The 70,228-nt window shown below is 50.6% G+C and overlaps 1 protein-coding gene across 2 annotated transcripts; it reads left to right on the top strand.

Annotated features, from left to right (window-relative positions):
* The first annotated feature begins 8,110 nt into the window (after positions 1–8,110).
* Positions 8,111–41,641, top strand: AKAP1 (A-kinase anchoring protein 1). 2 transcript variants are annotated; one of them, XM_032428922.1, is made up of 11 exons: positions 8,111–8,192; positions 27,237–28,857; positions 31,369–31,502; positions 33,088–33,214; positions 33,808–33,935; positions 36,069–36,246; positions 37,667–37,817; positions 38,274–38,341; positions 39,642–39,715; positions 39,950–40,012; positions 40,588–41,641. In XM_032428922.1, exons 2-11 carry the CDS (start codon positions 27,261–27,263, stop codon positions 40,660–40,662), a joined length of 2,595 nt encoding a protein of 864 aa, XP_032284813.1. In that variant the 5' UTR covers positions 8,111–8,192; positions 27,237–27,260; the 3' UTR covers positions 40,663–41,641. The 2 variants fall into 2 exon arrangements, with proteins under 2 accessions (XP_032284813.1, XP_032284812.1); XM_032428921.1 differs by lacking the exon at positions 8,111–8,192 and adding an exon at positions 8,348–8,422.
* The last annotated feature ends 28,587 nt before the right edge of the window (positions 41,642–70,228 follow it).

A 70,228-nucleotide genomic window follows, 5' to 3' on the forward strand; every position in this document is an offset into this window, starting at 1 on the left:
CCTGTTATTACCCTCATTTTACAGATGAGGATACTGAGAGGCTAGGTCAAGTTACGTGAGGTTACAAGTGTTTTTTTTTTTCTTTAATTAATTAATTAACAAGGAGATAGAAGTTCATAAAATACACTGCAAAGGAGCATTGGGCAGGACAACAAAGGAGAGACTGCCTGCCAGGAGGTGAGGGGGGGGGGCTGTTGTTATTAGGGGGAGTGAGAAGGTATGGGAACATACGGAATTTTCTGGTCCCTGTTCCCAGTTCTAAGTAGCCCATTGGTCAGCTAGGGCCTACGGCTATTTTGAGGTGGGTCGCCTGCTTGGCCTGTCTGTATTCAGTCTGGTGGTCACTGTGGGCCCTTCTGCCTTACTGAAGCTTCCATTGCTCAAGCCTGTTTGTCTAAAAGCGGCCTCTACATTCCTCCCTGATGGATTGACGATGACAAATCTTTGGCATTTGGGTGGAGGTCTCATCTTCAGTAGCTGCTTCCTGCTGGATGGGGGTGGGGGCTATCTATCAGGGGTTCTGTGCAGTTAGAGACCAGAGCATGGTATTAGATTAACGTGCTGAGAGGAGATCTGAGTGAGATTCTCTGGTGGCCAGGTCCATGGGATTTCAGGGCAGGGGACCCTCCGATGGCACAGGCTGGAACCCTTGTGGAATCATCATTTGTGTATGGAATTGTCTGGATTCACTCAGACCCATAGGAACGTGTGGTGCCTGTAGATCAAGGTGGCAGCTGGACCCATGGGAACAAAGGAAAAAAGGGGGTGCAGAAAGAAGCAAGGTGGCTGAGAGTCAGCCAGCTTCAGGAAGGGTCCCAACTGAGTCTGCAATATGTGCGGATTCGCCCTGGACGAACGACCAGTTGTGCCACACATTGGGAACGGAGGCCTCAGGAGGACCGAGTGGGGGAGGCGAGGACATGGGCAGTCCAACCTGTCCACCCTCAGACCTTCGGACCAACACCAGAGAGCCGCCCTGGCCAGAGACCATCAGTTGTCTGAGGAGTACGAGGGTTAGGCTGCCAGAGGGCCAGAAGGAGAAAGGAGAGGGAGGGAAGGATCCCTCTGAAGGGCATGGGGGAAAATCCCTTACCCTTTAGGGCAAGGGTGGTCTGGCGGGTTCCCCCTGGGGCTTCGGATCCTCACGGAGGAGTAACCTCAGCTAGAGGTCGTCAGATCCTCAGGGACTACTAGAGTCAGTCGACCAAGGGAGAGTCCCGAGAAATTCCCAGAAAATCCGGGGAGAGTCCTGGCCCCGCACGGCAGCGGTTCCCTATGAGGGCCACCGAACGGCGGCGGAGGGGGGGTGACCCGATTGGGTGGGCAGTGAAAGGATTCACCCCAGGCAGAACAAAGGAGATAGAAGTTTACTAAAAACACTGCAAGGGAGCAGGGGGCCGGCCAGCAAAGGAGAGAATGTCTGCCACAAGAGCTTTTTAAATACCGGTGCTGAGGGGCGCCTGGCTGGCTCAGTTGGTGGAGCATGTGATTCTTGATCTCGGGGTCGTGAGGTCGAGCCCCATGTTGGGCATAGAGATTACTTAAAGAAAATCTTTTTTAAAAGAACCAAAACCAAAACCAAACAAACAAAAAACTGTGCTGAACAAGGCAATAGTTTAGGCTTTGGCAGCGGTTAAGTGAACGAAGCCATCGCAGTGTGGTACACAAAACCCCCGGAGGTCTGGTTGGCTGATTGTTGTCATATAGACAGCGCTCGTTCTGTTAGGACTCACTCCCAGCGATGTCATGGAGGGTTTGTGTATGGAATCACAGGAATGTCATGGAGGGTTGTGCAGGTTATGTCCTGCACAAGGACATCTAGCCCAAGGGCAAGTAGAGGCTGAAATCCAGCCTGTGCTATTGCACTCTGCTCACAGTGGAGCCTGGCACAGAGCTATGTCTGTCTGGGGGAAGGGACACCTGTTACCTAATTTGCACAATGCCACTGTGTGGGCTAATGGCAGTCCTGGGTAGAACACGTCAGTTTGTAGGAAACTGGAATGTCTCATCAAACGGAAGTCAGAAACTTGCCAGGTTTTAGAATAGATAGAGCCAAGAAAACGGTTCCAGAGGACTCGTGGAGGGTGAGTGGAGGTTGGGGACAATGGAAAATTTGGGTGCAGTGTCTGAGCTCCCATATCATTACGTGCTCTACCCCATCACTCCTGGAGGTGGTCACCTTGGCAAAAGGTCTCATCCCCACAGATGTTCCCATCCCTGCGGCTTATCTGAGACTTCTAGATCTTGCTGTTGCAGACGATCCCAGCTGCAGTGGCACACAAAAAAGTATGTAAACTAACAAAATAGACACTGCACAACAGATTATAAATCTTAGCAGAGAGGGCTCACTGCAGCTTTCTAGAGTTTAAGCAACTTGTGCGTCCCTACACAGACATGCAGCATGGTCAGGTGGCCTCCTGGGAGGATCACGACAGTGTGCCCAGAAGGAAATCCCTCCCTGGGATAAAACGAAGTAGGTAATAATCTCTGATAATTAATTGCTTCTCTATATGCATGAACTTGGCTACAGGTGAAGGACCTAAATTGCTTTTGGGTACAACTCCACCCTGTCTGAAGTAGTTTACAGAGTTTCTTAGGCTCTGCTTCCCAATTGTACTGCCATTGGAATGAGCTGAGAAGAGTGGAGAGGGCTCTGGGAAAGAGCCGACCGCACCCCCGCAGGACGCCCACAGAACAGAACCCGAATGAAGGTCTTATATATGTAGCCGAAAAATTCCCAGGAAATATATGGTGGTGATGGTGCTAGAGCCTGGGTACTGGCTGAGGTCCCTTCATGATCGCCACTTGGATGGGGCCTCTGCTCTGTGAAGCCAGGACACCTTGGGTCCAGAGGGGAGCAAGGGGACAGGCCCCTTTTATCACCCGCTAAGTAACTTCATATTCCCTTTTACCAACTGGCTTCCATGGGTTCAAGAAAGAAAGGTACTGTATCAGTGTCTTAGGGTTGCTGGAACAAAGTATCACAAACTGGGTGGCTCAAAAACAACAGAAATATGTTGTCTCACAGTTCTGGAGGGAAGAAGTAAAAAATGAAGGGGTTCGAGAAGGGTTGTCTCTTTCTCATTCCTGGTAGCTTGCTGCCAATCTTTGGCATTCCTTGGCTTACAGATGCATAAATCCAATCCTCTCTTGTCCCATGGTGTTTCTCCCTGTGTTTCTTGTCTTTCCGTGGCTGGCTGTCAGATTGCATTAGGGGTCAAAGCTACTCTGGCATGACCTCAGCTTAACTTAAATCTGCAACAGCCCTATTTCCAAATAAAGTCACCTTCTGAGGTACTGGGGTTGGGACTTCAGCATATCTTTTTTAAGGGGACACAATTCAAACATGGAGCAGACATGTTCCTGTATGAAACCGCTTGCTGATTCTCTAGGTCTTGCTCCAGTAGCGCTGTAGGGAGTGGGTTAGTCCGTGGGCTCCAAGCCAGATCTCTGAGGTTAAAACCTTGCCTCCGCTGCTGTGTGACTAATGGCTGCAGAATGGGAACACAGTAGAATGAGAGCATCTCGTATTTGAGGTTGGTGGAGGACTAGGAGAAAGTACTTTGCACAGTGCTGGGCATTAAGTGCTCATTAAGTAATAGCTATGGGTATTATTATTCCCTTTTTTTTTTTTAAGATTTTATTTATTTATTTGACAGAGAGAGACACAGCGAGAGAGGGAACACAAGCAGCGGGAGTGGGAGAGGGAGAAGCGGGCTCCCTGCGATGCGGGGCTCAATCCCAGGACCCTGGGATCATGACCTGAACCGAAGGCAGACGTTTAACGACTGAGCCACCCAGGCGCCCCTCCCTAACTCTACTGACTTCTTTAGGAGTAGATCGTTTACTCTTCTCTGTAGACACACATGATCCTGGGGTATAACCAGTGGAGAATGGGAGGGGTTTAGTTTCACTTGTTTATTCAGTGAAACTGAAGGTGCTAGGACACTCCTTCAGTGTATTGCCCATTAAGGAGACAGTTCATATTTGCTAGCACTGAAAAAGTTCCTTCTGTAGATGCTTCCGGTAGGAAAGGCAGGACATTTCTAAATATGTGCCCCCTGAAGTTGAATGTGCTGTTAAGAGAAGACAACTGGTTGACTTTGTAATAGCCTCACAGGGGCGCCTAGCTGGCTCAGTTGGTAGAGCCTGTGACTCTTGATCTCGGGGTTGCGGTTCAAGCCCCACGTTGGGTGTGGAACCTAATTAAAAAAACAAGAGCCTCACAAGATGACGTGTTGGTGACGTTTTGATGAAGGTGGCAGTGGTCTGTGTCAAGCCCTCACTCAGCTTTATGACAGGCTCAGAAACTCCACCGTGTTTGAGTTTCAGAACTGAAACCTAACTCAAACAACAAACCTTCACAAGGTCTATGAGACAGAGAAAACAAGAGGGCCATTTATGTAACTTACAGGGACCAAAATCTACCCATAAGGTGGACCGGCGCCTGCCACAGGTCCAGCCATGGCTTCTCTCCTTGGAGAGAATTATCAGAAGGTTGCTTGGTGGGTATGGAGTCAGAATGAGGAGCGGAGTTCTACGACTTAAATGAATAATAGCATTGGGTTTTGCCCTGACCATTTCCACTTACCAGAGAGGACAGTGTCTTGATTAGATTGGATTGGGTACCTCATCCCTTAGACAGGCGCTACTCACTCCCCAGGTTTTCTTTTGGTTTCCTTTGTCACTTCCTCCTTCTGACTGACATAGTCCTTTTTTTTTTTTTTTTTTTTAAAAAAAGTTTTTCCTTTTTTCTTTTTCCATTTACCAGATTCTTATTCTTTTATTTAAAAAAATTTTTTATTAAGTAATCTCTATGCCCAATGTGGGGCTTGAACTCATGACCCTGAGATCAAGAGTTACATGCTCTACAGACTGAGCCAGCCAGGAGCTCCTGTTATTATTATTTTTTAACATCAGGATTAAAGAATCTGATAGAAGCTATCCATGACTATTTTCACAGAAAAACATCATACTTAAAAAACCATGTGAGCAATTTCAGGGGGTTTGTAAACAACCTTAAAGCTGTTTTATGCATCCTAGCTTAAAATCCCTGCCTTAAGCAGACTTTTGCCCATTTTGAGCTGATGTTAAAGTTTAAGTCTCTTCCTCAGGGCCAAGTTCTTAAGATGGCCTTCCATCCTCACCTCCCTTCTCATTCCTCCACCTTCTCATCTCATACTAGGGCCACCTTGTGACCTGTGCACTGCCCTGACCTTGTGGCCACCTCCTCCTCAGCCACAGCTGCTGGGTTGATCTTTAGCTGTGATTATAGTTAATCCTGTGTTTTCAGCTTCCCCCCTGTGAATTGTGTCTTGCACTTTCCCCAGTATTCCAGTTACCCCACTTCGCCTCTTCCTTCGCTCATGTGCCCACACCTAGGTTAGGACTAACATTGATCTCATTTGCCCTTGCTTTTCTGCCCCTCCTCATAACCATATTCATAGTCTCATCTCTCTCTTTCCTCTACTTCCTCCCTCTCCCCATTTTTTCCTACCAATACTTCCAGGACATAACAGCTTGGACACCATTTTCCCAGGTTCTCCCCTGTAGACATTCCATCCCTCCTCCACCACCAAGGCATTGTCTTTCTTTAAAATATCCACTTTTTGGGGTACCTGGGTGGCTCAGTCGTTAAGCGTCGGCCTTCGGCTCAAGTCATGATCCCAGGGTCCTGCTCGGCGGGAGGCCTGCTTCTCCCTCTCCCACTCCCCCTGATTGTGTTCCCTTTCTCGCTGTCTCTCTCTCTGTCAAATAAATAAATAAAATCTTAAAAAAAAATCCACTTTTTATATGATTTTCAATACATATTTGTATCTCCAACTTGGGCCACTTCTCTTAACTCCAGACTTGCATACACAACTTAACTACTTATTTGCACTTGAATGTCACAAAACGCTATATATGTAGTGGGTCCCAAATGAAACCAATGATTCACTGCCCCATCTTCCCTCATCTCAATAAATTGTACCCCATTTAACAGTGATTCAAGCCAGAGGAAGCATTGTTCATTGTTCCCTTTTTCTTACCCACAACAACATGAGTGAAGTAGTCTTTTTTTTTTAAGATTTTATTTATTTATTTGACAGAGAGAGAGAGACAGTGAGAGAGGGAACACAAGCAGGGGGAGTGGGAGAGGGAGAAGCAGGCTTCCCGCCGAGCAGGGAGCCCGATGCGGGGCTTGATCCCAGGACTCTGGGATCATGACCTGAGCCGAAGGCAGACGCTTAACGACTGAGCCACCCAGGCGCCCCTGAGTGAAGTTGGTACTTCTTCCAAAATAGATCTTGTGTCCAAAGCAGTCTCTGCATACCCACTGCCATGACTCTTAGCTCAGGCCAGTACCATTTCTCATCTGGCCCACTGTAGCAGTCTCTCTTCTGGTCTCCCTGCTTCTGTACTGGTCTTCTTCTAATCCATTTTTTCTGTAGCAGCTTCAGCTCCTTTTAAAGACAGAAGTTATATTGTATCTCTCTCTCTCTCTTTTTAAGTAGGCTCCACACCCAACGCAGGGCTTGAACTCATGACCCTGAGATCAAGACCTGAGCTGAGATCAAGAGTCAGATGCTTAACTGACTGAGCCACCTAGGTGCCCCTAGTATTACTCTCTACTTAACCTTTTTTAATGGCGTCCCGTTCATTCATTAAACACCTTTTTTACTGAGTGCCTTCAATAATATCAGCTCTTGTGAATAAATGAAGTATATAGAATGTAGATAGTGATAAGTGCTATGAAGAAAAATAAAGAAGGGGTGAGGGACAGAGAAGTGTGTGTGTGTATGTGTGTGTGTGTGCGCGCGCGCGCGTGTGTCATTACAATTTTAAATAGGGAGAACAGGGAAAGTTTCACTGAGACTGAGTAGATGACCATTGAGCAAAGGACTTGAAAGAGGTAAGTGAAGTCTGCAAGGTTCTGCAGAATATTCCAGTTGGAGGAAAAAGCAAGTGCAAAGATCCTGAGATGGAAGCATGCTTGGCTTTGGGGCTGAGCGGAGTAGAATAAAACCCAAGCTTTACTATAGCTTATAAGGTGGCCTAGTTCTCTTACCCTCTCCCCACAACCTTCTTCCCTCTGTCTGCAACCTTCTTTTTCCAGCACTGCTCCCAACCCCCACTATATTCCATCCGCACTGATCTTCTAGTTCACCAGAAGCTGTTTCCTCCTTTTGCCTGTGTTGTTGCCTCTGCTGGGAATACTTCCTAATTCTTATTCCCAAATACTATTTGCAAGGCTGGCTCCTTCTCAACCATTAGATTTCAGTTTAAGTTTTACTTTATGCCTTTGGAACCACAGAACTTTGCTATTTCTTTCCTATTTCAGCTTCCTCTTTGTTTCCTTCATAACACTAATCGCAGCATGCAATTGGGATTCATATATATATATACGAATATATACTTAAAAACTCAATAGTAAATGGTATCTCATTGTCATTTAAATTTGCATTTTGGTCACTAATGAGGATGACGCGCTTTCCCAAGTAATGGTTAGTGGTTAGCACTATTTGCCCAAATGTTTACTTAACGTCCCTATTTCTTAAGACTGAGAACAGGCCTAGCCAACTGCGACCCCATCCTGTTCACTTGTCTGGGGGCAATTTATTTTCCCGTTTCCTGGCAGAGTTAGTGACTCATGGTGACCACCTCTTCGCAGGAATTTTTCCAAAACCCAAACCCATTTAGAAGAAAGTGTTTGTTTTAGTTCAACATCACCGAATGTGAAAATGGGCAAAAAAAGCTGCATTTGAGTAGTGCCAGGTACTCCCTATTATGCAGTCATTATTGAAAAATCATTAATGGCCACCTGAGTTTGCATTTTAAAGTACTGAGAGTTCCGGGGGAGCAAGGGGAGCCCTGCCCCTCACCGGCCCCTCCGGCTTTTCCAGGGGGCTGCCCGCGACAAGGCACGCAGATGGCCTAACTGACGCCGGGAGCCCGCCCAAAGCCGAGGCAGGGGACCCCACCCTGCGCTCGCGGGATAGACCTTTGAGATTCCGCGACGTCTCCCCGACTCTAGCCAGGCTGCTCTCCCCAACCCCCCCCCCCCCGCGATTACAGCTCCTCTCGCGAGAGCCCGAGCGAGGCCAGGCTGCGGGCGGCGGCTGCGGGATGTTGGCGGAGCGCTTCAGACCGCGCCCTCTCTGGCGCAGCTGGGAGAAGCGCGGGCGGGAGCGGCAGGCGGCGCGCACGCGCAGGTGAGTGGGGCGGTGCGGGGGCACCAGGGCGGGGGGCGGGGCCTTGCGTCGCGCAGCGGGCGCGTAGCTGCGCGTCCTCAGTATTTAATGTCTCTGTGTTCCTCCGGCCTGGGCAAGCACGTGGGGGAGCGGCCGCGGCGCAGCGGGGCTGGGCTGCTGGGCCCGGGGGCCGGGGGGGGGGGGCGGCGGCGGGCGAGGAATTCTGCATCCCGACTGTCGCCGAGGACCTGGTGAGTTGGGGCCGCCGGGGCGGCTGGCCCGAGGACCACCTGCCAGGCCCCCGAGGGCGGCGCCGTCGGGCGCTGGGGAGTCTAGGGTGCAGGTGCGGTGTGCGACGTGCGCTCCAGGTGTCCTGGAGGCGGGAGGCTGCGGACGCCGAGCGCGTGCGGAGGGGCTCCGGCCCGCCGCCTGCTGTCAAGCAGGCCCTTTCGCTGCCGTCGCCTGCGCGCCCCCTCGTCCTCCCCCGCCAGGGTTGTCTGCCCGCGGGCTCCCGCTGACAGGTCGCGTGTGCGCGGCTGGGGCCATGGTCTGCGGCCGCGTGGTGCCCCCTACGCGCGTCACAGCCCTCTGGGGCGGGGGAGGCGAGGACGCGGCGCCCGGGGCACCCCTCTGCGGCTTAACTTTCCCCGAGCGCGCACACCCTCCCGTGAGATAGACCCGAGCGCGTCCCACCCAAGGTCGCCCAACCCTACACGCGTTTACTTTTCAAAGGTCGTGTGTACCCAAGTCTGACCCGGGAGAGGCGGCGGCGGGGCGGGCTGTGGGCAGGGCCAGGTGCTCGTGAGGACGAGGAGGTGCCCCGAGGCCCGCGGGCACCCCTTTCTTCCTCCTGAAGGGCTAGAGTTGAAATGGTCACTTCAGGAACCTTACTCAACTTCTGGGCCCCTTGAGCTCGCGCTGGGTTGCTCCCCACCTAGGCCCAGCGGTGGCAAGCCCGTGCAGGTAGCCTAGCCCCCGGGAGTTCATTGCGGCGAACCTGGGGAAGAGGCTTGGTTTGCGGAACTCGGAGGATGGGCTAGGACACGGTGGTGATTGGAACCCTGTTTCGGGGGCAGGGACCTTTTGAACCGAGTTAGGGTCCTGAGGTCAAAGGCCTGGTATCTCTCGAGATGATTAGCATTTGCAGACCCTTCAAGGGTGTCGGGAGAGCTGGAGGCTGTCCTGCCCGTTGTGCCCGCTGACTTCATGCCCCGGGGCGCGTGGGTCACGTGTCACACTCCGCCTGCAACCCCCCACCCCCCGGGCCCGTGGTGTGGAGGGACCACGCTAGTTTCGGGGTTATGGGTCAAAATGTGCTTGGGAAGACGTGGTCTGAACGCCTCGGAGTCAGGCTTTCACCAGTTCCATTGTGCCCTCGGGTATAGTCCCTCCCTATCCCCCTCCTAGGGAGGCTTAGGGAAGGAAAGGCGCTGTTGATGGTGGGCGGTGCCGAACCGACCCGGGACTGCTGGAAGCCCTGGGCGTTTCGAGATCTTCCGCTCCTGCAGAGATGCCCAGGTTGGCGGGTGCCTTCCTCCCGCTCGGCCGCCGCTAACAGAAACCCGGTGCTCTTCGCTCCAGGTGTTAAGTGGAGGCCGCTCAAGCCAGGTAGGGCATATGGGCAGAGCAATTAGGTTAAGCGAGCTGTCTTTTCCCTACTGAAGTGCAGGCTACTTTGTGTTTAAATTTATCTCCTGCCGGGAAATTTGGGCTGCTGGACACCTGGTACGGTCGTATCTGTTGGTTTGCTATCCCCCTACCCCCTACCCCCCTTTGTCGCAATTACTGATCAAGGAACACCATTCACAAAAAGCTGTTAGTTCTGGCAACTAGTAACCTTACTGTGTTGTAACCAAGTGCTTCCCAAATTAGTTTTTCTTTCTTTCTTTTTTTTTTAACTCTCTATTCAGAAAGCAAAGCTTGGACTCTTAGTAAGCACCACCCATCCCCTTTGCTCTTAAAGGCATAGAACATCTTAGAAATGAGTAGAGGGTAGCATGAGCATGATTTGATCATTTATCACATTTCTCTGTTTCTGGCATTCAAGTGGTTCACCTGCTGATTATTTCAGACTTTCAGAGGGGTCCCTGGCTGGCTCAGTAGGGAGAGCAGGTGAGTCTTGATCTTGGGGTTGTGAGTTCAAGTCCCACATTGTGTAGAGATTACTAAAAAATAAATAAAACTTAAAAAACTTTCTGAGCACTGGAAACAAGTGAAGTTATGTTTGGTGGGGGAGCTTTTGTGTTGAACTTTAACCTCTTTCACACCTAACTAGTTTTGTGGGTTTTGGCTATTAATTCCTGGGTGTATTCTCAGACAAAATATGGCTCTAGGATAGAAGAGGGCCTTTTGATCCTACAGATATGCAAATCGCTGAAGCTTCAGTGCCTCCTTGGATTAAGCTGGCTCCGTTGTCATGCACATTGCTAGGTGATGGCCCAAAATTTGCAGAGAACTGATCCCATCTAAGCCCTTGAGTGAGACCTCTGAGTCACTGGAGCCTTTTGTATGAATATCCTTTCCTCCTTCCAGCTGTTCGTAGGAAGTACATCAGCCCTTGGCTACTGCAGGATGAGCACATGGGTGTGTGTTGTCAAAGGGGCCTGCTCAGGTGCCAAGTGGCTGTGGCTCCAGTATGAGATTGCTGAGCATCAATATTTTAAAGCAGTTTGTTTTGCTCTAGCTGGTAATCTAAATTATTTGTGGTGCTTTGGACCCAGGCCTGGCCATAGCCATCGTTTGTGGGTGAAGGCTAGTTTTAGCCTTTACAGTGTTCCCTCTCATCCTAAAGACAGATTGAGATTATATTTTAGACTGGGCACTGTGCCTGGTTCATGATGGCTGTTCCAGCGTTGCTTTTTTCCTCCTCCTAAAGAATCTCTGAGATTAACGTTAAGTTTCTCTTGAATCACTTGAGTGATTTGGATTTTATTAAAAATACCCCTCCCCCTAGCCTCTGACCTGGAAACTTGGTTGGAAGGAAAGCAAATTGGTTTCCCCACACTGCTACCAGCCTCCTGGCTCTAGCCTGCAACAACATGAGTTGGTCGAGTGCACGTTTCAGGGTTTTGAGGAGTGGGCACCCCATGTGCCTGGCCAGCTTGTGCCTTCCAGCCCGTTCTCCCCAGGCCACTCCTTCCTAATCTTCCCTGTGAGTCTAGAACGAGAGGACATCCTCTGTAGCTTGGTCTGTTGTGCTGTTGTGAGGAAGTCAACAGTTTTGTGTATGAGTTAACCACCTTCTGTTTGCCATTCTGTTTTCCTCTGCTCTGGGGAGGCAGGGGTCCTCTGGGCCTCTTGTCCCACTGAAATCCTCTCCTACTGTTTGAGTTGCTAATCTGCGTGGGATGTATTTAAATCCTAAACTTGGCTGTCTGAGGCAAGTTCTTTTTTCCACAGCCCTTTCTGGTGTAATGCCTCATGCAGGTTTCACCTTTATGATCATTTAACATTAAGTACCCATTGTATGTGGCACTCCACGGAGCAGCTCCTGGCTCCAGTACCTGATTTTATACTTGGGCTGTGGAAAACAGGATCAATGATGGTGTTTTGAGTGGGACAGAGTCTGGCTGGAGAGGTAGCTGGTGGGGATGTGAGAACTATAATTTTAGAGGATGCCTTTTCCTTGACAGTTACTGCCTTGTGCTGGGAGAGTTACAAGCAAATACCCTCCTGATCCTTTTAATTCTCACACCTCTGAGTACAACTGAGGAGGATGACGCTGGAGGTCAATCGGGATTGTTTCAATGGCTAATATAAATACAAATTGAGGGGCAGAGATACTGACAAGTATGGCATGTGCTTAAACTAGGTCCTCTGGAGAGCTTTTGTGAGAAGAACGAAGGAATAGTCAAATCCGTGGGCTTTTCTCCTAATCTTTCTGTTGCTTTCTAAGCAGATTGATGCAGTGAAGGAGTGTGTGTTATGCAGCATTTTGAAGACTGGCCTTCAGTAATAAGTAGCTTTCAAGGTGTCCTTCTCCTTACTTTTCCTCCTATTAAATGGTCTTCATTCTGTCCGAATCCTGGCCCTTTGGATATTTCTACAGCTCAGTTTGGTAGTTTGCAGCAATTGATAATAAACATTCTGTCCCCATCTGGTAATACTGGCTGCCTGCCTTCACTCAGCCCGGTGTTACTGAGGCCCAAACATTCAGGAACAAAGCAGAGCCCCAGGTGAGTCGTGGAAGTAAAAATGTACAGTGCTGAGGGCTCATGAATGAGGCTTGTTTCAACGCTGGGTGTAGCTGGCAAGAGCCCTGGTTTGGGGGGTAAGGACGGGGTGCGGCTTTCAGGGGTCTGAGTTTCTGGGGTCTCAGTTTCTTCAGCTGGTAAAAGGAGGGTTGGTCAACATCAATCAAGGGTGTTGAGATTCTGCTCCTTAGAGTGCCTCTGGGCTGCTGCGGGGTGGAGTTACCTGCAGGGGTGTGTATGGGGAGGGGTGTGTTTGGGCTAGGAAGCAGGGCTCTGTGAATAGTGTAAGTCAAAGACTAAAAAAAATGCCACAGTCCACTGTTTTAAGTGCATCTCAAGTTCTCTTAGCTCTAAGATGCTACAGTGCTAAATATTTTTTAAGTTTTTAATTTATTTAAGTAATCACTACACCCAGCATGGGACTTGAACTCCCGACCCTGAGATCAAGAGTTGCATGCTCCTCCCTGATCCAGTCAGGCACCCCTTATTTTTTTATTATATCTCTATTCTTTTCTCCTAAATCTATCCTTAAAGGAGGGGTCTAGAGCTGCCTTGTCCTATAGGGTAGCAACTAGTGATGTGTGTCTGGTTCAATTTAAACTTAAGCATTAGGGGCATGTGGGTGGCTCAGTCGGTTAAGCGTCTTGTCTTCGGCTCGGGTCGTGGTCCCAGGGTCCTGGGATCTAGTCCCAGGTCGGGCTCCTTGCTCAGTGGGGAGTCTGCTTCTCCCTCTCTCTCTGCTGCTCCCCCTGCTTGTGCTCTCTGTCAAATAAATAAAATCTTAAAAAAAAATAAAACTTTTGAGCATTAAATACAATTTAAAAATCCATTCCTTGGTGACATTAGTCTCATTTCAAGTGCTCAGTATCTTCATGTGGCCAGTACTGGACAATGCAGGCCTAGAACATTTTCACCATCACAGAAGGTTCTAGTTGGACAGCACTGGTCTTAGCTTTGGTCCAACTGTAAAAGCTTAATTGCCTCACCTTGTAAGGCATCACATGTTTGGGCTTAGTCCTCTAGAGTCCACCAATCCACAGCTTTGGTGACAATTATTTATCAGCTCTATCTATGGCATGTTAAGAAGCAAGTTCTGGTTTGCCAGTTTGGAGGGCAGTGACCAATTAAGAAATGGTTCTCGAGAGGAGCATGGTGAGGAGTCTGGGGATGGGAGCACTGAAGCAGGAGGGGCAGATGCTAAGTCCTCGGAAAGCTGTTTTGGTTTGAAAACTTACTTATTATCTTAAAGGCCCTTGCTGGTTGTCTAAGGCCACTGTCCTTGGTCTTCAGATGTCAGCAGATTTGCTACTTGGTCCTTCACTCACCCACCTGATGGCTTCCTGCAGGATCCCACTGGGAGACCAATGCTGAACCAGATTTGCAGACACCTTACAAACAAGCGTCCTCTTCATTCTGCCCCTCCAGTCCATCTGGGTGTTAGGAGGCCTATTTCTTTCTTTTTTTTTTTTTAAGATATTTATTTATTTGTTTGTTTGTTTGTTTGTTTGACAGAGAGCACAAGTAGGCAGAGTGGCAGGGAGAGGGAGAAGCAGGCTCTCCGCTGAGCAGGGAGCCGGATGTGGGGCTCGATCCCAGGACCCCGGGATCATGACCTGAGCCAGGCGCCCCAGGAGGCCTATTTTTATGAAGACTTTGGGAAGAGTTGGGCCGCAGTGGCGGTCCTGAAGTGTTGATGTGGGGCTAGCTTTGGGGAGTGAGCCTTATTTCCAGATACCCCCTCATCTAGTCCTGGGCATGCCTGCTCGACTGGCATGTAATGTGAGCGCTCTGTCTTGGAGCCCCCCAGCACGGGATGCAGAACAGGTACCTGTTAAGCACCTACTGTATACCTGGCATCTTAGGAGGGTCTTTTTTTTTTTTTCCCCAAACCATAGTTGACCCTTGAACAACGTGAGGGTTAGGGGAACCAGCCTGCACCCCCTCCTCCCTCCCCGTCCCGTCCTGTGCAATAAAAAAAAAAAAAAATCCACGTAGAATTTTTGACTCCCCAGAAACTGGACTAACAGCCTAACGCCAACTAGAAGCCTTATGGGAACATAGTAGTCAATGAACACATATTTTGTATGTTATGTGTGTTCTATACTGTATTTTTTTTTTTTTTTTTAAGATTTTATTTTTTGACAGAGACACAGCGAGAGAGGGAGGGAACACAAGCAGGGGGAGTGGGAGAGGGAGAAGCAGGCTTCCCGCTGAGCAGGGAGCCTGATCACGGACCCTGGGATCACGACCTGAGTCAAAGGCAGACGCCCAACGACTGATCTGCCCATGCGCCCCTGTACTGTATTCTTACAAAAAAGTAAGCTAGAGAAAAGAAAATGTTAAGAAAATCATAAGGAAAACATTTACAGTAATGTACTATGTCCCAAAATCTGCATACAAGCAGACCTGTGCAATTCAAACCCATGTTCAAGAGTCATCTGTGTTCCCTTTCATCTGTGTTCCCTTTTTATTTTATCTCAACCCTACGAGGTAAAGTATTTCTCCTTTGCATGTGAGGGAGCTGAGCCCCTGAGTAAAGTAAGCGGACCCCAGGACGCAGGGCTGCTTTGCGCTTAGATGAGGGTTCTCTCTCTAGCTGCTTGCTTAGAGACAGTTTCTTACTTACTGCCCTGTCATCCTTCCATCCTCATCTGGAAAATGAAACTGGGTTTTTAAAAGATCGAAATGATATACCCCACAAACAGTCAAGCTCTTCGGTGTTTTGAGTCCTCAGCCTCATTACAGTCCTATGGAGGTATTAGTAATCCATTTTACAGGATGTTTTCATTTTACGGGAAACTGAAGTTCAGGATCCTACTCTAACACTCTTGTCTTTCCAAAGTCATGTTTTAGCTCCAAATTATGCAACTTTCCAGTGCCTTTGAGCGGCACAAATAATGACTGTGACTAAGACAGCCTTGTAGGCCTTGTAAGACAGCTGTGCCTTAGGGCCTGGAAACGGCTCTGCAGGACTCTGGTGTAGCTCAGTCACCTGGTTGAAAAGACAACCTCAAGTCCCTCATTCCTTGGCTCATAATAATGCAGCCTGTCAGACCTCACATGGAGGTCATGAGACCCATCCCCGAGCCCTCAACGGGCTGTCGCCTGGGAGTAGCCTGATCTGTCTGTGCTGGAGGAGGCACAGATCTGGTGAAGCCCAGCCCTCAGCACGCTGCACTGCCACTCCTACCCCTTCTCCTCCAGCCTTGGCCTGGGACGATAGGTCTGAAGGCTGTAGACCTCCTTCCTGTCCCTCCACAGAGAAAGGAGCAGGAGTGACTTGCCGAGCAGCCTTGGAAGGAGGCCTGCACCCTAATGTGCCTTGAGCTCTGATGAGAAAAGGCTGTGCTCAGAATAACCTCCCTGCTTTGTCCTTTGACTTTGGTGAGGCCCACCCAGCCAAGCTTCTGCTGTGTGCTATTTTTAGCAGGTGGCATCCTTTAGGAAGGCCAAGTACATGTGGTTTCAGCATACAAGCAGGTCCTGGTGCGGACGCTACTGCTGTCTCCCAGTCGGGAGGAAAGAGAATAAAGTCACCCTAGAAACTCATGGGTGTGGGGGGGGGGCAGTGGCTGCCTAAGAGGTCCCTGGGGCTGCCTTTTCTGTTCTGGATCTGTGGCAGAGGCCCAGTCCTGCCTGGGCCAGGCAGGGCCCTGATATAGGCAGCCCAGGAGCCAGGAAACGCCCTAGTTTTAGGACCTCTTGTTGCCCTAGGGGCCAATTTCTCTGGAAATGACATTATCCCATTTTCATGGGAAGTCACCCGACTCAAGAGCAGGCCTCCACACAGGCACTAAAAACTCTGCAAAACTGTGGTTTTGTTGGCAGCCTGAGTACTGGCGTCCTCTGGCTTAAAAACGAAAACAAAAACGAGAGGCGGCAAGAGCCATGCCCCTTACTAGGAATTCTCACTGGGGGGGGCCACTGAAGCTGAAGAGATATGAAGGAGTTTGATGAATTCTGCTCCTCACCACCATCCTGTCTTCTCCCCCTTTTTTCTGTTCCTCCTTTCCTCTAACTTGGAGCTGCCAACTCCAGCCCATCTTTTTCTGATTAAGAAACCTTCGAGCCGTATAAGGCCCTCTGTTGCCTATGGTTTATGTTGGCTGGAGACTGAGGTTGTTTTTGCAAAGTCTGATTCAAAGAAGTAGCAAGGGTGTGTGTGTGTGTGTGCGCGCGCGCGTGCATGCACTTCCATTCCCATCTGCTCCCTGGGGCTGGACTGACTTCTTGGAACAGATTCATCTGAGAGGGTGGGGGGCTAGAGTAAGGGCCTCACATTGGCTCCAAGGCTAATTAATCAGTGGTGTGACTGCAGGGCTTCCTGGCAAACGCATTTGCTGAGAACTCCAAGTAGAAAGTGAGCCCCTATTGGACTCACGTAGTATGTACCTGCTGATCTACCAGCCAGAGAAGCACCCTATTTCTGAAATAGATTCCAGAATTTGCTTCTGTTTATTAATTAAGAAACTACAGGGGCACCTGGCTGGCTCAGCTGGAAGAGCATGCAACTTGATCTCAGGGTCATGAGTTCGAGCCCCTTAAAATTTAAGGGGCACCTGGGGGCTCAGTTGGTTAAGCGTCTGCCTTCGGCTCAGGTCATGATCCCAGGGTCCTGGGATTGAGCCCCACATCGGGCTTCTTGCTCGGCGGGGGGTCTGCTTCTCCCTCTGCCCTTCACTCCCCCTCATACTCTCTCTCTCTCTCTCAAATAAATATTCTTAAAAAAAATAAAATTCAAAACTGCATTACTCAAAAAATTTAAAAAAAAGAAAAAAGAAACAAAACTACAGCCCCTTGTCTCTTTGGGCAAGTCCGTTCTCCTCTCTGGAGGAAGTTGGGTGAACCTGTCCCTCTGCGTTCTTGACCTTCAGCAGGGCTTCAGCAGGGCTTCAGCTCGGTGATGGTGGGGAGCGATTTCTATGGCAGCAGCCCTTCGACCTCATGTTCACCTCCCCCCTTGTTGCTCTCGCTTGAGTTAGCCAAGTCTGTTCCTGCCTTAGTACTTTGGCACATGTATCTCTCTGCCTGGAACTTTCTCCCCCTCTCCTTTCCCTGTCCTCTTAGATCTTGGCACGGCTGCTCCTCTCTGTTCCAGCCCTGCTGCCACCTTTGGAGAGGCGTTCCCTGACCATTCTGTCTGAGGCTCCCTCTCTCCCAGGTACACTTCACCAGCTCTTCTCAACCTGGGCTCCCCGTCTAAACTACGGAACACACGACTGAGTGACTAACTCAGCTAGTACCCTTCCAGATGCACAGGAGTATAGTTAACTCGTTATGTAAAAGGGGTGCCTAGGCTCAGTTCTCTGAATACCTTTTGAGAGGCTGCAAGTTTATCCCGTTGGGTTGCTGTATCTTCACAGCGTCTTCTCTGAAATGTGACTCCCTCCCCCCCCCCCCCGCTATCTCTGCTTTCTGAGGGCTCTTTCCACCACCTCAGCCCCCTCTCCGGTGGAACCTGGCTCACAGTGGGAATTAAAATCTTTATTAAGTGACTGGCCCTGAGGGGTCCTGCTACTTGATGCCGGTTAGACCTCAGTGGGGTGGGGAGACCCAGTGCCTTGGCTTGGAAGGGTCTTACCATCAATAAGCCCCTGCTCTTTGTGATTACTGCTGTTAGGTCAGCAGGGCAGCTGGGGGGCTCTGAAGCAGAATTGACTTCAATTACTAGAAAACAAAAGCAGTACGTGTTTGTACATAGATGAGTTGACACTGCATATTATACTGGTTAACAAGAATCCTAAAACTCTATGGTAATAGAGCATCTCTTGCTATTTAATAGTTAAGAATGTATTTTTTTTTTTTTTTTTAATTTATTAGAGCGAGAGAGGGAGCACAAGTAGGGGGAGCAGCAGAGGGAGAGGGAGGAAACTCCCTGCTGAGCAGGGAGCCCGAGGGGCTCCATCCCAGGACCCTGGGATCATGACCTGAGCTGAAAGCAGACGCTTAACTGATTGAGCCACCCAGGTGCCCAAGAATGTATTTTTTGTTCTATCAAAGCACTGCTGGTAGAAAGATTTGATACACAAGTTATACACAGTTATTCTTTGAAAGAACAGCCCTTTCCCCAACCAGTCCTCTCTTCTAGAGGCAGCCGCCCTCAGTTCTTCTAGGCTGTCCTCCCTGCCACTTATGTCTGTATTACTAAGTGGGATGCTTTTCCTTGCCTGCCTGCCTTTTTTTTTTTTTTTTTTTTAATGTTACCTGATTTGTTTTTCTACTCTGGAAGGTAAGGACTTGACTCATTCCTACATTTTTTCCTCCCCTCAGAATGATACAGAGGAAGCTAGCACAGCTTCTGGTCAGGCTGCTGTTGAGGGTGTATATTATGCTGTAAATATTGCTTATGGCCTCAAAGTTCTTGGTTTTCCATATTTCCTTTCTCGTGTCCTCCCCCCCCCCCCCCCCCGTATTTCTTTCACTCCGTTGTCTGTGTCTCATCCCATCTCCAGCTCTTCACTGTGCCTCGGCCGTTGCTCTCAGAGCGCCTCATTGTGCTCAGCACAGCAGGTGCTCAGCTGGTCATGCTGCTCGTGGGAAGCACCCCTCTCCCTTGCTCTGCTTCCCCTTCATCCTGGGACTCCATGCTTCCCTTCTTTGGTGTTGCTTTGTGAATGGGTGCCCCCTCCTTTCTTGGTTTACTCCCTTGTCTTGGTGGAGCCCATCTTTCAGGAGCTTGCTGAGAAAAAGTGGGGGAGGGTAAGCAGCCAACAAGAAGCAGGCTGACTTGGTCCTAACAGACGAGGACAAGTCCTTCTGAAGGCATGGGTTTGGGGTGTGGCCCAAGACTTGGTGGGAAGTCAGCAAAGACCAGGAGGCGCCGGCAAGCCTTTCACCCTGCCAGCAGAGTATCTGGTTTCACTTGATGGAATAGTTTAAATGAGGGGGGTCTGGATTTGGGCATCAGGTGCTGAGGAAAATGGGTATGGAATGAAAATCTGCATATTGAATGGGACAACCCAAGCCCTCTTGGCTCTCACAGTGCTGGCATTCAGGCTAACAACCTCTCCACCCCAGGACATTAGAACATTCTAATCTGTGGAAGCTGGCAGCCTGATTCCTGTTTGTCCCCCACCCCAGCCAGGATACTTGCCTGACTCTTGGACCAAAATTGTCCGTTGGTCAGTGGCAGAGGGTGGTACCAACAGGCCCATTGAAGAAGGTCATTGGTTTTTTTTTTTTTTTGGCCCCAAAAGAAACTGTTGAGACTTGAAAGTGCCTTGAAAGTACGTTCTGTCTGTTTCATTTCTGTGTTCTGCTGTGCTTTGTATCTGTAGGTGCTCATAAAGATTTGTTGGATAGAAGTGACCTTAGGCCTTTATGTGATTTCTGAGCTGGTCGTATTCCACTGTCTGCCATGTGGAAAGTCAGTGTCACACCTGTCACTCTGCTCACCTGAGGTGGTGGCGCGAAGGGCTGCTTGCCTCACACCATCCTTTCTGATTCCTTCTAAAGGAGTGTGTCCTCTTCATTAGCTTTTTGGGGGATGCTTGTTGTCAGAGCACAACTTCCTATCTTTTGGGCAGTCTTGGGTAGTGTTCTGTGGTTATGGGCGGGAACTCTGTGTACCTGGGAACACTTCCTGGCACCTGCTTTATCACTGTCCTCAGAAATCTGTCAGAATTTACTGGTAAAGCCATCTGGTTGCCAAGAGCTGAGGATAAGGGACAGGATGGATGTGACATAGTTGTTTAAAGTTTTTGAAAACCACAGAAACTTTGTTTTTTTTTTTTTTTTAAAGATTTTATTTATTTATTTGAGAGAGAGAGAGCATGAGAGGGGGGAGGGCCAGAGGGAGAAGCAGACTCCCCGCTGAGCAGGGAGCCCGACGCGGGACTCGATCCCGGGACTCCAGGATCATGACCTGAGCCGAAGGCAGTCGCTTAACCAACTGAGCCACCCAGGTGCCCCAAAAAACCACAGAAACTTTGAAAACCACATTCCTACTCCCCAGATGAAACAATGGGAAGACCTTTGTAGAAAAAACTGATCCTCCCCCCCCCCCCCCCCGGCCTTTTTTTATCATTTGAAACCTAATGAGACTGGATCTGCCAGATATTTGGTCAGCAGAGCAAGGGAGACTGGGCATGTCACCTTTGTATGGAGTTTTTACCAAGTTTTCCAAACTGGGAGTTAGTTTAATTTGTAATTGAACTAGAGGAGAAACATCTCTTAACTTGAGACCATGTCCAGAGAGGGGATTTTTTGCTTTTGGCTCTTCTTACCTGGAGCTCCTGGGATTGGGCTCTGGGTGTCCATTTTGGCTGGAGAAGGCTTCGCTGAGCAGGTGCTCCCACCCAGACGGTACTGGGTTAAGCCTCCAGCTTCCTGGAGAGCAGCCCAGGAAGTGGTCTGTGACTTTTGGACAGCTGATTTACTGAGAAAAGGGAGTGGGGCTGGGGCCACGGTGCCTCACCTGGCTGCTCTGTGGGGCCATCACAATGAAGGGTGTGGAGGACAGTATGGGACCTCACAGCCCCACTGTGAGCTAATTTGGAATCTTTAGGGTGCCAGCGTGAGTCACAGCCCATACAGGCCCCCTACAGATGAAGGTAACAACTGTTTGAACATCAGGGCTGGGCTGAGACCTACATCCCTGAGGCATGGCTCCAGCACTCTGATTCCTGGGCCCCAGCCATGCTGCTGAGGGTGAGTGGCCCAGCTTACCATCGTCCTCCACCCTCAGGGACAGCACCAGACACCGCCCAACAAGGTAGGCCCTGGCTGTCACAGCATTTACCCAGCTCTTGTGTTTGTTTCCGGTCTGCTCAGAATATCCTCTAGGACTGTGCTGTCTTGTAGGTAGCCACCAGCTGTATGTGGCTATTTAAATTTAAATTAATACTAAATAAAATTTAAAATTCTGTTTCTCAGTTACACGGGTCACATTTCAAGTGAGTAAGTAGCCGCCAATATTGGACTCTAGTCGCCACTTGGAGATCACCCGGGCCTTTGACTCTTGTGACCTGCTCTGCTTTGGCCATGTTTCAACTGCTGCCACTTGCCCCCATTGCCTTGACAGTAAAGGTCACACTTCTTTTGTCTGGCCCCCTACCAGCTCTTCAGCCTCGGCTCCCAGGACTTGTCCTGCTCTGCTCTGCTCTGGGACTTGCCACTCCCTTCTACCCCCAAAGGCAGCTTGGGTTGAGAACCTTAATTTATGTCATTAACCCACCCTTTCAACCTGAGCAAATTCTGGCTGCCTCTGAGACAGGCTTCTTCGGGTTCTGTTTGCCTGCTTCTGAAATTGGGCTCAGCTTGGTGCAGGTGTGTGTGTGAGAGAGCAACACATGCACACAGATTCTTCAGTATGTGTTGTGAGCTTCTGGTGGACAGAATCTTTTTTTCTTGCAGCATCTTAAACATATTTATGTGTGAATTATTACATGAGTGAATGTATGTGTGTAGCCTCAACCTGATGAGAAACCAGGAGGCCCTCTTGTGGTCTTGCACAGACCTCTGTGTGTGTGGTCTTCCTCCACTAGTGGGGGTGGAATGGGAGGGGGACCTTGGCCTGGCCCACAGCCTGCTGCTCTTCCTGAATGCAGTGGCAGCAAGTGCTAAAGGTTCTGCATCATGTAGCTCTTTCCTCTCCTTTGAAGAACCCCTTGCAAGGGGAAAAGCCCCTCAGCAACAACTTGACGGGCTGGGCATTCTGGAGATGGAGTGTCTTGGACACCTGGGGATAGTCTTTGGTAATGTGAACACATAACCCTGGAATAATGGAAATACTCAAATTTCCACTTGAGGGGGGCGGTATATAAAAGTCCATTCAGAATGCTGAGTCGATGTGACTTCACTGACCAGGCCCAAGTCCACAGTGGACTTGATAGCCACTTCGCTCCTAAGTGCTTGTTGTTATGATCAGCTTTCCCATCAATTAATTATATGCAGCTCTTTTTTTCCCACAATAACTGCAGCCAAATGGGCTTAGTCACTGGGACCAACACTGTTTGTACTGTTCCCAGAAATTTGTTTTGTTTAGCAGAAGGCTCTAGACTGCAGTAACTGGGTTGGTCATTGGTGCTGGGAGTGCGGCCGTTACTTCTCCAGAGGTAAGCTTTTCTGAGAAGCCGCAGGTTCCTCTGGGAGAAAGGAAAGGAATCCTTTTAGAACCTGGACAGAGCAGGTGAACCTAAGGCTTTGTGGGGCCATGGCACGTGCCTGCCTTCGGCTCCCTGTGACCACTGGACAGCCAGCCAGCGTGCATCTATTCTTGGGCAAATGGGACTGCTAAAAATAAGCAGGCAGCTATTCCAGCAGATTCAAAATAGCCACTTCTCCTCCCCACCAACCCTCAGGCAGGGCTCTGCATCCTTCTGCAAGGCTTTTCTCTGGCTTGCCTGAGTGTCTGGGGCCTCGGGAGGGGGAGGCCCTGGGGGAGGTGGCTGCCTTCAATTAGCTTGTGAGTGTGAAGGCTATTAGCCCGACGGTGTTAAATGCCACTTATATCTTGAAGTTAGGTTTTTTACAGAAAACAACAACCCAAAAACCAGGGCAAAGAGCAACTCAAGAGTCTGTTCCCAGAGAAGGAAGGTAGGCTGAAGCGTGCACACCTGTGCATGTGGGCCTATGTGTGAATGCACAGGTCAAGGCGGCCCTGTCTGAGGATTCAGGAAAGGTTGGGGCCTCTTAGAGCACCTGTCTAGGCCTATCAGACAATGTAAAGCAGGGAAAACGGCACCCTCCTGATTCACAAGAAGTCTGAGGTGAGATTGGCTCCGGTAAGACCCTTGGAAGTGAAGGGCTGAGGAAGTGAGGGACTTCTCATGACTGGGGGGATGTGGGCGCTCCCTGAGCAGTACCTCCAGGCAGTGGTGCCTTCAGTGACACCCCCGAGGCTCCTTTGGATGGGGCGGCTGCTGATCCTATGGGCTCTTGGCTCTTGGCTCTGTTCTTGGTGGAGATGGCTAATATCTCTAATCACAGCCCCCAGGTAGCAAGGAAGAAAACAAAGCACCCCTTCTGTCTGGGGATCTCCTACCTCTTCTCTCAATTTGTGGGAGCACTTGAGTTGGGCACTTCCTGTCCCCAGAGGTCCTCATGGAGAAAAGGGCTTTCCCTGGAGGAGCAGGGATCCTTCTGGCTCTCCAGCTCTAGTGGGGGCTGGGGGGAGTGGTGGGCACTGGGGATCCAGGTGGGGCATTCAGTATTCTCCGGGTTGGGTGATGCCGTGTCAGGGTACCGGTGTTAAACACTTTCTCGGGGGCCCTCGTGCCGCAACAGCAGGAGGCATCCGCCTTGGAAATGGTGCCGAAACTGTTTCCTGAGCTGTAATTAGCCATGTAGCTACAGCTGACTGTCTTTAGAGGGCTGTGGAGGGTGGGTTTGGGGGCTCAGAGCCTCCATCCCTGGGGAACGAGTGGGCCGGGGTGGGGAGGGTTAGGTGGGTGAGTGGGTGGAGGTATCCTGACAAGCTGCAGAGCAGTGTTGTGGCCCCAGGTGACTGGTCCTGTGCTCGGTGTGAACTAGGTCCGGGAGAAGAAGGGGTGAAGTGGGGGCTGGGGGACAGTGACACGGGGGGCCAGGGTATGGGTTGTAGTGTGGATCAACTAGGGTGCAGGACCAAAGCCAGGCTGGGAGGGTATGCCTGAGTGTGGGCCTCTGCCTTACAGCTGGTTCCTGGAATCTCCAGAGGTGAAACGGGGGTCAACTGCTGGACCCTTAGGATCAACTTCTAGTACCAAGGGGGTGAGAGGCCCTTTGTATCTTGGGTAGCAACTCCCTCCTTACACACCTCAATTTGAGTTTGGCCTTGGGCTCTTGGTGTGTAAAACAGGAGACTGCCGTCTATGGGTTGTTAAGCCCTAGGATTCTTTATCTTCCTCTCTACCCCATTGCATGGAATCTTGTTCCTGAGATCAGAGAATTGGTAGAAGACCATGGGAATCGTACTCTAAACCCTGCTGAAATGAGATTGTCTAGTTAGTAAGGAATCAGAATCTAAATTGACTGGCAAGAGGAGAACCCAGGTTGAGACGCAGCCACACTTACTGTTGCAGGTCACCTGTTGGGTGGGACTGATCTGACTGTAGGCCATGTCACGGGCATACTGCCTTATCCTGAGAGCACCCTTCCCCCAAAGCCTCTATTCCTTCTCAGATTTTATTTTTATGTGGAAGACGTTGAATACAAAGCAAATACCCTAATGTAATCTACCACTTCTTGGGGTTTGTGCACATTGTTCCAGGAAAGTGGTTCTCCAACTTGAGTGTACATTGGAATCACCTGGGTTGGGGCACCTGGCTGGCTCAGTCCGTGGAACGTGCGACTCTTGGTCTTGGGGTTGTGAGTTCGAGCCCAATGTTGGGTATAGAGATTACTTAAAAAATAGAAAAATCTTAAACACCCCCCCTCAACCAGACAAACCAAAAAACCTGGTACCTTGGTCTCACCCTCAGAGATTATGATTTCATTGATTTGGGTGCCACCTTGGCCTTGGGATTTTAAAAACTTCCCAAGTGACGCTGCGTGCCCCTAAGTTGGAGAACCACTGAGAGAGAAGTTTAAATCTCTCTCCCCAAAAGGAAGAGATTTTTATCTTAGATTAGCAGATAAGATTTTTATCTTTATATTAGCAGATAAGAAAAAAACGACTGGAACTAATAAATGAGGTCAGTAAGGTTGTAGGATACAGGATCAATGCGCAAAACCGTCTCCTCTCCTGCAACTGAAAGGCTTGGCATGTATCCTTCCTGGTTTTTCAGTAGGATTATGTGGACGTAGACGTTCCACGTAGGGTGGTCTACAGCTTTTATTTTCTGTGTCACAGCAGTTTTTCCACGTCCGTACGTGAGCTCAGCCTACTTCTCTATCACTTATGTGGAATAGAACCGAGTTCGGGTCCTTGGCTGTATGACCTTGAGCTTTTTTTGTTTTTTTTTTTTTGAGTATTTAAGTAATATCTACACCCAACTTGGGGCTCAAACTCGTGACCCCAAGATCAAGAGTCGCATGCGCCACTGACTGAGCCAGCCAGGCGCCCTGACCTTGAGGTTTTTTTGTTTTGTTTTAATTTAAGCAGACTTCATGCCCAACATGGAGCCCAGCGCGGGGCTTGAGCTCAGGACCCTGAGATCGAGACCTGAGCTGAGATTAAGTGGAACGCTTAACCGACTGAGTCACCAGGCACCCTGCCGACCTTGAGCTATTTTAACCTTGATGATGGCAATACATTCCAGACCAGGTGGTTGAGGATTAAGTGATACAAGGGAGAGCATCTAGTGAGGTTCTGTGTTTGAAGTTGTGAGGAGTGTCATCGAACTTTTTGCCTAGAGGGATTGATAGGATCTTCTGAGCCTGGCCACTGCTTAGCTCTGCTTGATATTTTCCAGTCCCACGGATTTACTTTCAAATATTAGAAGGTTTATAGCTTTCCCCACCCCCTCACTTTGGGGCAGAACATGTTTCCCAGTGTTCTTCACTAACTCTAATGTGTTTGTGAATCCCCTGGGGGTCTTGTTAAAATGCAGCTTGTGATTTAGTAGGTCTGGGATGGGGCTGTATTTCTAGCAGGTTCCCAGGTGATGCTCACTGCTTCTGGACCGTAGACTGCCCTTTGAGAAGCAGAGTCCTAGAGCAGTGGTTCCCAGTGGAAGCATAAATCCAAATTAAGCACAATAAAGCACAAACCCAAATGAAGGTATAATTCACATATCAGTGGAGGATTTTTGGTTTTAAGAAGGCTTGTGATTTTTGCAGACAGAATAAAATTTACTGGCATGGGAGGTACTGAATTATAAGCATTCTAAAATAAGTCTGTCACAAACCTCTAAAGAGAGCTAACCCAGCTTTGCATAGCACTTAATACATATCTCAACTAATCCTCGTACCAACCATGCTTTATGAGCTATGTCCCCATCTTAAGAGGAAGAAAACTGAGGTTCCTATCTCCTTTACGTGTCTGCTGCCTGCTCCTGGCCCTTTATTATGTCTCCTGGCCCGGACCCAATTGACTTAGGTGTCCAGGTTCCTGTCGATGGATAATGCTGTCCCTTCTGCTCCCCGGATCACCTGGGAACACAGTTTGGTGCGTGTGCCTTGCAGACCTCCGCTGGTTCTCTGCTGCCTACAGGATAAAGTCCAGATTCCACAGGGAGGCCCCAGAACCCTCACTGAGTCCACTGAGCAACTTGATTCTGCAAGCATGACCAATTCCTTGCCACTGGATGTTTTGCTGGTCCCTCAGCTTGGAGCCTCCCCCTCATCCTTTTGAATTCTTACTCCTCCTTTGTTCCAGTGCTTTCTTGCTGCATAACTGTTTCATTGACTTATGGTTTTGTGGGTAATGTGAGGGACATACATACATGTGGTTTCACGGGTCTTTAAATATACTCCAATGTCGGGGCACCTGGGTGGTTCAGTTGGTTAAGCGTCTGACTTGATTTTGGCTCAGGTTGTGAACTCTCAGGGTTGTGCGATTGAGCCCCACGTTGGGCTCTGCACTCAGCAGGGAGTCTGCTTGAGATTCTCTCTCTCTCTCTCTCTAAAAAAAAAAAAACAAAAAAAAAAAACTCCAATGTCACCTGAATAGATAAGTGTTCTGGGAGTTTAGAGAACTAAAACGCTAAACACACTATCCCCTTGGGGCAGCATGGAATTTGGCATTGAGAAGTGTTGAAGGAAGGGATTTGGGTCCAAGAGAAGGCTCGTCTTGTTTCAAGGGAGTGTGCATGGACGAGGGAGCAGAAGGGGGCTTATCTCCCTGCCTACCCGCCTCTAGTGGATCACGCTGTGGGGACGAGCAGGGGGAGGGATGCCCCTTCCAGGGGCAGGGGAGGGGAGAGAGAGCAGCTGGTTGTCTTTCTTGTGCAGTGACATCAGGACCCCCCTACTTGGCACTCATAGCATCCCTCTCTCTCCTCCTCTCCAGGTATAATTTCTTTAGGCCTCCAGGATGGCCATCCAATTCCGGTCACTTTTCCCCTTGGCATTGCCTGGAATGCTAGCAGTCCTCGGCTGGTGGTGGTTTTTCTCTCGTAAAAAGCATGTCAGCAGCCAGGACAGACAGGTGGAGGCCAGTGCTGTGGAGCTGAGGGCTGGCTGTGCCATCAAAGAGCCACACCCCAGGGAGGACCCCTGTCCTGGAGTAGTGTCCACGCCCCCCAGCGTCAGACTGCCGGCAGAAAAGGAGCCGTCTACCGTGAGCAAGCCTCCCACAGAGCCCCCAGCCTTGCTGCGGTCACATCCAACCTGTCGCAGGTCCGAGTCCTCAGGCAGCCTTCCTAACACCACGGACACGAGATTTCGACTAGGAACACGCAGAGATGAGAGTGCAAAGGTGGAACTAGCCCTAACGGGTGATGAAGCCGGGTCCGTTCCTCCAGAGTGTCCCCTCCCCACCCCAAAGAGTGTTCCTTTCCCCCATGAAGCGGCCGAGGTGTGCAAGCGAGAGTCCCCGTTCAGTGCGACAGGAGGGCGGGGCTGGCAGGGCCAGGCTGGGGCCCCCCAAGAGAAGCCGAGAGAGACTGGGGGGGCCGAAGGCACCGGTGACGCAGTGTCAGGAGAAGGCGTGCTGGAAGAGGGTGTGCTGTCCCTGGAGCCCGACTCTGAATCGGAGAGCAGCAAGGCGCCCAGCCCCGCTCCCTCGGGAGCAGCGGGGGAGAACGGGAAGGGCAGCCCGCCACAGACGGAGGAGGAGGATGCGGTGGGGAAGCTGCTGAGCAGCCTCATCGAATCGGCTCACACGGAGCTGATGGAGGATGACGAGCTGCTGGCGCCACGGGTCAGCGGCGGAGCCTGCCACGCAGATGGCACAGGGGGGCCGGGCAAAGAGACTGTGGAGCAAAATGAGAAGATCGAGCAGGCTGCCTACCAGATCATCTCCAGAGTGATCTTGGAGGCAACTGAAGAGGTGCTGGCCACCACCGTGGGCAGGATTGCAGATCGGGTGTATCAGGCTTCAGCTGGTCAGCTCCAAGGGCAGAAGGAGGAGAGCTGTGTGCCGGTCTGCCAGAAACCTGCCCCGGGGCAAGATGCTGAGGACCCCGCTCCAGCCACCGAGGACTCCGCGGCCTCCGCCACAGACGCCGTGCTTCCCTCGCCACACCTGCCCGCAGAGGACCTGCAGCCACCAAAGACCTACAGGAGCTGCCTGAGCAGCCCTCTGTCCAGCCCCACCAAGGACAGGAAGCCAAAGAACTCCGCACACCACATCTCCCTGGCGCCTTGCCCACCTCCAGCCGTCCCCCAGGGAGAGTTGCTAGATGAAGCCCGAGTCCTGGTGGAAAATGCCGGATGCATCCCCTGCACTTCTGACACCAGCCAGGAGGCCCCTTCAGTGGCCTCTGAGCAGTGCTCAGATTCCATCAGCACTTCGGGGCTTGAAGACTCGTGTACAGACACCAACTCAAGCCCCAGGAACAAGGCCATCTCCCCGCTGCCGCTGCTAGAAAGTACTGTGCCCTTCAGCAATGGGGTGCTGAAGGGGGAGCTATCAGACTTGGGGAATGAGGATAGATGGACCGTGGATGCAGAAGCAGATCATTCGGGAGGTAGGAGGGTCTTGGATGTTCCTCGCTTAGAGGACGGGGTGGGGGTAGGCGAAGGCTGCTGGTCTGCCTCTCCCTCCGCTGCTCCTGCAGTAGTAATGCTCTTCAACTCCGAGTCCCAGCTGGCCTGCAGGAAGTCGGGGCCCAGCAGAGCGCTGGCTCTCCCGAACCCCCCAAAGCCGTGGGAGCTGTAACTTGGTTCGGCAGCCGGGGACCTTCCCCAGTCCTCCTGAAGGAGCCAGCTCCATGGTGGGTCTGGTGATTAACCTCCATGTGCCTCTTTGCCTCTCTTAAACCTAACCTCTTAAAGGTGTTTGTAATGGAGAGGCCTCCTTAGCTTTAATTCCCAAGTCCCAAGAATGGGTGTGAACTTTTTTTTTTTCCAATGGTTTATTTCCTTTTAATCATGTGCTTGTTCCCATGTCTTCACCTGCCTTCCTTCTCCAGAAGCTCTTACCGGGTAAGTGCCCAGAGAGCGGCCACAGCCTTGACACTTGAGGGAGGCTCTAGCTCTCCTGCCTTGTCGCCACTATTCCTCCGCAGAGAGCCTCCGCCATTTACTTTCTATGCAGCTGCAGTTCCGTCCCCAGGAAAGAGGGGCACTTTGGTCACGAAGTGTCCACTGGGGGTTTCGAGTGCTGACCCCAGCATAGACAGTTCAGACCGCTCACATACAGGTCAGCAGCTCCTGACCCTGGTTTCGCAGCCACCCTGGGGTACTTTCAGTTATCTCCTGCAAAGGGGCCGTGAATTCCCCGTGGGGGTCTCTGACTTGCTTGTCCTGGAGCCACTCCCTACTGTCTCCACTCCAGGAAGGTTGGGAGTCTTTAGTGGGAGTTTCACTCCTTCCAGCTGCATCTGGTGTGTATCCCGCACCACGTTTTGTCACCTCTAAGATGGCTGTTGAATTAAGACACCACTGATTTCTGTACCTCTAAACAAAAGAAAACTCACCGTTGTGATCATGATCATAGAAGGCCAGAGACCATAAGATGCATCCAAATTTCAGGGATGTTAGAATGTTTTTGTTTTTGTTTTTGTTTTTTAAAGATCTTAAAATGGGTAAACAAAAATGTTTCTAAGAATGAAGGAGTTTCCCTTTATCCGCTGGCCCTCAGCTGAATTAAGCCCGTCAGCCATGTCCTGCCACCTGTAGATGGATCGTGGCAGCTACGCAGGTGTGGCGAAGGCCTGGAGTTGAGGCCTCACGGGAGAGCAGGCTGATGGTCGGGAGGTATAGGGACAACAGATAGGAGGCTGGTGGTACCATTCACTCGGCACTCCGGCGTGCAAAGCACAGGCTCCTGCCTCCCTGGCATCTGCACCTGAGCGTGCACAGCCCTGCCTGTGCCTGAGGAAGTTGAAACCAAGGGGGCCCGGGGACCAGCAGCTAAGGAAGCTGGCTGTGAGGGCGGCCTGCTAGAGTCCCTCATGGTCTGAGCCACCTCTGGGTGTCCCTGGGGTGACCCATATCGGCCAGTCCTGTTCTGTCCAGAAGAGGCTGGGGCCCCTGATGTTGAGGGACAAGGTTACTCTGAAGGTGACTCGTCCTTAGCTGGGGACGGAATCTGCATCCAGACAGTACATGCATTGCTTGGCAAAGGATTATGTCCAGGGTTTGGAGAAACCGTGTGGATAATAACCTAATTAGTAGAATCTCAGGAGCGATCTATTTCTGGCAGTTAAGTCGTCCATATTTAAGCCAGAATCCTTCCTCTTGAGCTGGTCTGGACCCGTGTTTTTCTGGGATAGCCCCTCTGGCACACTCTTGAGTGGGAGTGGAGCAGACCTCATCGATGCCAGGGTCCTGCTTCCTGCTCTGTCTGGGGCATGAACTTCAGCCCAGTCTTTTGATCGGGGGTAAAGACCCACCATGAGCCCAGAAGAGCATTCAGAGTTGCACAAGTCAGGCCTAAGCAGAGGGAGAGAGGGGGCCTCCTTCCTTCATCTACTTCCAGTAGGGCCCCGGGGCAGGATAAGAATGGGGCCCTCAGACGATCCCGCAAGGGAGGACTCTTCTAGCTCTGCTTGACTGAAGTTCACCGTCCATGAGCCAGGGCCGGGGGCCGTGGGGGACTGGAGTCCCTTGGTATTGAGGGGCTGGTGCGGTTGGAGGGGCGTGGGCCGGTTGTGACTGGCGGTGGCTGTGGAGGCCAGCCCTGCCGGCCGGCTCCGGGGACCATGTGGACCTGTTGGCCCGCTCGCCCACCCTGCGGACCCCCCTTCCCAGCTCACCACTTGTCCCTGCTCCAGCAGCTGTGGCTGGGCGTGGCCGCCAGTTCAGCAGGTGGGGCTGTGAGTGACAGGCTAAAATTAGGTGTATCTACACCCCCAGTCCTCCTTTCATCGGGGTTGTTCTAAGCCTTCTAGATTTCGGGTTGACAGTCACCTGCCAAGCCTGAGGAGGGGGTGTGGGGCGGGGACCTCCTGGGAATGTGGATTTGGGAGTTGTGCGTTTTTGACTGCTCTTAGCTGGTGTCTGGGTGTCTGTGCATGCTGCTTCCTCCCCTGCAGGCTCGGACGGGAACAGCATGGACTCAGTGGATGGCTGCTGTGGCCCCAGGAAGACTGACCGTTTCCAGAACGCCCAAGCAGGCTCCAGTCCTAAGAAGGTGGACCTCATCATCTGGGAGATCGAGGTGCCCAAGGTAAGGGCTGCAAGTTCCACGTTCCCTCAGGCCCAGGGTCATCGGGCTTAGCGGGGAGGGACAGTAAACCCGAAGCAGCCCCTGAGCAAGCCAGAGGCTGGAGGGAAAGGGAGGGCCACACTCTACCAGGGCCCAGAGAGCTTCCTGCGATGTGGAGCTCCCACAGCTGCCTTCAGGGAGGCTTGTTCTCGTCTCCTTGAAACTCACAGGCTACTCACTCTCCCCCTGGGGCTTCCTCATGTGCGCTGGAGCTCCCATCTGTTTGGAGATGCTAGCAAAAACCAGACTGAGGATATGGGCCAGGCGGGAGTCCCTTCGCCGTGCTCTGCTCTAAAGCTCCCCAACGCAAAGTATATTTGATAATTGAGCATATTTCGGAGAGCTTGAAAAGTATAGACCTGTATGAAGAGAATAACAAGCTGCTCTAATCTCACCCCCGGGAGTGACTGTAAAGACGGGTGTTTCCTTCTCGTCTTGCACCCTGTGGTTTTTAAACAAAACTGAGATGATGTTGGTTTAATTAATGCTTTTAAATACTTAACAATTTAATTTTCCTGTGTTATTCTTTGAAAATATGATTTTAACTGCATTATTCATTGTGTGAATGTCAGTTTACTTCACCAGTCTTCAAATCCAGGGTACCGAAGTGGTTTCGAGCTTCTTGCTGTTCTAACTTAACAATTTTATTAGCTTGATCTTGATGTTTATTGCTGGGGCTCAGAAATAATTGGCCAGCTGAATTCTCCTGGGCACTTAGCTCCCTGCCGCCGTGGAGACTTGGCTTGGTTTGAACTCTGGGTCAGGCGGGCTGCTTTGACCCCGGGGTGCTGGCTCCCTTGGTGTTTTCTCCACCCCATGACCCCGAGAGCCATTGTACCTTCTTTTCCAGTGGTTGCAAAGGGCACGGGCAGGCAGCTCTGGGTGCAGCGCGACCGTGTCCCTGGGGGCTCTGCTGGGGTGGGGTCATTTGGGATTGTCTCAGAGCCTATCTTACTTACATCATGGCTAAGTTGGGCTTCTTCTGTCTGCCTTGAGCTCTTGGCACGCCGGGCACTTCTGCAGGCCTCATGCTCCAGAGGCTCTGGGCCACTGTCAATTGGCAGCAGAAGCCCAAGGGTTCTTTCTTTGACTTTTATTTTCGAATGGAGCCTCTTTATCTTCGAACCCGGATAGACTTGAGGAGGTGGAGGAGTCGTAAATCGACCCTTGTGCTGGTGAAACCTCTCCTAGTATAGATTTGGGAGGAGAAGATGCTGGCTTTGCAGCTTTCTGGATGTGGGCCACATTGTCGGGGAAGAAATGGGAACTGCTGAGAATGGGAGGCAGACTGTAGTTCAGCCACTTAGTAGCTGTGTGATGTTGGGTGAGTTACTTAGCCCCTTTGAGCTTGTTAACTTCATCTGTAAAATGGTGATAAAAGTATCTGTTTCAGAGCTAAGCGCTCAGAACAGTGGCAGATGACTGCTGGCATGTTGACAGTTAATGGTATGTTTGAGCTTGACCTTGTGTAAAACAAAGGTAGGTCTTTGGGAACATAGGGAATTGGTTTCCCATTAACACCCCCAGTTGTCTCTTTCTCTCTCAGCACTTAGTTGGTCGGCTAATTGGCAAGCAGGGGCGGTATGTGAGTTTTCTGAAGCAAACATCTGGTGCCAAGATCTACATCTCAACCCTGCCTTACACTCAGAACATCCAGATCTGCCACATAGAAGGTCAGTGGCAGCTGCTGGCTTGGGTTTCATTGTCTTCCCTGAAATGTAAAGCATTTGAGTCCCAATTATTCCCCTTTTGGAATCTTAAGTCTCCGAATAGAAAACCCTGCTCATCCCAGGTGAAGGGAACGTGGGGCGGTGGGGAGAGGGGGGTCTTCCTTTAGCTCTCCTCTCCTGTTCAGCTACCTGAAGGAGCCTCGGCTCCCTCCCGCAGATCTTCTGGCCAGGAGAGGCGTGGGCACTCAGATGGGCAGGCTGGGGGGCCTGGGTTTAGGGTGCCTGCTGCCTCAGGTGGCTCCCTCACAGAGCAGAACGTGGTTGCCCTCTGGCCGGTGAGGGTTGGCCTTTCCCATCTGCTAGCCTCCTCTTGCATTCAGAGCACGGACACAGCGGCAGAGGTAGCACTGGAAAGGTCAGTGGGTTTCAAGCCTCTTTAGATGCCTTTCTTCTTAAGGCGAAACTTCTAGCTTTTTGGCTCCGTAAAGATACACGTGAACTCTAGGAAAACTCCTGTGGAGTGGGGCATGTGCGGGAGTTTGGTTTTGCAGTTTGTCATACCCACTGTGACTCTCCTGCCTTGACCCCCCGTTTAGGTTCTCAGCATCATGTAGACAAAGCACTGAACTTGATTGGGAAGAAGTTCAAAGAACTGAACCTCACCAATATCTACGCCCCGCCCCTGCCGTCACTGGCACTGCCTTCTCTTCCAGTGACTTCCTGGGTGAGCATGCGCCTGGGGGACCGGACCAGACCAGATGTTCTTGTCTCCCTTTCACTCCAGTCTGCCCCAGATAAGAAACTCCCAAGACCGTGGGCCCAGAAGGGCAAGAGCTTGTTGAGGCCTGTGACCTCTCACCTCTGGCCTCCTCTGGTCAGTTGGTTCTGCTTCTAGCCTGCGTTCTCTGCGGCTGGGCTCTGGGTCTGAGGGGCTGGTACAAAGCCAGACTGCCTCTGTCCCCACTTAGAAGGACCATTCTCCTCGGGCTCTTTTTTTATTATTTTTTTATTTTTTATTTTTTATTTTTTTTAAAGATTTTATTTATTCATTTGAGAGAGAATGAGATAGAGAGAGCATGAGAGGGGGGAGGGTCAGAGGGAGAAGCAGACTCCCTGCCGAGCAGGGAGCCCGATGTGGGACTCGATCCCGGGACTCCAGGATCATGACCTGAGCCGAAGGCAGTTGCTTAACCAACTGAGCCACCCAGGCGCCCAACTGAGCCACCCAGGCGCCCTCTCCTCGGGCTCTTGACACCCGGGCACCTTTTGTGTTTTCAAGGCATTTGCGTAGAAAGGATTATAGTCTATCCAGGAGACTGGGTGCACCCAGACTGGCTTGGTGATGTGTCCAGAGTCCCAGGCTAACACCTCTGAGGCCTGGATGGGACCCACCTTTGTGGGCCTGGATGGGCTTGGAGTGGGTCCTTGTGTTCCTTACTCCTAGTTGAGCCAGGTCTAGTGGAGGTCCTGGTGAAGGATTCCCTTCCCCTCCTCCTTCCCTCTCACGGGAGGTACCTATTATAAAGGAGCAGAAATTCTCCCCACTTGACCCTGGGATCCAGGTGGCTCTTTGGAGGTTGCTCCTGGAGTTTGGCAGGAGGGGAAGCTGACATCTTGGGGCCTCTGTGTGCTGGGCTCTCTGGGGTCTCTGGGGCCTATCACTCGAGATCCTGCAGCATGCCTCCAGCTCTGTTTGAGCCTTCTCTCCCTGGTAGAAGAATTGTAGGGTTCTGTAGGCCAGAGATGATGACGGCATTTCACACGTGGGCTGAATGTGCTGCTTTAGGAAAATTGTCTCCCTGTTGTTGGTTTGGGAGGGTTGACTTCTTGGTTCTAAATCTTGCCCCCTCCAAAGATGCTTGTGCCGTGGCGGGGAGGGATGGGTGTCCAGTTACTTTCCTGTGGATATTGGGGAGTGGGCTGAACCCCACTCCATGCTTTACTTCTGAATGCTAGCATTTTTTTCCCCAGCAGGCTTGGACCAGACCCACTCTTTACTTGTAAATAATTGAGCGGCTGGGATGGCTTCCTTCCCTTGTTCTCTGTGTGGCTTGGTGGAACTGGAGAGGAGATCCCAGGTGCCTTTCAACCAGCTGCACTCAGGGGAGGTGGGGAGGTCAGGACTCTTAGCCAGAGGCCCAGCCACCTGACTGGAAGGTGGCCTCAACATCTTCCTGTGTCCAGGGCACCTAGATGTTGCCTGTAACTTGGCATCAGGAAGACTAGTGTCTAGGGACAAGTCATTTTGAGAGCAGTCTTGGCCTCTGCCAGGGCCTTTAATGTTGGGCCTGGCCACTGAGCAAACCTACATTCCAAATCCCAGAGCGGGGATGAGTTGGGAGGAGGTCTGTGGAGTGCAGAGAGGAGGAGACAGGATGACTCAGACTGTTGGATTCTTGCTGGCAGGAAAGCAGAGTAGAGGGACCCTGCCGGACTTAGAGCTCCTGGGGTCAGCTGCAGGGCCCAGGTTGCTGGCTGACAGGCCTGGGGCCTGCCCACCTCTTACTCTCTGCTGGCTTGTTCTCTGTGGCCCCTCATTCCCTTGCTTCAAGAGAGGCTCCTGCCCAGGCCCCTGCAAGCTATCCACAGCTGGCTCCTCCCTGCCCAGCCCCGGGATGAGGCCTCCTCTAGAGGTGACTCTTGGCATTGCAGGACAAGGGCTGCTGGAGTACGCCTTCCATGGCTGAGGTAGTTGACCTTGGGCTTCTGCCATTTGGGTGCCATGTTGCTTTGGGCTGCCACGCCCTTTTCAGAGATGTGCCAGCTCAGAGGTTTGCCCTGGGACCTCCGGGCTTACCTCAAACCTGAGAAGAGAAGGATCGCTGCAGTGCCTGCTGCCCCTTCCCCTTCCCTACAGCTCATGCTCCCTGATGGCGTCACTGTGGAGGTGATCGTGGTCAACCAGGTCAACGCCGGGCACCTGTTCGTGCAGCAGCACACGCACCCTACCTTCCACGCACTGCGTAGCCTGGACCAGCAGATGTACCTGTGTTACTCTCAGCCCGGAATCCCCACCTTGCCCACCCCGGTGGAAAGTAAGTGCTGCCCGGGCCTCCGCTGGGGAGCCTTGGGCTCTGGCCAGGCCAGGGGGAGGAGTTTTGGGAGTGGCCTATTCTTCCTTTGGTCTTGACCCAGGAGGAGGATGTTCTGGGATCCTTCACAGGAACAGCATCCCTGAGTTCTTGCCATCAGCGTGGAGTTCATCTGGACTGAGTTTCCCAGCTTTCCTAATGGAAATGGTCTTTCCACTGGCTTGACAGAGTCCAATGGCATTGGAGTGGATTTTTGACACATGAGTTCAGATCCCAGCTCTGCCATTTATCTGTTGAATGGGGCGATGCCCACTTGTTTCAGGAATCAGGGTTGGATGTATGTGTGTTATATGTAAAGTACCTGATCCAGATGATGGTTCTCGGAGACGCTCCCTGAGAGCAGTAGGCCCTGCTGTGGGGTGTCTCACCTCCATGTGACCGATGAGAAGACAGGCTCTCAAGTCAGATGGCTGGCCCAGGTGATACCTGAGCACGAACTGGGCTCTAAACTCCGTTGTGCTTCAGAGTCTATGTTTTATCACTTTTTCTTATTGCTCTTGTTGGCAAGAATCCAATGTCGGAACATCTCTTCACCCACCCCTAGCAGGGACTCCTACCCTGGAGCACCCTGATGGGCTTTTAAGGATTTAGGGAAACCTTTGTAGCAGAAGTAAGGATTTAATTGTCATCAGAGTCTCTTAACGTTGCTTCAGTCCATCAGTGAGGACCAAACTGGGGTCTAAGAGGACTGTACCAGGGGCTCCCTTTAAGGGTCAGGGTGAGGACATGGTGTGGTCAGCTCTGTGTGCAGGCGCTCACCCCGTAGTTCCATGTGTCCTGTCCCTGCTGCCGTGGGGCGGGGTAGGTGACTGCTGGCGCACTTGCTCCCTGGCCTTGGCTGCCTGGGAGGCCTGTGTTCTTGGCGCCTTCCTGAAGCAAAGGCTAGAAGAGGCGGCCTTAAGCCTAGGGGTCCTCTTCTGATCATTTAAGAGTCACCACGGGCCGGAACAGGCTAACAAGATCTGCTGCACTTGGGAGGTTCTTGATTTTTTCTGGGACTTTCCCTTAAGAATATAAGTCCCCATTCCCTGAGTTTTGGATTTTACTTGGTTCCTTCTGGTCAGTCCTTGTTCATCTCAGGCTTTAGTAGGTTTCAGAGTAAATGGATCTGGAAGAATGCTTTTTGGTCTAGAGAGCTTTTGGGTGGCATACATGGGAGGCCAGATTTCCCACGTCCAGGTCCTTCCCTTGGCGCCGGTCTCGGGCTCCAGGGCAGCTTTGGAGACTCCTGGCTATTTCCTGGCCCTGTAGATGCACAGACCTCTGAGAAGTAATGTGGGGAGGTGGGTAGCATCGACCGGGGTGACCCTTGGTGCCCTGCCCTAGGCCAGAAGTATCCACACGCTCTCTTCCTGACCTGCAGTAACGGTCATCTGTGCTGCCCCCGGCGTGGACGGTGCTTGGTGGCGAGCCCAAGTGGTGGCCTCCTATGAGGAAAGCAATGAAGTGGAGATCCGCTACGTGGACTACGGTGGATATAAGAGAGTGAAAGTGGACGTGCTCCGGCAGATCCGGTGGGTCCGCACTCCTCAGACATGCACACACCCCGTATGTCGGGATGTGGGATTACTGCAGAGCTGGCTCCGTTTTACCAAGCCTGCGACATAGGTTGACTCTTCTGCTGCCTACTCTGGTTTAGCAGAGTCTGGTAGAAACAGACTGCACTACTTGCCTCAGCTAGAAAGGCCCGTCTTGTGGCAGAGGTCCCCCAAGTATCCTAGGGCAGAAGTGAAGCAGGCTTCTCTCTGGGAGCTTGGTGCCAGGAGTCCCTCTGAGGTCAGCTGCTGCAGCGGGGAGGCCTGCATTCAGGCATGCTGGGAGCTGCGGCCTGCTCCCCGTCGTGTATGCCTCTGCTTGGCTTCGTCTTGGGTTTGCTGAGGGCTCACAGCGCTAAAGCACAAAGTAAATATTGGCCTGAAATGGAATCAGCCTTCAGGTTCATAAACAGTGTTCCTTCCTTGCCTTTCTAGATCTGACTTTGTGACTCTGCCATTCCAGGGAGCAGAGGTTCTTCTGGACAGCGTGATGCCCTTGTCAGGTAACAGATGGAGCCCCTGGCAAGGTGGGAACCGTGGTTGAGAGTAGGTCTTTCTCCTTGAGAGCCTTCGTTTGTGCCCGGAGGACTTAGGCTAACACAGCTGCCAGGGACCGGAGAACCGTCTGGTCAGAGTTTGACTGGATGGGTCTGGGCCGAGGCCCAAGGACATGCCTCTCTAACAAATACTCAGCTGATGCCACCGGTGCTGCTGGCCCATGGCCCACCCTTCCAGGGCCGCCGTTCTGGACTTTCCCCAGGCCACCAGCTTGGAGAGGTTTCTAACACAGGACGTAGGTGAGACCCAGGGTCCTAGCATCCATGGCCGAGGGTAGGTGTGGAGGCATGCAGCACTGCTCGGCTGGGCCTCCGCCCCCGGGGCACCATGGGGACCGTGCTGACATTCACAGGTGTGGTATCCTAGACTGACCCCGTCCCCAGACGGAGGGGACTAGCGGAGTGATCTGGGCAAGGTAGCCTTGCCGGTTTTCTAAACTCTCTGGAAAATGGGATGGTATCTGTCCTTCGGGGTGGCCGAAGGAATTACATAAACCCAGGAACTGGTATGTGGACAGTGGTCAAGTTGCAGCTGCCCATGATGTGGAATTTGGTATTTGTAGGTGATAGTCCGCTCGTCTTGTTCTGGTCTGCATCCGGGACATGTGCTAGATAGAGGTCCTGCAGGCTCGCTGCAGTCCGGGCCGCCTGAGCGCTGGGTGACAGCCTCCTTCTGTTTTCCTGTATTGCTCTTGTGTGGTCCCCTCCATTTCTGTCCGTCTCCGCGGTCTGTCCAAGCCCAGCTGCAGCGCTCCCTCCTCCGCCAGGCCCTCCCCAGACCTTTGTGACCCTGCCTCTCCATCCGTGCCGCCTCTTGCCTCGGCTCTGTGCTTGTGCCTAAGTGTGTAAGGCGACGGAGAGTGCCGCCCCGTGCCCTGCCCACTAGCGGGGGACTGCCCCCGCCGCGCTCTGTGGCCCCACCTTCGTCAGGTGTCACTGGAGGAAGGTTCAGCCTGGGCTGCGCCTGGATTAGGTGGTGGTGGCGGCGGCAGCGTTCCCCTTGAAGGCAGAGTTTCTGTCCCTTTGCTCCTGTCCCCTGGCAGTAACCTGTAGCAGAGTCCCTGTGAGTGTACCCGCTTAGAGCCCCGCGGAGGCCTGGCCTCTGTTCCTGCCACAGGTGGCTCTTCCAGACGGTTCTCCAGTCCCTGGCAGCATCTGCTCGGAAAACCCCTGGAAGCTGTGTGAGCGACAAGGATGTTTTGCCTCCGTGAAAGCCTAAATGCTGCTTTTCTTTTTCCTTTTAAAGATGATGACCACTTTTCACCTGAAGCAGATGCAGCCATGAGCGAGATGACCGGAAACACAGCGCTGCTGGCTCAGGTGTGTGCCTGGGAGGCGGGCAGGCTGGCCAGGGTCTGTCTGAGGAGCCTCCTGCCTGGCTTTTGGGCAGTGCCTCCCGGCCTCTTCCCAAGCATCTTGGATTCTTGGCAACTGACCTTTGAATTCCTTTCTCCTTCGTGGCTTGGGCCCTGGGTTGGCCAGCAGTCTTTAACGAGGGGTGCGTGGGCGGGGGGAGCTTTTAAACATGCTTGCTTTCTTCTGTTGTTTTTCTAGGTGACAAGTTACAGTCCAACTGGCCTTCCTCTCATTCAGCTCTGGAGTGTGGTTGGAAATGAAGTAAGTTCTGTTCTTTTCCTTTAAGTTATTGGCCAGTAGTCATGGATTGATTGGGAGCTGATTCTGCCGTTGTGTCCTCTTGAGCTAATCAGAGGATGTAACTATAGACCAGTGCACCCTCCTCCCCCCCCCCACCGGGACATTTAGCAATGTCTGGAGACATTTTTTTGGTTGCCCCGGTCAGGGGTGGCGATGCTGGTGGCATCTGGCAGGTAGAGGCCGGGGAGTGTTGCTAAATCTCCCACAGTGCACAGGACAGGCCCCACAACAAAATGTCAGTGGTCCTTCCTGGACCTAGGCCTTTCTGGACCCTGTGTCCACTGGGTTTTCCCCACCCCATTTCATGGTGTTAACGCTTAGATTTCTTTAGTGTACTGAGAAGCCCGCCTTCATGCCGACAGAACATTCAGTAAATGTCCCCATTGGCCTAGAAGAGTCCTGTCCCCCACCCCCCACTTCTCTGGTACCTGTGGTCTGCAGTGGTCATCTGGGACTGAGAGGGAGAACCCTCGTTGGCCTGACAGCTGGCCCCGAGGTGCAGTGGGTAAGGCTCTCAAGGGAACTTTGTCTTCTAGGCGGTGTTGATAAACCGGTCGCTGGTGGAGCGAGGCCTTGCTCAGTGGGTAGACAGCTACTACGCGAGCCTCTGACCCCCGTCCCCCACAGACGCTTCTGGAGTCTTTATACACTGTTGAAATTGGGCTTGGCGCTGAGGCAAAGACGTTACATCAGAATAACAAACGTTATCTTCCCCAGAAGGTCGTCTTTTCTTTTTTTCACACTGTAGTCATGTTGAGAAGTCTCCTCTCTCAGACAAGGAAGGAACCATGGGTTCTTTCAAAGCCATAGGATGGTGTTTAACAAGCCAGTCAGTTTAGCCTGGTTCCAAGCCTTTAAAAAAAAAAAAAAAAAAGTGAAAGTAAAACTGTCTCAACCAGGTTGTCCTCTACCACCTCTGTTCCCGTCTTCCTTCCCACCTCCTCCCCTCATTCAGAACCAAACCAACCGCAGCAGACGGGCCAAGGGATGTGTTGCCTGAGAGGGTTTCTTTTCCTTCAAAATCTTTCTTCAGGGAGCAAGACATGAAATCACTAATTGGTATTGATTACTTGTACAGCTTACATCAACGAACTTATGATGTTTAACCAGTTTTTATAAACTTCATCTAGGTCCTAGGAAGGCAGACTTTTTAATGCATATGTAAATACGAAGCAGTCAGACCTCCGGCCTTGGCCGGTGGGGGAGGGGAATGGTTATCTTGCCAAGCCTGGTTGTAATTTGTAACCATTTTCTATTTGTGCAAACTCTGTAAATATATGTTTAAAAAAATGTAATATTTTGTATAAGATACACTGGAGAACAAAGGGAACTGAAGATTTTTCCACACCGCACATCATCAGTGAGCTGCCCCGTGGGCCCCTGCGGCTTCCAGCACATCGGACAGGGCGACTGTAGGGTAGAGATTGTGAGCGGGGATTTTTTTTTTTTCCTGTACAAATTTGTTAAAAAAAAAAAAAAAAAATCAACTCATTTGAATTACCTTCCTGTGGTGTGTTTGATTCTTTTTTTAGACTGGCTTTTAGCATTGTGCCGACATAAGAAAGTAACTTATATAAATCTTGAACTGTATACATTGTAGCTTTGAGTCCATTTCTTCCAGGGTGAGAGGGTTGGGGTGGGGAGTGAGGTGGTGGTGAGTGTGGAGGGGCCCTGTCTAAAGGAGCCCCTTTAACCAGAAATTTCCATTTTTTCCCTCTCCTTGCCCCACAAGGTGGCAGCCAAGCTTCCTCCGGCTTCCCCTAGTGCCTCAGATAGCCAGGCCTGAGTTTAAAGCACTGATTTCCACAGTTCTTTGGGTGTTCTCAATAGATCTTTGAAGTTATGTCATCTGTTGCGGTGCTAGGAACAATATATGCCTACATGGGGAGAGCAGAGTGAAGTTTTGATTTTTTAAAGATTTATTTATTATTATTATTTTTTAAAGATTTTTATTTATTTATTTGACAGAGAGACAGTGAGAGCAGGAACACAGCAGGGGGAGTGGGAGAGGGAGAAGCAGGCTCCCCGCCAAGCAGGGAGCCTGATGTGGGACTGGATCCCAGGACCCTGGGATCATGACCTGAGCCGAAGGCAGACGCTTAACGACTGAGCCACCCAGGCACCCCTAAAGATTTATTTTACAGAGAGGTTGTGCTCACAGGAGGGAGGGGCAGGGGAAGAGAGAGAGAGAGAAAGGATCTTAAGTAGATGCCCCGCTGAGCACGGGGCCCAACATGGGGCTCGAGATTATTACCTGAGCGGAAATCAAGGGTCTGCTGCTTGACTGATTGAGCCACCCAGGCGCCCCAGAATAACATTTTGATTTAACAGACCCTCCAGGGCAAAGGCAGGCTTGGGCCCTTTGGCCTGTGTCTCGGAGCTTACCCCCCGCCCCCCACCACCACCGGGGTTTCTGGAGAGTGGAGGCTGCCCAAGGTTCCTTCACACTGAAGGAATCTTCCCACAGAGCTGCAGCCACTCTCCCCAGCCGTGGGTAACGAGTGGTTAACAGACTGTTTCCCTCATCTGTAGGATCAGATCATGGGACCAACCTCAAGGCAATGAAGCAAAATCATGGGAGTGTCCCCTGCTCGTACAGAGCTTGGCCCAAGGCAAGCTTTTATGGGGTCGGAGCTGCTCATCCTAAGTCCCAGCAGTAATTGGCGGTGACATTGGCCAGCTTGGGTTACACCCAGTCTCAGCTTTTTCTGTACAACTCTGTATCACTGGAGCAGACAAGGGTGTGTGGGAGCCTTCAAGCCAGTTTGGGGAGAGTCGCAAAGCCTGGTGCGCAGATTTGGCCTTTGGGAGCTATTGAAAGGTTTTAATGGAGGGAGCCACAGAATTCTGGTGCCTGGTGGGGGACAGGGTGGTCCAGACAAGATAAGGGCTTCCAGTGAGACAGCTCCTGGGGTGATGGGTCAGGATCCCTTGGACAAGGCCCCCAGGATTGGGGAAGATGGGCATTGGGGATGAGGAGGTGGGCTGCTCAGGGCTTATAGTCTTAGCCTTCAGGGATGGGTCCCTTTAAGGAGGTTTTGATATGTGGGAGTAAAGTGAGTTTAGAGGTTGGTGAAGGTCATGTACTCTTTGAATTAACCCTTCTCAGATTACAGAGCTTGGAAAAAAGTTGATTTTGACCATTTTGCTGGTAATCTTGTTCTTATGGAGGGGTAGGTTTATGGAGGTCCTCACTCCCCCATTCTGGACGTCAGTCCTCTGAGCCAGTGTATTTTAGACATCTGCTCTGAGTTAACTGGGCCATCCAGGGGGACGGCTTAAGTATGACTTTGAAAACTCATGGTCCTGGAGGGAGACTTGGTCACCTGCCCGGGGGTATGGGGGAGACAGGTGGAATGCTGGTGCAGGAGGCTAGAGCTTCCAACCTGTTCTTACTCCAGGTGTTTATTTCAACTGCTTCCCCTCGGGTCCTCCGGGCCCTGCCAAGTGGGGCTGCTCCCAGTGGGGTGTCAGCATGGAGGCTGGGGCCCGAGTTCCTGCTATGCCTGGTACAGCCTCACACACGTCCCTTAACTGTCACGGGCTTCAGATAAACCAAGATGAGCAGCTGGAGTGATGGAGAGCTTATTGTGTCAAGACAGGGTGCCGTTTTGCAGGAGATACTTGGTCCTCATGAGACCCCAGTGAGGCAGAAACTGACCCTGGAAATAGATGGTGACTTAGAAAGTGGTTTGCAGTTGGACACTCAAAGCCAGACTCTTGTCCCAAGGCAGGTCACAACCACAGCCGCTCTGAAGTAACACGAGCACTGATCATGCTTTGTTCCGCATCCCCATGTAAAGGCTACAGTCGTTAAAACATCAGCCCGCAAAACAGTCTTACAACTGAGAATGGCAAAAACACCACGGCAGGAGGTGATCAATCACTTTGCTTATATGAGAGATTAAAATTTGAGAAATGTAAATAAAGCCAGGAAGAACACGTAGCATCTAGGCCAGAGTGAATGGTTTTGATCTTTGATGATCTTGAAAAGGAGAAAAATCTCCACTGGGAAAGGTCATCAGGGATGTGGCCAGAAAAGAGAACATCTGGATTGTTTCTACACCAGCACTGCCCAGTAGAAACATGTGAGCCACGTGTGTAATTTAAAATTTTCTAGGAGCCTCAATAGAAAGGAAAAAACCAGGTGAGACTAATTTTAATAGTTTGTTTAACCTAACATTTCAACATGTAATGCACATTGGAAATATCAATGAGATTTTATAGTATTTTTCATACTAAGTCTTGGGGAATCCTGTGTGTATATCTTACACTCGCAGCCTGTGTGTGCCGACTAACCACGGCCCAGGTGCTCAGGGGGCTACCTTGTGGGGTACCGGACTGTCCCACCGATCAGCATCATACTGGTACTGACGGCCTTATGTTGGTGTTTGTCCTTATCTTACTCAAAAAGCTCTAGGTTCCTTTGCATATTTATTTTTCCAGATGACCTTTAGCATGAATTTTTTTTGAGAGGCAATCATGGTGAATGTTTTACCAACATTTGGAAAAAAATAATGCATGTTGTTGGTTTGTTATAAAGTTTTATGTAATATATTAAATTGAGCTTGTAAATTATTCATATCTAGTTTTTCTTTCTTGCCCTCTCCCTCCACTTTTTTTTTTTTTTTTTTGTCTGTACTTTTTTTCCATTCCCAAGAAAAGTGCATTAAAAGATTCTGGTATTGTCACGCTTTCCTGTTCTTCTTAAGTGGAAACTTCTGAAAGAAGCTGTTGTGTTGCTAGGTTTGAAAAAGCTCATGGGTGATATTTTCTCATCAATGTGAAATATCTTTGGTATTCTGTTTGGTGCTTTTTGTTTTAAATTTTGTATTTTTTTCTGTCATTTAACTAATGAGGTGGGTGGATGGCTTATAAACAGCACACTGCTAGAATTTTTTTTCTTTTAGCGAAATCTAAGAGGTCAGTAGGTGAATCTGACTTGTTCACTGTAGTCACCGTTGCAATATTATTTGCCATTTAGTTCATTTTCCTGTTTTGTTTTGGGGTGGTTTTAGGCCTTTTTTTTTTTTTTTTTTTTTGCTTTTCATTTGCTTGATTAGAACTTTTCCCTGTAGTAAATTTAGCATTTATTTTTATTTTTTAAAAGATTTTATTTATTTGAGAGAGAGCAGAGAACAAAAGCAGAGAGTCGGGGGTGAAGAGGAGCAGAGGGAGAGGGAGAAACAGACTCCTGGCTGAGCAGGGAGCCCAACGCGGGGCTCAATCCCAGGACCCTGGGATCATGACCTGAGCCAAAGGCAGACGCTTATCCGACTGAGCCACCCAGGTGCCCCTAAACTTAGCATTTAACATCTTGTTTCTGTGTTATCAGTGGATATCAGTTATTCGCCAGTAACTCTGAATTTATGTTTCTCTTAATATCATGTAGTTATATTTCCTCCTTTCTCCCCGAAAGGGAAACTCAGCAGAAAGATTTCTGCCTTTCTTCCTACAGATGTGCATGTACACACTTTCTCTGTCTCCTGGGTTTTGTTAGAATCATCTAGAATCCAGTTCAGAATGCCAAACTTTTTTCACATATGCCTCTATCTCAAGAGTTTTAGAATGGTGACATTAAACTTCAGTCACGTTACCGGGAAACATTTTCGCCAACTTTGTTTCACCAGCTTTATTCCTACTATTTCTTACACACCTGCTCCTGAGGTCTTTATTTTGATTCACTTTTGTCTGGACTATGACTTTGACTTTTTTTGGTTTTCAGAGCACCTTGTACATCTGAACATTTCTGTCTTTTTGTCCTGACAACGGCAGCAGGTTACTAGGCTGAGCACCTCTGCTGGAGTGAAGGTCACCTTGCCAAAAATCCCGTCTTTTGTCCCCTGCAGTAGGACTGTGCATCCTTGTACCCTCGGGCTTGGTCCGTGAAAGGTGGGTAGGGGCAGTGCGGGGCCCCAGGTAGACTCACTCGCACTCTCCCTCCCAGCCATGGCTGAGCCGCAGCTGGGGCCTAGTCTGTGCGCCCGCGTCCTGGCGCGAAGACCACAAAGGGCAGGGTTGCGGCCAGTCCCCCATGGATGCAGGTGTGCGAAGCAAGTGTGTCCTAAGTCACTGAGGTTGAGCTGGTGTGTTCTCTGCAGCCTGTTCTAGCCTGTGCTGATCGATGGTCCCTCGTTCTGGGCCCCTGACTTTTCCTCTGAGGACTTAGAGCTCTGGCCGTGGGGCTTGGGGCAAGGGTCTCACCCTCTCTCCCCCCATCCCCCATCCGTAAAACCCGGGGGTGACTTAGATGAACACAGAGGTACTTCCCAACTTAGCCTTTAGACCGATTTGTTCTGTAAATAAGAGCCTTCCTGAAGATTCCCGTTAATGAGGCTGACTGACTTTGTATTTTTACAAAGCAAATTATCTAGGCGAGATCTTGGCTGTTTGTTGCTAGAAATAGGCCCAGCTGACATCTGGTCGGGCAGATACCATTTGAGAAGCCCTGGAAGGCCCCGGGAGGCAGACACCTCCTACCTCGACCTGGGATGGATTTCTTACGTTTCTCCAGCTTCCTTGGCTTGGTGACAGGAGCTCTGCCTGCTCCCACTGATGTCTTTCTCTCCACTGAGTGCCTGCTGTATGCCAAGCTTCCTGCGAGGGGCCCGTGAGGATGAGACCCCCACTGGCCCGTAGGGAAGCATCTCTCCCTGGGGAGGGGGGCTCGGTGGTCTCTGCACAGATGGTGCTTTCCTGTGGAGGTGCCTTCCCTCACTTCCTTAGGGGATCCTGGCAACCGCTGGGGAGGTGGGGAACAGGCTACAGATCAGCAGCTCCAGGACTGGGACTCGGGCCTTCGAGACCCCAGACCCCAGACTCTGCTCTTACGTACGTGCATGTGCTACCTTTCATGGTGGCCAAAGGGGCCATGCTGACGGGGTGGTGAGGGAGGCTAGCATTCCCGTGTTTCTGGGAAAGCTCCTTGCAGGAAGTGGCCTCCACCACCTTGGAGGAAGAGAAGGCCACGGAAAGAGGTGAAGGTGGTGGGGGCCACCCTCCCACCAAGATGGGGGCTGTCCTGTAGTCTGGCTCGGGGACACTTGGAGAAAGAGACGGTAAAGGAGGACACACGTCTTCGCTGGAGGCTGTCTGCAAATAGATCATGTGTACAAGTCCTATCTTTTTGTTCTCGTTTTTTTTTAATAGGCGATACAATTCATGATTCCAAAGATATCTAAGGATAATCAGTGAAAGGTGGTTTCCTTGCTGTGTCCCCCAGGCCCCCACGTTTCGTCTCCAGGGAGATGATTTAGTTTTTCACGTCTTCTACGAGAGGGCCCATCCCTCACACACACGAATGACAGCCTCGCGTCAGCCTCAGGCCACAAACCAGACCTGTGTTTGTAAATACAGTGTTACTGGCCCACAGCCACGGGCGTTGGGTTGCATATTGTCTATTGTGCTACAACCAGCAACTTGAGGACCTGCCGTAGAGACTGTGCCCTGCAAGATCAGAAATACCTAGTCCTTTACAGAAAGCAGTTCGCTGACCTCCCCACTATGAACACTCCTGCATACTTGGCCCTATTTAATCAAACTTAAATGCGGCCTTAGTATTTCCTGCCTCCTTGCCAACCATGAATTCTTTAGACTTGGAGAATTACAGAATCTTCAGGGTCCCTAAGGTTGTCTGCGGTGGGCAGCTCTGTGTCTTGTAGACTCCCTCCTGGTAGAAGCCTTGCTCCTGGTAGGGCGATCCAGCACAGAACCCTCCGCTCACATAGGGTGGGCACGAACCCGGGGTAGACCAGGAAGACCCTTTTTGGGTAGCAGAGTGTGGTCCACAATCCCAGAGTGCTGGCAGCATCTGGGAGCAGAATCCCAAGCCCCACCCTACTGAACCCACTCTTCCTTTGCCTAAGATCCCCAGGGGATTTATGTGCTCGTGCAGGTTGGCAGAAGTGCCGTTCTGGGGCCGTAGTGTCTTAACTGGCTGCATACTGGAATCTCTTCGAAACTCCCAGTGCCCAGACCCATTCTCAGAGATGCAGATTTCACTGGGCTGGGCGGCAGCTTGGGAGTTGAGATAACATTTTTTAGAATTGTTACTTTTGGAGTATGACACATATGTTAAACTACATAAAGTGCACAATTCTTGAGGGTAGGACGTGATGCCCTTTTACACAGATAAACCTGGGTCACCCTAGTCAGGTGATGATGGACATTTCCAGGACCCCAGGAGTTCCTCTCATGCCCTGTCTGGCCAGCACCCTCTCCCCAGTGACCACTATTCTTTGACCTCTGTAAGATTAGCTTTGCCTTTCTGGACCTTTGAATGAATGGGATCATCCAGCAAGTACTCTTGCATCCTGCTCCCTCCACCGACCTCGAGGTCTGAGAAGGTATGTGTCTTCTGCCGCATGAACATACCACAGCTTCTCTACCCGTTCTTTGATGAGTGTTCATTTAGGTGTCCCTTTGGGGCTGGAATGAATAAAGCTGCTCCGACTCACTCCTAGGTTTTTGGTGGATGTATATATTCATTTCTCTTGGGCCTGCATCTGGGAGGAGGACTCCTGGGCCGGGCCGTGGGACCGGATTATGTTTAGACTCAGTAGTTATTTGCACATCAGGATTTATAAAAGCTCACCAGGGGGGCTCCTGGCTGGCTCAGTCGGTAGAGCATGCAACTCTTGATAATCAGGGTTGAGAGTTCAAGCCCTACATTGGGTGTAGAGATTACTTAAATAAATCTTTAAAAAAAAAAAAAATCTTTAAAAAAAAGAAGCTCACCAGGTGACGCTGATGTGTTTCTGGAACTGAGAATCCTGCTTGAGAGAGAGACCTCTCTGAGCTCTTCCTGCCCAGCTGCCCTTCCGGCTCCTGTCCTGTTGCTTTGCCCAGTGACCTTCCAGGCAATCCCTAATCCATTTCTGTTGCTTGCCACTATGAATGCTCTCTAACCAGATGTGTGGTTCCAGGCCAGTCCCACCCCACCCCTGAATCCACTTCCTCCCTGCTGATTGGATTCCAGCCTCGCCCCAGTATCTCTCCCGCCAGAGCCCTCAGTACCTGCAGCGGCTGAGCTCAGTCTCCATCACGCTCTTCCTCCTAAATCCTCTGGGCCCTCTGGACATGCAGTGGATGATTCCCAGCATCCTGTCTCAAGAGGACGAAGAGGGTTGGCATGAAACCACTGGCATAAAGCATGGAAAGCACTTAGCACGGGGCCCAGTGGAAAGCGTTCAATAAATGGTGCCTAAGTGCAGATCATAGAACATTTCCATCTGCTCCCAGTTCCAACGCATCCAGAGTGGTGCTGTCCAACGTGGTGGCCACTGGCCGCATGTGGCCACGGAGCGCTTGAGACATGACTTGTCCAGATGGAGAGGTGTTGTAAGCTTAAACTATACACTTTGTGAGAAAAAGCATGATTGAAGAGAGAGAATGAAACATTTTGGTTATAGTGGATTACAAAAGATACGATCGGTCACACATGTTTCTTTTTGCGTCTTAAAGGGTGGCTGGTGGACTAGTGCACATCCCTCATGGCTCCCATCGTTTATGGGGCAGCCCTGGGTAGAGGAGTGCCATGAGAGGAGGTTACACTCTTTCCAATAATGTTTCTCAAGTTGGGGCTCAGGCCGTTTGCTTCAGAGCTTACCTGGAGTGCTTGTTAAAAATGCAAATTGCTGGGCCCTGCCCAGAAACTCTTTAAGAATGGGACTAGGAATCTGCATTTTCAATTAACTCCGTAGCTAAACTCATGCCCTCTTAAATTTGAGCTCTCCTGCTCCTAGAACTTGGGGCAATTTGATTTCCCTCTTAAAAGATATGCTTCTTTGCTTCAGGAGCTGCTCTTTTATTTCCTCCTTTGACTTGGCTACCAGGAGTGTTCAGGACCAAGTTTTGGGTTAAATTAGGGTTTAAGTATTGTGTGACCTAGGTGGCTCTTCCGCTGCCTGCCAGTGTGTTAGGATTGTCATGCCCAACGTTTTTTGTTTTTGTTTTTGTTTTTAAAGGTTCAATTTATTGGGGCACCTGGGTGGCTCAGTCGGTTGGGCGTCTGCCTTCGGCTCGGGTCATGATCCCAGGGTCTTGGGATCGAGTCCCGCATCGGGCTCCCTGCTTAGCTGGGAGTCTTCTTCTCCCTCTGCCCTCCCCCCCACCTTGCTCATGATCTCTCTCTCTCTCAAATAAATAAATAAAATCTTTAAAAAAAAAAAAGATTCAATTTATTGAGCAACATTTGGAGGACAAACACCAAGATCTGTTTGCACCGTGTCGTTTCTGGCCTCAAAAGATTTCAGTCTCAGTTCTGCCCTGTGGTTGTTCCGAGGATGAAAAGAGATCATTTAATTTCAATAAAAAGCTTACCAAGAAGGTAGAGATAACAAAAGGGAATACCCTGCGCTCAAGCCGTGAAGCTCTTGGTGTGTGGGGAGGGGTGAATTTCAGGGTCTTGGAACTTGCCCTGTACAGATCGTTGCCACTGTGGCCTCTGACCACTAGATGGCGCCATATCACAAGTTTCTGGAAGGACGCCCTCCCTACAACTGCCTCCACAGTGGTTCTCCAAGTATGGTCTCATTCTCAGAACTTACCAGAAATGCAAATTCTCAAGCCCTACCTCAGACCCACCGAATCAGAAACTGTTTTTTAACACGCCATTCAGGTGGTTCTGGTGCACACGGTTGTTTGAAATCACTGTCCTAGAGTCGACCTTGGGGTAGCTTGGGTAGATGTAAGTAGGAAGTGGGATTGAGGAATTGCTGGAGAGAGGGTAGGAGTGAGGTAGGATTGGAGGCAGAGGGGGAGAGGGGATGTGGAGGAGGTAGGGGGAGAGGGGAGAGTGAAGGTACCCATCGCAGGAACAACTCCGAATTGTCCAAATTTGGGCAGGGCTTGTGCAAATCGGGGAGCACTTAAGGGACAAGAGACTAGGTGGCAAATTTGCATTTCTTTTAAGGTAAAGCATGTCAAAGGGTGTCATTTGGTTGGAGGAGAAAGGGGGTCATTGTGTAACCCCCACTCTGGATGGAAGGCCAGGACCAGGAGCAGAGAAAGGCCAGCCGATGTCCCCACTATGGCTGTTTACCTCTGCCCATTCTGACATGTCACCAAAGCACCACTGTGTTAATGGACTAAAACCTTTGCAACCCTCCCAGGACAATCCAGGAAAATGGATGCTCAGAAATCAAAAAGAAGCTCGAGAGTAGGTGGAAAAATCACTAGTGAGTTAAAATCTTACTTCTATCGTTTCAATCCTATATGTACCCAAAGGGGCGTCCAGTGCCAGAATGAATTTATATCTTTTTTTTGACACAAAAATTTCTTTTGCAGGTGGCTACTGAGCCTTCAGAGGGGCAATGCATCATGCAAATAATTTTTTTCAGCTGTGACGTATACAGTTTAGTTTGATTTATTTTTGATGTCAGAAACAAAATGGAAAGTTGGCATTTTAAAAATGAGTGTGGCTGGCTGAATAAATAAATAATACGGTCTTGGCCAGAAGCTGCCAGTGCCTCCTTAATTGGTCATTGATTCTTTAATTCTCTGCACTTTAACATCTACGGAAATTAAGAGGCCACAGAGCATGGAGATGTCTTTTGTTAAACAAATTAAGGAAGCCCGGTTTTAGAAGGTGTAGTCCTTCCTGGGCTCTGACACAGCCTTTAAAGGCAGGAGGACGGGAAAGCCAGGTGCCCTCTGTGGTTTCTTCCGGAGCAGGAAAGGACTGTCACCTTGTTTTTCCAGCTATGAATATTTATGCATGCACACGGACCCGAGGTACATAGAGAACACGGTGCAACTCGGCAACAGGGACACGGTGCGTCCCTCCTGTGGTTTTCAGGGGCATCCGGAGGTGGTCCGGCGCAGTTACCTTCCGGAAGATGTATTTGAGTTGCCCAAGTTCAGATCCTGGTGGACTAGCCTGGGCAGACCCAGTCAAAGGGCCTGGGGAGTCTCTTCCATTTCTCTCAGGGGAAGTTTTCTTTAGCTCCATTTCCAGGCTGGGTGGGGGCACTGGCCATTCTCACCATCCTCAGGGGAGATCCCTGATGCCACCTAGAAAGTCTTCCAGAACGCTGAGGGCCTCCAGAGCCCACAGCTCCCTGCCACCCTTGACCTTCAACCCCCTGTCATTGCAGACGGTCGAAAGTTCTGCCTCTCTCCCCTCTGAGCCTCTGCAAGGGCTGTGTCCCCTGCTGGTTCTCCCCTTTTCCCCTAACACACCAAGGCTCCCTCCTCCGGGAAGTATTTCCTGTCTTCACCGCCCCCCCCCCACCTCCCACCTGTGGGAGATAGCCCCCTGCAGCTCATCCCCAGAGTACACCCCTCGTCCTGCTGCTGGGACATCACTTCCTGGTGGTGTGAGTCCCTCGAGAACAGGGCATGTATCTTACTTCTGTAACTCTAGCATGTGAAACAGGACCCAGAACATCAGAGCCCTCAAGAATATTTGGTTGAGTGAATAAATGATTGAGGGCATTTGCCTTCAAGCAGATACCACAGAAACTCAGTTAACAGGATGAAATGCCCCAAAGGTTTCCATGACTCTTACCTTGTCTTGGGTTCTAGCCTCTCACGCCTCTGTGTCAGAGGCCTTCCTTATATCCCGTCTGTGCCAGAGTTGCGTTCAGGTGGAGCTGGAGAAAATGCGTGCGGAGCCATTGGGAGGTCGCTCACGCCAGTGGCGGGGAAGTCTGGGACAGGTGGTGCTCGTCTTGCCTCTGGTGGATCCGGGCTAGGTCTGGCAGTTCAGGTATGAGGTCGTATGGTAAAAAGGACATATCCTGCTGGGTTTTAGGCCCTTGAACACGATGTATCTGACCACGGGTATGTGCACTAAGACTGAAACCTCCCAACTTCAAAGGCAATCTACATACATGGACGTCTCTGGGTTGGCATACAGGCTAAGAGCTGTGTGATCTCAGGGAAGTTACTTAACCTCTCTGGGCCTCAGCTTGCACATCTGTAAACTAGGGTCACCTCCAATAGTAGGAATTAAATGTGAATTTCCTGGCATCTAGGATGCACTTGATAAATATTTTGTTTATTATTTGTGCCCTTCAGCTTGCCACATGGAGTAGGCATGAGGATAAGATTTGTAGAAGTTTCAAACCAGTTGGTCATCTTTGCTTCTGCGAGTTCTCGCAGGATGGGGTCTCCCCCTCTTTCTGGGTCCAGGAGGCCCATCATTTCCTCCACATTGAAGACCCCACTGCCCATCTCCTCTACTCCCTGCTCATCCTCTGGAACCACCCCGCGATGCCTCCCTCGCTGTAATTCCATCTGCAGGGGGATGCCACCATCAAAACACCTGCCACCCAGACCCCTGTTCCCAAATACCCTCTCCTTCTGAGCCTGGCTGCGGGGAGAAGCTGGGACCCCCCGCCCCAGCACATGTCCTCAGCTGGCTGCCTCCGGGACCCCTCGCCCACCTCCCCTCTCTCAGTCCCAATTCCCCTTCCCAACAGTGTCTTCATTCCATTAGAATTCTTGCCCTTCTACTTCGCACATCAGCAGCGCACCTGCCTGTCTCAGCCACCGCCAACATCCCGCGTCGTGTGTCCCCCGCGGCCAGGCACCTGGCCCTCCTCTCTCTCTCTGGCAATTAGGATTCCCTCCCCAGCTCACGTCGAAAGCCTCTGTTCTTCTACCTGAACGTTCAAGTTAACTTCTACCGACTGTTTATTCAGCCTCTGTACCAGCCGGCTTGCTCCTTACTCAGCAAACACAACCCCCAGAGGGGGGACTGGGGACACCAAGCCCTAGTTTCGGACAGGATGGAAAGACACGTCAGAGCGTGAGGGGGCAAGGTGGGGGTTCTGAGCCCCCATGTCCCAGGAGCGGGGGCGTGGGCAGGGGAGAAAGGAACCGGAGGGGCAGCTTGCCAATCTCAGGTGCTGCTTTTTGGGTTAGCCCACGGATACGTTTGCATGGGTAGTTACAAACTTGTCTGTGTGTGTAGGAGGCAGGACGGGCCTCCTCTGAAGAGTATTTGGGGCATAGAAGAAGATGGTCCAGCAGGGAGGGTGCAAAGGGGAGAGAGGAGGTGGGAGGGGAGGAGGCGGGAGGGAGGAGGGCTGGGTTGGTGTGGCCAAGGAGAATGCCCACTCTCCCGCTCCCCAGCTTCTCAACCAGGGCGGCCCAAGGAATACCCTGTCATTGAAGCTGTTTGCCATGAAGTGCCCGTGTCACTCCTGAGTCTTCATGGAAAATTCGGTTTTTAGGCGTCAGCCTTGTATTTGAGTTGCTTAGGGCGTGGGGAGGGAGAAGAGGTGTGTGTCTCATTTGTGAACCAATGTCAGGGCGTCCATAAAGCCACATCTGGGAGACTGGGCTGAGAGCCAGAACCAGGGGAGGCTGGAAGTCTGGAACTTCAAGCAGCTGGGGATTTGGAGAAATCTTGGGGAATCTGTGGAATGGGGCAATCGGATGGATCAGTGTTACCCGTTATGGAGCCGAGAGACCTGACATCTGGGATTCTCTGTGTAAACACACACACACACGCACGAATATATTCATAATATATAAAATGTATAAATGCAAAGTTATACATCACATACAATATGAATAAATTATATGTAGTATGTATAAATATATTTATAAATGTAAAAAAGTCACATAAGAGAGATAAAATATAAAAGATATAAAAGCTAGGGGTGCCTGTGTGGCTCGGTCGGTTAAGTGTCCAACTCTTGCTATCAGCTCAGGTCTTGATCTCAGCGTTGTGAGTTCAAGCCCCACGTCGGGCTCCTCGCTGAGTGTGGAGCCTACTTAAAAAAAAAAGATATAAAAACCAAATATATTCCCATAATACAAGTATAACACATGTAAAAGCACACATTGTAGTATATAATCATGTATATAATTATACATAAAATATAGAACGTGTAAGAATGTTTTAAATATGTGTAACTAATGGACATTCATAAAATATTATATAAGTAAAATCTTGGGACACAAAGTCAAATTGTTTACTTTCCCTACTCTGGCCATCTCTAACTTTTATTTGGGGTGTTTAGTCCACTTACGTTTTTCAACTTTATTGCTGTATAATTGGCATATGGTCAGTTGCACGTATTTAAAGTATACAACTTGGTAAATTTTGACACGAACGCCCAGGTGAGCGCCTTGCCACAGTCAAGACAATGAACATATGCAGTCACCCCCAATAGTTTACCTGAGTCCCTCCGTAATCCCCCTGTCCCTCCCCAACCCCGTCCCCAGGCAGCCAGAAATCTGCCGTATGTCACTGTCGATTAGTTAGTGTTTTCTGTAAATGGAATCATGCGATGTACTCTCTTCTGCCTGCCTCCTTGTGCTCAGCACGCTCTGAGGCTCGTCCATGTTGGTGCGTGCATCAGCTCTTCCCTTTTTGTGCTGTGTTCCCTTGAATGGATGTACCACACTGTTTATTCAGCCGCCTGTGGAAGGATGTTTGGGTTTGACCTTCAAACGAAAATCTCGACCGTGCCCCCCCCCCCCCCCCGCCCCGTGCCATGAGTTGCAAGACGTTTCTCTCTCTTCCCAGGCTTCTCCTCATTCCTTAAGAGCCCCAAGGACTGCGGGGTTCATTTCTCCGTGTGTTGGTAGCTCAGGGCCTACTGCAGCACGGGGAGACCTGTCCAGGCTCAGGCCCTGGGCCACCCCCTGCCTCACTGTGCCCTCATCGCCTTATCCGCACTGGCCAGTGGGCCCTGGGTGTCGGGGGCAGGCTAACACTTGTTCCTCGTGTCCGTGGCTTCTCAGGGAGCTGGGTCAGGAGAGGTCCTGGAGACCACTGAGCGCGGTGTCCACACTAGCCCTGCTCTCCCAGTTTGCTCCAAGCTGGACACAGGTGTGCTTCTCAACTGTGTTCGGGCAGATTCTGGGCCCCGCCCCCAGAGGTGCGCACAATGGTCACGCTCCTGTGAAAGCTCATACTATGATCACCCAGCCCCTGCTGCTGAGCTAGAGCCTCATTGCTGCCCCACAGGGTGTCCAGCTATTTCTGGAAGGCTCTGGGCTTTCTCATCGGCATTTCTCCGTGTTCCATCCAGCCTGCTGACCGCTCTCTCCCTCTCATTCAGTCCCCGGCGGCCACACTGGCCCCCCTCACTGTTCCTCAAACACACAGGTGTGTTTCTGCCTCAGGGCCTTTGCACTTGCTTTCCCCTCTGCCTAGAATGCTCTTCTCCCAGGTGTCTGCTAAAATTTCCCCCTCACCAACCTTTCCTTTCCCCCTCTCCCGTCTTATTTTTTTTCTCTAGGCATCACCATCTAACACACCCTATAGTTTACTTCCCTCTTGTTTATCATTATCTCCTCTGTCGGAATATAAGCTCCACAAAGGCAATCATTTGTCTGCTTTGTTCACTGGTATTTCCAGCTCCCAGAGTTGCTGGCACAGAGCAGGTCAAAAGAAAGAATGAATAAATGAACACCTGTCTCACGTTCATTTTATTGGAGAAAATCCCCCCCAGGATGAGCAGTCAGAGGCAATTTCAACCTGAAACGGGTGTGAAACTTCCACCCTGTGAGCTGAGGGCACTTGGCTGTCCTTGGCAAGTCCCGACAGACCTAGTTCTGTGCCGGGGCCGGGGCCGGGGCTGCTGGGCCGTCAGTCAGACCCGGCCTCCAGCAGCAGCAGCTCCACTTGTTTTGTTCAGTTTTCCCCTCTAAGAAATCTTCCTAGCATTTCATTCTGCACAGTGAGATAAAATTGGTATTTTATTAGCATAAAACTACAGGTTTGCATTAGTGTTTAACTTACGAAATGAGGACATTGGCTCGATGAAAATGTAAGTCTGACTAATGGCGATGTGGTAGCCTCGACTGACTGGATCCTGGAACAGAAAAAGGACATAAGTAGAAAAACCAGTGACATCTTTTTTACTTACGATGTTTGTGTCTTTCGTTTTGACAAACGTATGTCCCGTCTGACAACGCCATCCTGTATGAGAGCAGATACTCGGACGAACCGAAGCGGGGTGAAAGGTATTCGGGAACTCTCGGGACTACCTTTGCAATGTGAGTGTGAATACAAAATTACCAAAAGAAAAAGTTTATTTAAAAATTTTTATTGGGGCGCCTGGGTGGCTCAGTCGGTTAAGCGTCGGACTCTTGGTTTCCACTCAGGTCGTGATCTCAGGGTCGTGGGATTGAGCCCCTTGGGTAGCCCCCCCTTCATGCTCAGTGGGGAGTCTGCTTCCCCTCTGCCCCTCCCCCACCATCCCACCCCCCCCACCCCCGCTCGCACACCCTTTCTCTCTGCCCCTCCCCACCACTCGTGCTCTCTCAGAGGGAGAAATAAATAAATAAATAAATAAATAATAAATCTTTAAATAAATAAATCTTTAAAAGATTTTATTACAGTAGTAAATAAAATTTAACCAATAAAAACTACACATGTGACATTACGCACAACAATGATCATCTTGCACAACATACAAACTATTGGTTTGTGTTGCTTTGGTTACACAGTATTGAAAGAAATCTGGACTCAGCGAGGTGGTTGGAAATGGCAACAGGTTGTAAGAGCTGCGGGCCCCACGGTCTCGGGGACCTGCTGCTCTGAGACTGAGAAGACGGGGAGCTCGTTCCGAGGTCTGGAGAATGGCACAAGCAACGCGGTGCCAGTCTGCGATGGGTTAACGTTTTGTACAAAGCACACTGGAGCGTGTGCACATTGTTCCCTGCAGCTTTTTAAAAGTTAAAACTGTTTTTGAACGATGATATCTGAATCAAACATTTGCAGAACCCGTGAAGCATCTTTAGGGCTTTGCCAAGCAGTTTGAAAGCCCTTGGTCTGATCACAAGCTCCCATTTTGCAGATGAAAAAAACCTAAGGCCTGGCCAGGAGAGAGGACTAAGGTCTGCCAAGTCCAGGACCAGCTCAGGCTGTCCTGCTCCCAGCCATAAGGTTTATTTCTATGAATGGATGTAACTGGATTATTTTTCTGGAAACTGCTGGGTAGGAAGTCATTGAATGTTTCAGTCTACCTGTTCTCTTAATGATCCTTTATGCTCTTTCCATTTTTTAAAGCTCCAGTGAACTCTCTAGAACGTATCTCCTCATTTACGTGTCTAGAGCTTCCCTGAAGGTGCCGTTGCTGGGTCATAGGGTGTAAATACCCTTGACTTCACTAGGAAATGCCAGATTGCTCTCCAAGTGCTTATAGAGAATGCCCCCCTTCTCTGCTGCAGAGCATGACCCCCGTGGCTCCTCATCCTCACCAGTACTTGGTATCGTCAGAGCGGAAGGAGGCAGTGTCCCCCTCTGTCCCTCTGGTGTGTGATAACCTTGCCCTCTGGAGCCCTTGATGGTCCTGTGTCTGTGTTCTAGCGCTGAGCCCATCCTAACTCACTGGGTGACCTGGGGCAAGTCACTTCCTGCCCTGTCCCCCGATCCCAGCCTGACTCTCCACATCTGTGGCATGAGGAGGAGCCAGAGGTTCCCAATCAGGATGTTTTTACTCGACATTAAATTTTCAAAACCTTCCCCGTAAAAACAGATGTCCTCGCAGTAGTCAATGACTGAGAAAATACAACATGATCCTAGGCTACTGTGAGTTCATTCATGATTTACAATGAATTTGTATTTCACTAAGTAGTGTAACATGTAATCCATTTTGAAATGGCCATCAACGTGTCCGTGATCACCATAATTTATTCGGTTTGCCCACCATGTTTTATACACATGTGGACGCATGCTGCATACCCCAGATTTATTCGGACTCCCTGCGTCTCTTGCCCCGAGGCTGGAGACTAGGGGACTAGGGGGTATCGGTGAAGAGGAAGGTAGCGAGGTGGCTTCAGAAGGCCGTGTGACCCCAGCAAGTAGTTTTTTCCTATGTGTCCCCGGGAGCACCAGGAACTGCTCTACGTATGCTTCCTGTATTTGATTCTATGCTTAGACCAGTTCCTGGCACGGAGTGCCCTCTGAATGTTTTATCTCAATTAATCCTTCCAACAGTCCTGCAAGGGAGTTCTTATTCATTTATTTATTCACTAAGTATTTCTCAAACATGACCACGTTCCAGGCATTGATTAGGCACTGGAGATCCACCGGGGAACTGAACAGTCACAATTCTCTGCCTCCATGGAGCACCCCAGTATCCTGACTTTCTCTGTAAGGATGCTGGAGCCCAGAGACGTTCAGTGCCTTCCTGAGCCCACACGGTGAGTGGGACACATATGCTTGCTTTGTCTGCTGGCTCTTCCTCACAGAGCCCCCCCACTTCCCTGGAGGACTGCTCCTGGCCGCACCCAGTCTGTCCTCATGCCGCCTGCGGCAGCTGCGCTGGGCTCTCTAGACCCCGCGCTTGACCCCTAGGCCGAGCAGGGAACATGAGTCCCCTTCCATGGGGTTTTGTACTTGGGACCAGAGAAAGCACAGAGTCAGTCCGTGGAGGCCGTTGGCTGTCCTGTTTTCTTCCATATGGAGGGTGTCACTCTGGAGGGAGAGAGAACGGACCCGGGGAGGGGCAGGGAGGGGAGAGAGAGGCAGGCTGGTGTTCATCTCTCCAGGCTCAGCCGTTCCTGACACCCGGCCACATTCCTCTCTGACTTCCCGGAGACACCCAGTACCCTCATAACAAATGCCCTCCCCCCTTTTTTTTGCTTAAACTTGCAACCAAAGGAATCCTAGTTAATAGCCCGGGACATAGCAAGTGCCTGTGAGCAACTGCTCTAAGATGCTTCGAGCTCCCGACACACCCTAGATTGCCTTTTGGCATGTGGAGCGGAGTGTCCTGTTCTTAGATAACTTTGCAATAGATTCTCTACCTTCAGAGCATGTGGCTGCAACCTCACTCTTAATAAATCAGACGGGAGCTTTCTGCATGGAAAAGAGCCTCAGCCATACATCATTTTTGTTTTCCTCTTGGGGAGAACAACTATGCCACAGCAATAACCTGCCACGTATATGTCTCAAAGCCCTATTTATATAGCCATATGGATAAATATATATAAATAGGACTGTGGAATAATAGATTAAGGGATCTGCTCATCCATAGAAGACGTATGGGGCTTTCAGGACCTAATGGCGGCCTGATTCAGTAAGAAAAATGGGTCTTCAGCAGGATGTGGCCAAGAATGAGATGAGCCCATAGCCTGATAGAAAGCCCACCGGAGAGGTGGAGGGGTGGGGAGGACTGTGTGAGGAGCCGGAAGCTCTGGCTGAATGAGCTGTAGGAGGCAAGGAGCGGGGCAGGGCTGTGGCAAGTCATAAACCCTGCGCTGTCTTCCCAGTGGAGCCCCTATTCTGCTGTGTGACCTTGGGCAGGTCACTTGCCTTCTCTGAGCCTCATATATAGGTGAGGGATGTGGACTTGCTGACCTCCAAGGTCCGTTTTTCCACACCCCGCCCCCCGGCATCTAAAATGACTCTGAGCTCTGTGGCCCATGCCCTTGAAATGTTGAGAAGATCTCAGATAGGTTGAGGTTTCCCCTAGGCCTTGAACAATCCCTCATGCTCCTCATGGGTCTCCTACCTTCTGGACGCTTCCTCAGAAGGGATCTGTAGTCATATGACCAAAGGCCCTGGGGCAGTCTAAACAACAACACGACTGGAATTACTGCTACTTCTCCCATGATTCTGTGTGACTGTGGCTGGAGGCTTCATGCTCATGACCTGTGGCTAGCATTTCTGGAGACCTTACTGTGTGCCAGGCACCATTCTCTACACTTTACATGCATGAGCTTGCGTCATCACAAGATGAACCCGGGAGGGAATTACCATTAGTATCCCTATTTATGGATGAGGATGCAGAAGCACAGAGAGGTCCAGTGCCTGGTGCCAGGCCACACAGCTGGGGAGCGAAGGTGTTAAGATGCCCCCCGGAGTCTGACTCGAGATCTGCATTCCTAATCTCTGCTGTGAACTTCTGCGTGCAAGGGCAGAAAGGAGGCTAGAAGAGGTTAATTAATGTGTGAACAGACAGGATCCTTGGAGTTCTCAGACCTGTCAGTTTCGTGGGAAAGGATAGAGAGAGAAAGTATTCTTGCTGCTCCTTGTGTTTCTTTCATTTTTTTCCAAGTCAGTCAATTTTTTTTTTAACAAAAGGCTATTTACAGAAGCGACACCTAGGACCCAAGATAACCACGCGTCAGCCATGCTTCAGTGAACCCCCAAATCAAAGATGGACTGGATATCGTGTACCTGATGCTATTGGCTTTTTCAGGATTTCAGACTATTTTTTGTTCTCTCCGTGGGTTGAAACCAGGCTTTTGTGACTTGATGAGGACACATTTCTCCTGGGGTGAAATAATGCAGCTGGTGTTAGACCTAATGCCGAAGAGAGAACATTTGCTATTTTGGAAGAGTTAATCCCAAAGCTTCTTTCTTTGGCTCCTGCCTTTAGAAAAGGCATTTCTGAGACAGGTCCAGGCAAGACTGCTGCCTCAATAATCGGCCCTCAATCATCTTAACGCCAATCACAACACTTTACTGAGCGCTTGTAATGTGGCAGGCCGCTGCTGCAGGCTGGTTTAATTCCCCTAACGCTTCCTGAACGAGTCTTTCTGTCACTCCCATGTTATAGACCGGGGACCTGAGGCACAGACATGAAGCAGCCTGGCCCAGGTGCTCCCGCCGGCGAGGGGCAGAGTGGGGACTAGACCCCAGTGCTGGACACGGGGTTGTTAACACCAGACTCTGACTTCCAGGACTGCCATCGAATCTGGGGAAAAATGAAAATGTGGGGCCCCTTGTCCGACAACTATTAAGAATTTGAAGACAATGACAGCAGAGTATTAACCAATCGTGGGGTCCTGTGTGTCTGCACACAACACATGCCCAGGAAGTCAGTCCAGACTACCCACTTTGGGCAGTTTCCTGGCATCTTCCGGCTCCTGGGCCTCTCTTCCAGGGCTGGGTTCTCACAGAGGTATGCCTTAGGATGCCGGGAAAGCTATGGAAAGGACCAGCACAACCTGGGCTTTAGAGAGTCTGGGATGGCGGCAGGTGTCTCCCAGGCGGGAGGCAGAAAGGGCTCAGGGTGGGGACTGGACACCCTGAGGCCGCCCTCTTGCCTCATCAGCATCCCCAAGTGGGCACTTGGCCAGACCCCACTGCTTCTCCAGGCTGTGCGTCAGGGGTCCTGACTGTCTTTATTTGTCCTGTGGCTGTGTCCATGAGGGGGCCTCCCAGAAGCTCAGAGAGGGCCAGACTGTTGCTGCCTTTCTTTAAGCTTCGTTTTTTTTTTTTTTTTTTTTTTAAGCTTCGGTTTGTTAAACAATGGAGCAACATCAAAGCAGGCTGCAAAAATTGTAGCGTATTTCAAATGTGTACCTGTTTAAAACTAAGGCCATTTGCACAAAAAAATTCGTATAATGCAATATAAGTGTGCTTTTCCCAAGACAGTTATTGGATTCCTTCATTTGTAGCTTCTACACGCACAGTAGATTCTGGTAAAAGAATATAATCTTTTTTTTTTTTTTCATTTTTATTGAGATATAACACACATACAGTAAAGTGTGTGTAAAGTGCACTGATCCCAGGTATACAGCTTGCCGGTTTTTACTTATGTCTACACTCCTGTAACCACTACCCAGATCAGGATAGTTACAGCACCCAGAAAGGTCTCACATGCCCCTTTGAAGTCAATACCCCCAACAGGCGACCACCGTTATGACTTGTATCACCAGGGGCTGGTTTTGCCTGTTCTTGAATTTCGTATAAATGGAATATTTTTTGAGTCTGTTTTCTTTCACTGAACATTATGTCCCAAATCATCCGTGTTCTCGTATGTGGCCATGGTGCATTCTTTTTACTGTTGTGTGGGTGTGGTATTCCATTGCATGACTGTGTGCAATTCGTTTACCCATTCTCTTTCTGATGAGCATCTGGGCTGTTTCCCGTTTGGGGCTATGACGAACAAACTGTTAGAACGTTGACAATAGCCTGGATGTTTGGGTCCCCCAGTGTGATGGTATTAGCGGGGGAGGGCTTTGGGGAGGCAATGAGGTCATGAGGGTGGAGTCCTCAGGAATGGGATCAGTGCCTTCATAAAAGAGACCCCAGACAGCTCCCTTGTCCCTTCCATCATGTGAGGCCCAGTGAGAAGGCAGCCATCTACGAACCGGGAAGCAGGTTCTCCCCGGATGCCGAATCTGCTGGCGCCTTGACCTTGGGCTTCCCAGCCTCCAGAACTGTCCGAAATAAATTTCTGTTGTTTATAAGCCACCCAGGCTCTGGTGTTTCTATCGGCCCGAACAGACCAAGACAATGTTGTTGTGCCTGCATTTCGGGTGGCCGTATGCTCTCACTTCCCTTGGATTGGGTATGCGTTCGCTCAGCCTTAGAAGACAATGCCCAGCAGTTTCCTGAAGTGCTTGGCCTGGTTCTCACTCTCATAGCCGCACCCGAGGGTATGGAAGACACATTGAAAGACGTAGGGTGACTAGCATCTTCCTTCGCCCCTTTTGGTGTTACTCTGTGAATGCATTCTGTGGAGAAGCAGAAGGCCCGAGAACCAGGAGCACCGACGTCCGTCCGAGGGCAGAAGGTGGATGCCCTCGCTCAAGCAAAGAATGCAAATTCACTCTCCCTGCGACTCCTTATTGTATTCGGGCCATCGGCGGATCAGGGGGATGCCCACCCTCCATGGGGAGGGTGATCCTTACTCAGTCTACTGATTCAAATGCTTCATCTCTTCCAGAAACACCCCCACAGACACACCCAGAAATCATGTGACCAGCTCTCTGGGCCTCTGTCAGCCCCATTGAGTTGACACATAAAATTAACCGTTACACTGCCACACCTCAGCCTTTGGTCATCCTCCTGCCACCAGGCAAATGGTGCCGGGGGGGCGGGGGAGAAAGGGGACCCCCGCATCCCACCATTCTGTCGAAGAGGTAACAAAAAGGATAACTAGACGGAGAAAGGGAGAGCCAGGTGGGAGAAAGGAGGGGGCAGGGGAGAGACCCCAGGTTACAACTTCTCATCCTGGGATCTCGGTGTCTGACTCAGGGTCCTTGACTCCTTTCAGGGTACATTTTTGGGGCAGCTTCCACACGCCTGGTACATCCACTCTGGCTGTTCTCACAACCTTGCAAATTTGCTGTTATTAACTATTACCCTGTGTCAGTCACCTCGTTAATATTCATTATCGCTCATCTTCACCACTCCTCCACGTACAAAAGAGAAAAAAGGCAGAGCAGAGAGATAAAAAACTCATGCAGGGTCACCTAGCTCGTAAGTGCCATCACAGGACTTGAACCTGACTGCCCGGCACAGTGGGGAAGCGAAACGTGGAGCCTAATGTTACTGTTAAGTTTTACACACGCGCGTGCATGCTGGCGTGTGCACACAACCAGGCAGGTGCGTGCATGGGAACACTACTGCCCAGGACAGGCATTGCTCTTTCCGAAGGGCTAAGCACAAATGGATGTCTTGTAAAATTGAATTACAGTATTTACCAGGAGACTCGATTAAAAAAAAAAAAAAAAAAAAGACCTGAAAGGAGATGTTGGGGGAGGCCATTGGAAAATGGGACCCTCTCTCTTCTTCTGTGTAAGCCTGTGAGTTTTTATAGTTGGAACTTGTAAAACAGGAAGGAGCTCCCTGGCCCCCCTGCCAGCCCCTGCCCGCTGTCGCTCCCCCCTGCTCGGATTCATCACGAGCACACCACGAGAAGCTCAGGGTCTCGCCTTGGTTTGCAGCAACCTGATGTGGGCCAGGCCCTTGACTCCGGCTTGCAGCTAGGGTGGGTAGGAGGTGTCTGTAGTCTTCAGGGTGGTGCACAAGGGGTGGGCTCTTGTTTTCCTCCCCCCTCCCCCCCGCACCCCTCAGCTCCACACCCACAGAAGGGCCAGTCATTTCTGCCAGGTCTGATCATTTCAGAGTCTATGAGACGAGCTAACGCAGAAAAGCAATAGAAAGTGAGGCTTTGCGGTTCCCAAAAATAATTGTCCCTCTGTCTTTCTCTTCGGGTGGGTGGGAGGAGCAAGCCACCAGCCCCGTATGGGGCTCACTCATGTGGGAGGTCAACAGCCCAGTGGAGCCCCCCATGCCTATGATCCCTCATTCACCCAAGGGGAGCAGCTTCGGGGCCAGCTGCCTAGCCACGGGCCTGGGGCTTCGCTCCCTCCCGCTGCGCCTCCTAGAACTTCCCCCTTGAACTACCCAGACCACAAAGGGTCCTAGGCAGGGGGCCGTGGCCCCCACTTGCCAGGAACAGCTGCGCCAGCCGCCAGCAGCCACAGCGGGCCAAGGCCAAGTAGTGGGTGGGGGAGGGCTTTGCTGTCAGTTCCCAGCAGGACCAAGCTCGGGGGTGAGGACTACAGCCGTGCGAGCCAAGAAAGCTTATCCTGAGAGACAACAGATGGATGGAAGAAGAAGGGAAGATATAAGGGGGGGGGGGGTATTCGTTTTTGGTTGTTGTTTTTTTTTTTAGTACCTAGCACGTGCCAGGAACTGTGGAACGTGTATCTACATACCTTATCCTCCTTGGTCTTCACAACAAACCAGTGAAATAGATACTACTCATTGTCACACCCAGGCCCAGTGTCCCGGACATCGCAGCCAGTGTCGTCCTACAGGGGGCCTTGTGCTCAGCAGGAGCCCTGCACTCACTTTAATGCTCTGCTGGTCAACACCTGGAAATTCCTAATAATTTTTTAACAACACTTCTATATTGCCATTTTACATTGGACCCTGCAAATGTGGCAGCCGGTCCTAATTATACCCACTTTACAAACAAGGAAACTGAGGCTCTAAAACTGACGTTGCAGGGGCTCCTGGGTGGCTCATTGGATTGAGCATCCGGCTCTTGGTTTCGGCTCAGGTCACAGTCTCAGGGGCGTGAGATGGAGTCCCACATCGCTCTGCACTTAGTGGGGAGTCTGCCTCTCCCTCTCCCTCTGCCCCTCCGCTTGCTCTCTCTCTCTTTCTCTCTCTCTCTCTCTCAAATAAAATAAATAAATAAAATCTTTAAAACTGAGGTTACATCGCCTGCCCCAGATCACAGCTGGGAAACTGGTGGACTTAGTACTTGGCCTCAGGGCTGTCTGACTCCCAGACCATACTCTCTGAGTAGCCTGCCCGCCCTCATGGGTGACATGCTAGCAGCGTGTGTGGTATGTTAGCTCGCTGGTTCTCAGAGCGAGGGCCCCGGACGGGCAGTATCAGGACCACTTGAGAACTTGCTAGGCTGGGGCCCAGCGGTCTGTGTTTTAACAAGCCCTCCGGAGGATTCTGATGCGACTCAGGTTTGCGAGTCCCTGAGCTGAAAGATGGTGGAAGAGCAGAAGGAGGGAGACAGAGACGGTGCGTGGCGGGGGTTGGTCTGCAAGTACAGAGAGGATGGTCAAGGTGGGGCTCCATGAAAAGGGGACATTTGAGTAAAGATGTGAGGATGAGGAGGCACTCTCTGGGATCCTCCGGGGAAGCGTGAACCAGGTGGAGACGGGCCAGCAGGGGTGCCCACGGGCAGGAGAGTGCCTGGTGAGCCTGAGGAGCAGTAATGAGCCCTTTGGGGTTGGGACAGGCCACATTCACCAAGCCTCTGGATCCCAATCCCCTGTTCTTCCTTATTCCATCCATGTGACTGTTGCCTGGGGAGACAATTTGGGAACAGTCACCCAAGTGGGACAAATGAGGGGCTGTTTCTCTCTTGGGGCAATCACACCCTTTAGGAAGGAGATCTGAGGCCCCAGCTGAAGATGCTGCTTCGAGAAAAACTGATCAGGTCTCGTTAAAAAGCTGACGCTCCGTGGCCACGGTATTATTCCTTCCTGGAGGGCAGCCCCCGAGGACCTATCAGGAGATATTTTCATTAGGTTTCGCCGGTGCCTGGAGCGTCGACAAACCACACGGGAGGCCCTGGGACGCATTCTGCTGCAGGGGCGGCAGGTCTGTCGTCTCAAGGGGTTTGTTCAAAATTTCAGGGCCACGCTTGTCACCCAGCATGAAATCTTAGGAGAGAAAAGATTGGCACAGTTGACCAGCAGGGACTCACCCTCTTCCTTGGAAGCAGACTCGTGTCCTAGGGAGGCTCCCCGAGCTCCCCTTTGTCTCGTTCCCTTTGTCTTCTCACTCCTATTCTCAGCTCTTGTGCAGAATCTACCTCGCTCCACTGGATCCCAGGGCAGTGGCGGGACGAAGGGAGGAGAAGGGAAGAAATGGTAAGGGTGTAGGGATGGATAGACTTGGCCAAAGATTGTATGAGGTGGTGCAGTGTGAAGGGAAATGGAAGATATATTCCAGGTGGGGCACCTGGATAACATAAGCCAACAGTTACTTGAGTGCTGACTCTATTGGAGCATATCTTAAGTGCATTCAGTGCATTGTCCAATTTAATTCCTCGTTATACCCATTTTATAGATGTGAAAACTGAGCTTCATCTAGGAAAGCACTTGGCTCAGGTCACAGAGTTAGTAAGTGGTGGATTCGGGATGGAAACCCAAGCCTGACTGAGTCTGTGACACCAGTGGTCCTTAAACCTTAGCATATATTAGAATCACCTGGAATGCTTGTTAAAATACAGATTACTGGGCCCTACCTCCAGAGTTCCTGATTCAGTAGGTCTGGCGTGGGACCCAAGAATCTGCATTTCTAACACGTTCCTGAGTGATGCTGAGGCTGTTGATCCGGGCACCACACTTCGGGAACCACCGCATCCCCATACACCAGTGGTTTTCAGCCCTGGCCATGCATTGGAATCACGTGAGCACTTCAAAATTCTGATGTCAGCTTGCTCCCCTCTCTGCAAGTCTGACTGAATTGGTCTGCAGTGGTGTCCGGACTTTGGCATTTAAAAAAAAAAAACAAAAAACCCCCCAGGGTGTCTCTAATGTGCAGCCAGGGATGAGAATCATTGCTCCAAAGTCTGTCAATAGGGAATACAGGAGGAATAGCAGGTTTCCGGAGGAAATAATGGTCCCTTTTCACTAATATACCGAAACATAATGACTTCTGCTTTCAAGCTCAAAATCCCCAGCATTACGAGCCAATCTGCTCAGGCCCAGCTAGATGCTAATTGAGTTTCCTCTTTGGGTTGGGTGCTTGTTCACATGAGTGAGGACCCACTGGGGCCCGCAGGTTGGTGGGGAATGACCAGATGGAAAGGCACTGAGAAGCTGATGACAGGTCTACTTTGCAACCGGGCATTTTTCTTACAAATAAAAATCTGTGGCGATTTCTCTTAAGTTTGCAGGAGATGTTTTATGACCAAAGTCCTCGCATAATTATACAACGGAAATGTATTTGAAATTGCTTAAATGGTTATATATAGGTAGGATTTGCTCAAGCATTTGATGTCCTTTTAAGAAGTCTGCATTCAGCTGGATTACCTTTGAAATGTGCTTTTGAAATTGGGCGTTTGCCGTTCCCAGTTCAGTGCTGAGAAAGAGGAGAGTGCTCTGCATAACCTAAAAGTGATAGTGCTTTTTTAGAAGGCTGGCATTGCTTATAAAGATGGTATCTGGTGATTAACTGTTGAGGAATTAACCTGGGAGGCTTGTGGCTACTGTCTTAGTGTAGCAGTTCTAGGAAAGTAACAAAACTAAGCAAGGAAAGTTGGATTTCTCAATGCATTGGCTCTCACCAAGATTAAAAAAAAAAAAAGCAACAACAAAAAAACAAACCCAGTGATGATTGGCTGGAGGAGGAAGAGAAATTGGAATGATGGAATGGTAGAGCCTCAGACTTGCACGAGAAGAAGGCACCTAGACCAGGAAACTCAAGTCCAATGCCTCCAGAGGCCTAGATGAGTGAGGGACCCCAGCAGGTGCACCACCTCAACAGAGCAGCTGACTATTCCAGCCACAACGATGGGCCCCATGCTGCAAGATCGCCTGAGTTTTCTAGACAAGACAGAAATCAAGATTTTAACATAAAGTTTTCCAATTTTATTTATTTATTTTTAAATATTTTATTTGAGAGAGAGAGAGATTGAGAATGAGTGGGGGCAGATTCAGAGGGAGAAGCAGGCTCCCCGCTGAGCAGGGAACCTGACATGAGACTCGATCCCAGGACCCTGGAATCATGACCTGAGCCGGAAGCAGATGCTTAACTGACTGAGCCACCCAAGTTTTCCAATTTTAGCATGCTTGCTTAAATACAATCAGTGCAGCGTGGGCCAAATAGGCGTGAAGGCCATCTTCAGACAACATCGCTGAGCTTGTCCAACCCCCTGATTTTATGGAGGAGGAGACATGTTCTATAGGGTGCCCTCAGTTATCAGTTTAAATAAAGGCAGTCAACCGCGAGCCCCTTTGCCTTCAAGGCGCTCACGGTCTGGTGAGGAAAAGGCAGGGAGCAGGGGCAGGTTTTGATGGAGTTGGACCCAGGAGGCTGTGAGGACTAAGACGGAGTGGTCACATCCAGCCTGGGATCTGGAAGCTTTGGCGAAGACCCAGGGACATGTACGTTTGGAGAACAGCAAGAGGTGGTAAGCCTGACCCCAGGTACAGAACAGGAAGGGTCTCTGCTGATGAGCACCTGGGGGATTTTGATACGGCTGGAACTCTCGTCCATACCACAGGATGTATCCTCACTGTGGTGCAGGGAAAAGATGAGCTAAGTGTCTGAGAATCTGAGAGTGGGGCTTAGCCAAGCTTGGAGAAAAGGGTGACAATGTCAGGTGATGAAGTATAGTTTTGGCTTTTATTTTTTTCCTACTTGCTCTGAAATGAGCATTCCAAACTCTGTCATCATAACCCCTGAAAGGCTGCCTGATTCCTCAGTGGAAATGGCTCATTCTGCTTTTAACAGCTCCCAGTGCTTTGAGTGGATGGATCTTTATATTTCAATAATCAACGTGATTTCCCTTCGGTAACCTTGGCATTCATCGCACCTGCCTGGGGATGCTTTTTTTTTTCAGTCCTGATGCCTTAGACTTTGGAGGAGGGGAGGAAGAAGAAGAAATTCAGATTGTTTTTCTGTGTGATCCTGTGTTTGGGGAAGTTCCTTTTTTTCTGTTCATGTTGTTACTCTAAGAGGCACCACTAGATTTGGATAAGAGTCAAGGTGGTCCCATTTTTCTCCCTGGGTCAGTTGTTGATGGGCTGGCTCTGTGGCTTCTCTAAGTTTTGAAGTCCCACTGTTTTCAGGGTTTTCTTGGCACTGTGCTAGACTAATGGGGTTTGGAGTCTGTCCTTGGTGGTGACAGACTGTATCTGTATTGTGGTAAGCACAGCATAGTGTATAGAGTTATCGAATCATTAAACATAATGCACCTGAAACTAATCTAACAATGTGTGTCAAGTACACTTCAATTAAAAAAAAAAGAGTCAAAAAAT

The sequence above is a fragment of the Phoca vitulina genome, unplaced genomic scaffold, assembly GCF_004348235.1.
Source record: "Phoca vitulina isolate PV1807 unplaced genomic scaffold, GSC_HSeal_1.0 scaffold40, whole genome shotgun sequence".
NCBI lineage: Eukaryota > Metazoa > Chordata > Mammalia > Carnivora > Phocidae > Phoca > Phoca vitulina.

Bases quoted from the DNA above. Each gene is read 5' to 3' on its own strand.
- AKAP1 (XM_032428922.1), top strand. From the start codon at position 27,261: ATGGCCATCCAATTCCGGTCACTTTTCCCCTTGGCATTGCCTGGAATG. The intron at 37,818-38,273 runs GTGGGTCCGCAC...TTGCCTTTCTAG, and splicing joins GACGTGCTCCGGCAGATCCG to ATCTGACTTTGTGACTCTGC. The intron at 38,342-39,641 runs GTAACAGATGGA...TTCCTTTTAAAG, and splicing joins CAGCGTGATGCCCTTGTCAG to ATGATGACCACTTTTCACCT.